Source organism: Mesoplodon bidens (assembly GCF_964165515.1).
Source record: "Mesoplodon bidens genome assembly, chromosome: 2".
In the NCBI taxonomy this organism is placed as follows: domain Eukaryota; kingdom Metazoa; phylum Chordata; class Mammalia; order Artiodactyla; family Ziphiidae; genus Mesoplodon; species Mesoplodon bidens.
In genome coordinates, this window is record NC_138177.1 from 166190425 (window position 1) to 166261106 (window position 70682).

Genomic DNA, 70682 nt, shown 5'->3' on the forward strand with positions numbered 1-70682 from the left:
TTTGCTTATAACCAAATGGCTCTGTAGACATACCCTCTCCTTTAATGCTCACAGCAGCCCCATTTGACAGTTGGGGAAACCTCAGGGCAGTGAAATGACTCTCCAAGGTCACACAGCAGGTCAACGCTGGGGCTGGGGTGTGACTGCAGGTATGTCTGACTGCAGGTCCGTCTGACTGCAGGTCCAGCGCTGTTCCCACCACCACTCCTGCCTTCACAGAGAGCTGGGCGGGAGCGAGCAGGTGGGGTCCACTGCACAGCCTGAGGGACGGGATGGCCCACAAAGCCCGCCTGCTCACCTCCACGTCTTTCTCTCTTGACAGCACAGCCTTAACAGCAACCCTTTGCCTGTGGCTGCAGCTGCCTTCCCTCGGGGTGGGGGTGGGAGTGTCATTTAGATTTCCCTCCTGCTACTGCTGAGTCATTTCTCCCTCGAGTCCTTGGAGTTAGTGGGAACCCCCCCAAGAAATGGAAGCTACTCAGAAGACCTCAGTTCAAAGTGGAGGAACTTTCCAGCCGTACGGGGGACTGCCTTGTGATGTGGTGGGGTCTCTGTAGTGGTTGGCGGTATTTGAGCAGAAACTGGATAACCATCTATGGGAGATTCTTGTCATGGGCAGAGACTGGGTCTAGGCCTTTAGAACCCTTCTAACTGTGAGATTTTTTTTTTTTTTTTTGCAGTACGCGGGCCTCTCACTGTTGTGGCCTCTCCCATTGCGGAGTACAGGCTCCGGATGCGCAGGCTCAGTGGCCATGGCTCACGGGCCCAGCCGCTCCGCAGCATGTGGGATCTTCCCGGACCGGGACACGAACCCGTGTCCCCTGCATCGTCAGGTGGACTCTCAACCACTGCGCCACCAGGGAAGCCCTAACTGTGAGATTTTATGAGTCACTGTAAGGTGAAATTTAGCCCATCCAGCAAGGTGGCTTAGTGTGAGCTTTGGGGCCAAATTAGACCTGGGCTCAAAACCTGGCTCAGCCACCTCCTTCACTGCTGGAGACCTGTGGGCAAGCTTCCTCTCTTAGCTTCAGTTTCCTTGTTATAAGATGGAAATGATCATACCTACCTCATGAGATTGCTTTGAGTATTACGGGTGATGTATATATTGTGCCCCGTAAAAAGCAGGAACTCAATCATGCTTACTATCATAGCCATTAAATGAATGGCCAAATCAAGGATCAAATCCATGTGTTAACCAAAGTACCAAATGTTTGGATGCATAACATTTGGGGGAAATCAGATTTTTCTCTGAGGGTGCCTGTCTCAGAAATAATCATGAAAAACACAAAACGTAAGCGGGTGAAAAGCAGGAAACAACTAGAGACTTCAATGCCTGTGCCAACAACTGAGAATTGGTGTCTCTGACTCAGACGGGGTGTGTAAAATCATCTAAACAGTCCCTGACTGGGAACAGGAATATTCTCTAAGACCTTGACAAGTCCCATTAGTTCTCTGCATGTGCAGCCCAGGCGATGGGGAACACACTACCTTCTGAGACTGTCCATAGGAAACTCCTCAAATTCCCTAAGGTGTTTTCTGCTGTTTGCCAGCTGGTAAATGTAACTTTCTAACAACTACATCTTCTAATTGAGACCAGACCCCAATATTATAGGAACCTTTATGACTACATGGCTGGCTGAGGGGGAAAGTGATAACCAGACAGGTCTATGGAACATGTGAGTAGATCTTGGGCATCTTGGAAGCAGAGAGGTGGGACATCACCCTGTTAAGAGTGAGTTTCAGGGACTTCCCTGGTAGTCCGTCCAGTGGGTAAGACTCCGTGCTCCCAATGCAGGGGGCCCAGATTTGATCCTTGGTCGGGGAACTATATCCTGCATGCATGCCACAACTGAGTCTGCATGCCACAACTAAAGATCCCGCATGCTGCAACTAAGACCTGGCACAGCCAAAATAAATAGATTAAATAAACTAAAAAAAAAAAAAGTGTGAGTTTCAGAACCACACAAACCTTGATTTGAGTTCTGCCCTGCCACTTAGCTGTGTCCTTGGGCAAATCACTTAACCTCTTAGCCTCAACTTTCTCATGTGTGGAATGGAATTAATCATATCTCTGCAATTCCTGGTGATCCAGTGGTTAGGACTCTGCTCTTCCACTGAAGGGGGCACGGGTTCGATCCCTGGTTGGGGAACTAAGATCCTGCAAGCCACACGGTGAGCCAAAAAAAAAGCATATCTCCTTCACATGAGGATCAAATGAAATAAAGCCTGCAAAACACCTGGCATCCAGCGTCTCCACATAGTATTTGTTTAATAGACTGGAACGGGGACTTCCTGGTGGCACAGTGGTTAAGAATCCACCTGCCAATGCAGGGGACACGGATTCGAGCCCTGGTCCGGGAAGATTCCACATGCCGCGGAGCAACTAAGCCCGTGTGCCACAATTACTGAGCCTGTGCTCTAGAGCCCGCGAGCCACAACTACTGAGCCCGTGTGCCACAACTACTGAAGCCTGCACACCTAGAGCCCATGCTCTGCAACAAGAGCCACCGCAATGAGAAGCCTGTGCACCTCAATGAAGAGCCACCCCCGCTCCCCACAACTAGAAAAAGCCCACACGCAGCAATGAAGACCCAACGCAGCCAAAAATTAATTAATTTAAAAATATATATATTAAAAAAATAAACTGGAGCAGATATTTCATGGGAAGGGGCATCCTACAGGGTGGGAGCTCAGGCATTCTTATTCGAGTGTTAAAGGGAAAAGTGACTCTGGAACTTGGGGACATCTGGACTGACAATTTGTTTCCCCAAGCCGGGTAATTTCTATTAGTGGGTTTTGCCCAAAGAGTCAGCACTCAGGAAAGTTGCTGGCTGAGATGTTGGTGGCTTGGAACTGTGTTTCTGGAGTCCACTGAGTTCCTGGGGGGCCGTCCTGACCTTATGAAAGTTAGAACAAGCTTAACTGTACAAGCCACACTTTTTACCTTCCAAAACATGTTCAGACTCACTTGCTCATTTGATCTTCAGGTTATGCTGTGACATAAGCACAGATTATGATCCTCATTTAGCAAGTGAGAAAACTGAGGCTCAGAGAAGGGAAGTAATATTTGAGTTTTGGGGTTTAGCTGCTGAGAAAGCAGTTGTGGACTCCCACTCTACCCATCACCATTTCCTAGTTCTTGAATCTTCCCGCTGGTGCCTGGGGCAAGACACTGCTTGGTGTCTCAGAGCATCAGCTTCCTTTCTTCCTCCCTAGATGCCTTTCCAGGCTCCTGCAACTCTGTGGGTGAAGTTTCTATACTTCCTCCAGCCCTACCAAGTCCACTGTTCCTGCATTCTTTCTTGCTCACCCATTCAACAAACACTAGCTGAGGACCAATATATTGTGTGCCAGGCCTGGTGCTAGGTGCTTGGGATACAGAAATGAACAAAACACAGCCCATACCTTCGAGTTCATAGACTGGGTAGGGAGAAAACACATCTGATCAGCTAATTCCAAAGCTGTGTGATATACAAAGAGATAGACAAAGAGAGCGTCTTTTTTTTTTTTTTTTTTTGCGATATGCGGGCCTCTCACCGTTGTGGCCTCTCCCGTTGCGGAGCACAGGCTCCAGAAGCACAGGCCCAGCGGCCATAGCTCACGGGCCCAGCCGCTCCGCGGCATGCGGGATCTTCCCGGACCGGGGCACGAACCCGTGTCCCCTGCATCGGCAGGCAGACTCCCAACCACTGTGCCACCAGGGAACCCCAAGAGAGTGTCTTTGATATACAAAGCTGTGTGATATACAAAGAGAGCGTCTGGGGATCCCAAAGGAGGACTGCCAAACCCTGTCTGGGATGTCCTTGTTGGCTTCCTGGAGGTGTCACTTGAATTTTCCTAAAGGATGAGTAGAAGTTAGCCAGGCAGAATCCAGAGGAGGCAGGAACGTGTTCAGGTCTGGTGAGCAGTATGCGGATAAGTTATGAGAGCTGATGCTGGGGCTCAGCAGGGACCAGATCACACAGGACACTGGCTGTCAGGCTAGGATGTCTGGGCTCTCTCTGTGGGCAGAGAGGAGCCACTCCAGGACAGATGCTGGGTCAGATTTGTGATTATATTGGAGTCTGCTGCAGACACAAAAGACTGAAGGGGGGGGCTTCCCTGGTGGCGCAGTGGTTGAGAGTCCGCCTGCCGATGCAGGGGACGCGGGTTTGTGCCCCGGTCCGGGAAGATCCCACATGCTGCGGAGCGGCTGGGCCCGTGAGCCATGGCCGCTGAGCCTGCGCGTCGGGAGCCTGTGCTCCGCAACGGGAGAGGCCACAACAGTGAGAGGCCCGCGTACCGCAAAAAAAAAAAAAAAAAAAAAAAAAAGACTGAAGGGGGGACTTCCCTGGTGGCGCAGTGGTTAAGAATCCGCCTGCCAATGCAGGGGACACGGGTTCAATCACTGGTCCAGGAAGATCCCACATGCCGCGGAGCAACTAAGCCCATGCGCCACAACTACTGAGCCTGTGCACCTAGAGCCCATGCTCTGCAACAAGAGAAGCCACCGCAATGAGAAGCCCGCGCACTGCAACGAAGAGTAGCCCCTGCTCACCGCAACTAGAGAAAGCCCACGCGCAGCAACGAAGACCCAACACAGCCAAAGGGAATTAGTAGCCTGTGGCAAAGGACAAAAAATGCGGTAAACAATGGAGAGGATGGGATGGATCCCAAAAATATTTAGGGAACGATACTGATGGGACCAGGAGGAAGACTGGATGTAGGAAGTGGGGGAAGGGGTCAGGGATGATGCTCAGGATTCCAGCTGCGATGATGGGGTCCAGGGTGGACAACCTAGGGTGGTGGGTGGGACAGGAAATGTTGGTTTCACTGCATAGAGAAGTGGAGCACACGCAGGTCAGGGACTCAGTACTATGTGTGTCAGTGGTGTTCACCAGAGCTCCAGTGCAGCCTTCCCTGCTCCCGAGGGGGGGCTGCTCGCTCAGAACCTGCAAGCCGCGGCCAGCTCAGAAACCAAGCTGCTAGTGCCACAATCTCCTTCCATCATAACAGGACTTACCTCTTGGGCACTTACATTCTTACCTATAAAGTGAGGAGGTTGAGAAGTAACAGAAGCAAAAGACCCTGGTTCATAACGCTTTGAATCTTGCCGGACTGGCAGGTCCCCACTCACTGACTGTTATCTCACAGTTCCTTTTGCCGGTTCTCCCTCCTCCAGGTCACCTCTAAATGCTGGTATGTGCTGGGGCTCAATCAGTCTCCTTCTCTGCTCTCAGCCCCTACAATAGCGCTTCTCAAACTTTAACGTACGCACAAATCACATGCAGATCTCATTAAAATGTAGATTCTGACTGAGCAGGTCTGGGGATGGGCCTGAGATTCCACTCCTCTAACAAGCTCCCAGGTGATGCGGATGCTGCTGGTCCGTGGACCACACTTTGAAAGTCCAGCTTCCTGGCTCTACCAACTTTCTCCAAACTAATGACTCCCAAATTTATACTTCCAATCCAGACCTCTCTCCAGAACTCCGACTTCTAATTACAACTCTTGGTTGACACCTCCATTTGGATATTTGAAATCATCTCCCAGAGTTCTCAAACCTGCTCCTCTCCAACTTCTCCTTCAGTACTCAGCTGCTCAAGTCAAAAACCTACAGGAGGGCTTCCCTGGTGGCGCAGTGGTTGAGAGTCCGCCTGCCGATGCAGGGGACACGGGTTCGTGCCCCGGTCCGGGAGGATCCCACATGCCGTGGAGCAGCTGGGCCCGTGAGCCATGGCCGCTGAGCCTGCGTGTCCGGAGCCTGTGCTCCGCAACGGGAGAGGCCACAACGCTGAAAGGCCCGCGTACCACCAAAAAAACAAACCTACAAGATATCTGTGCGTCTCCTTTTTCTCTTAGCCTCTACATCCAAACTGACAGCAAGCAAGTGCGGTCTACTTTACCTCCAAAGCATATCCGGACCCTGTCTACTCCCTCCCCATCTCCACTCCCACCACCCTAGTCCAGGCGACCTCCTCTCGTGTGAGCTACTGCAGAAGCCACTGACCTGGCCGCCCTGCTTCTTGCCTGCCCTCTCCCCGCATCATTTCTCTACACATTAGTTAGAGTGGTTTTTTAAAAATATAAATCTAATCATGTCACTCTCCTGCTTGATTAAATTCTTTTAGGAGCTAGCATCTCATCTAGAATTAAATCCTAACTCCTTACTCTGGCCTACAAAGCCCAGCATGCCTGGCCCTGGCCCTGACACCACAGCCTTGTCAGCTTCTCTCCAGTCCCTGAGCATGGCCAGCCTGTTTCCTCCTTGGAGCCTTTGTCCCGACTCTGCCCTCTGCTTCCTGGTCCTGGCTGGGCCCTTCTCATCATTCAGATCTCAGCTTGTGGGTCACCTCCCCTGAGAGGCCTTCCCTGATCACCCCATCTCTCACCCCAATTTAACTCTGCATGTCTCATCAGTAGCTGACCTTTGTTTACTTGTCTGTTTCCCCACTGGAAGTAAGACCCAGGAAGACAATGACCTTGTTTTCTACTTGGTTCACCAGCATCTGGAACAGGGAACTCAGAAAAAAAATTATTGTGTTAGGAAATGTCATTCCCCCTCTGAGCCTCAGTTTCCCCATCTATTAAACAGGGATAATAATATAATAGCATCTTCCTCACAGGGTTGTTAAGACTAAATGAGAAATACATGTAAGGCCCAGGCACGGTGCCTGGCAGGTCACTAGTGGCTAGTAATCCCATTACTATGATCAATACCATATTGGAATCCCTGACAGGAATGTGTGGGCAGAGCCAGCAGGACTCCCACACGCTCCCCAACTGAGCTCCAAGCAGCTGGGCTAATTGGCCCTGGCCCACTACTTGTCACTGCCAAAGTCCTCAACACCCAATAGCAGAGTGGGGGGCAAATCCAGGGATGACAAGTGGAGACAAGCGAGCTTCAACTCAACTGTAAGTTTATTAGAAAGGCCGTGGACAGATGAACCCTGAGTTACCAGCTGAGGAAGAAATGAAAAAAGCCCCTGCCCCTCTTGGCCTGCCCCACAGGCCTCCTGTGAACTCTGTCCTGTGGCAGACTCCAACAGAAGTCAGCCAAAAAGTGCTTTCCAGATGCTCCTTCAGGGGCTGCCCAACCTGACTGCAGAGGACCCAGTGGTACGGCCAATGTGGATGCTGGTGCCTGGAGCTGGGAGCCACGGGGCCTTGGTCCTCTCCTCTAGCAGAAAGTGGTTCCAGAACCCCCAACAGAACAGAACAGAAAAGGAGCCGATGGGGATAGAGCAAGTTCTGCTAAACAGCCAAGGGCTCTGGAAGGTGACACCGGACTGCCTTGGAGGTGGGTGCAGATGGCTACAGATGGCCAATTGTAGGGGTCCCCCCCAGGGGGACCCTAAAGCTGCTCTAAGGAGTCTCAGCTACAGACAGCCCTAGTGTGACTCAGTACCCCTCCTGGGGCTGCACTGGCTACTTCTGCTCCCAGAAAGGCAAATGGATCTTGTAAAAATCCATGGTGGTTGGTGCCATTTTTTCCTTAAAAAAAGACAAGAGTTTGTACAGTGAATCGATTTCAACCAGCAGAGCCTGAGCCGAGAAGAGTGCGTCCTGGGGGAGGAGAAGGCACTTCTCACGCCCTCCCCGGGGTGATCTGGGCCCCCTCGGGGCTCCGCTCCCTCTGGCCCTGTGACTCAGGCCCGCTCCCTCTGGGAAGTACGCTGCCTCCGTCGAGCTAGCACTGCCCTGCAGCCCGGATGCTCTGGCACCTCACAGGGTGGTGGATGGCAGCTTCCTCACCCGCCGCTGGGCCAGGATAGACGACTCGATGGGCTTCAGCTGAGGGGTGGGCTTGGAGCTGTTGAGCGCAGAGTATGTAGCTGCCATGGCTCCCTGGGAGAGGAGGTGGGAGTCAGTTCCCGAGGGTCGGAGGTGCATGTGCTCCAGGGCCAGGCCAGCCCCTCCCAGTGTTCCACAGCCCCCACAGGCCCCTGTTAATCCCGCCTTGGTGGTTCTTCATGGTCATCAGTCCTGCCTCATCCATCAGACTGGAGGCTTCAGAGCTTAGGGGCTGGGCCCCCTAGAGGACCAGGGGGGCCATGAGCGCACTATAGACACCCCTGCATGTCAGACTGGGGCTCCCTGGGAAGAGACACACATGGCATCTCCTGGCTCTGCCGCCCCAAGTCCCTGCCCATGGAACCTTGGCCTGGCAGCCTGGGTGGCTGTACCTTCACAATCTGCAGGTCCTGGTGGGAGAGCTGGCTCTGGGGGAGCTTGTCTTTCTGGGTGATCCACGGGTGCTGCAGGACCTGCTTAGCTGTGAGGCGCTGGTGCGGGTCCACATGCAGCATCTTGGATACCAGGTCCTGGGGGAACAGCAGGAAGGGGTTGGTGGGAAGGGCTAGGAGGGGCGCACACAGCTGCGCCTGTAAGGCAGCCATCTCCTGCCATCTCCTGCCTGGACCCTTGCAGTGGCCCCTTCGATCCACTCCCCACACCACTCCACGGCCTCCCCGAGCACATGCTCTTCTTCAGGACTTCTTCCTGGAAGGCCGTTTCCTTTCTCTTTCACTTTCTAGAAGCCATGCAGGAAGGTGGGAAGAACCTAAGGCTGGGGTTGGGCAGGTTCAAAACCTGACTCCCCTGCTCATCAACTGCATCTCCTGGGCAAGTTACTTTAACTCTCTGAGCCTCAGTTTCGCCTCTGAGAAACGGGATAACAAAAATACCTGACTCATAAGGTTAATGCAAGGTGGCACTGTTCATTAAGGGCTCAACCTCTGTCTGACACCGAGGTTCCCATGACTGGAACCCATTGCTAACAGTGAAAGCTCAAACGTCCCCTCCTCTGAGAAGGCCTCTTTGCCCGGTGGCCCGGGGCTCTGCTCATGTCTCCACTGCCTGTACCCCCGACCAGGAGGACCTGCCTCTCCGCACCTGGCATCTCTGTTCCTTGTGTGCAAGCCTGTCTCGCACCTCACACTAAGTTTCTCCACGGCAGGGGCTGTGATGATGCAGCCCTCTGTTCCCCTACAGGGCCCAGAACACGGGAAGGGCCAGTAAATGATCACCAAGTTGTTTCCAAACAAGGTGTTGCGGGGGCAGTCTGCCTGGGAATCTTCCACTTGGAGAAATGAGGCTACAGGTCACCTGTTCGTGAAATGCTGAAAAGCCCTGGGATGGGGCCTTGCCTCCCCACCCCTAAATGAGCAGGGTCCAGGCCTTACAGACTCACCTTGGCTGTGTCTGAAACCGTGTTCCAATTTCCCCCGCTGAGGGTGAACTTCCCACTGCCGATCCGGGTCAGGATTTCCTCTGGGGTGTCACTGGGTCCATTGGCAAATGGAGTGTATCTGGGGAAAAGTCCACCCAGTCTGGGTATAGCCTCTGGCCTCCATCCTGTGGCCAGGGGTGGGGAGGGGTGGGGGACTGTGTCTCCCCCTTCAGACGGGGTGCTCCCAAGGGTGGCACTTCCTCCTCAAGGTGGAGCTCCCACAGGCAGGGCCATGTCCCTGTCTTCAGGCCTTCCTGAGGCAGGGCTGAATCTCTCCCATCAGACAAGCACCACCCCAGCTACACCAGGGCTGGAGGAAGGGGCGGGGGGCCGAGGCGGGCAGGCCAGTGGGGAACTCACCCCGCCAGCATGGTGTACAGCAGGATGCCCAGGCTCCAGATGTCGCAGCCCTCATCATAGCCCTGGCGCTTCAGTACCTGGCAGGAAGGCAGGCAGGGGAGGGTGGTCAGTCTGAGGGGCAGTGGCGAGTGGCCCCATATGCTTGCCTGCTCCTCCCCGAAGGGTAGGACAAGGGTCCCAGGCCTGGGCTGATCCTCCCTTGGTACCTGGGCCAAGGCCACAGAGACGGGTTCTGGATGGCGTGGGGCCTCTGGAAGGGACACAAGGCTCCCCGTGCCAGGTCCCCTCGCTCTTGCAGCTGAGGAGGCCAGGCCACTCACCTCAGGCGCCACGAAGTTGGCGGTGTAGCAAGGTGTCATGAGGAGGCCGTTCTCAGCCCGCAGCTGCTTGGCAAAGCCAAAGTCGCAGATGCGCAGGCACTCAGGGTTCCCAGACTCGTCCACATACAGGATGTTGCTGGGCTTGAGGTCCCTGTGCACAACCTGGGGGCAGAGGGCCCGGGTCAGTTCTCCATGTGGGCAGGCTGCCGGTGGCCCAGGTCAACTGCCAGGGATGGGAGAGGTAGAAGATGGGCCCAGAGAGGGGGCAGAATCTGAGAGGGGAAGGGGCTACACAGGGGCCTTAGTGCTGCTGGTATTGCCGACTTGAAACTTCTAGGTCAATGTCTGTGAGGCAGCTCTAACTTCACTGTCCACACGGAACTCCTCAAATCTGCCATCACAATCTTACCGAATGGCAACTCCATCCTTCCCATTGCTTGGGTTGAAATCTTAAGAGCCATTCTCAATTCCCCTTTTTTTCTCGTATTCCTCAATCAATCCCTTAGCAAACTCTGCTGGCTCTACCATTAAAATACATCCAGAGCTCAAGCACTTCTCAGCCCCTCTCCTGGCAGCACGCTGATCCCAGCCACGATCATCCCTCCCCTGGGTTACGGCAACGACCTCCTAACTGGTCTTCCTGCTTCTGACCTCACCCCCTACAGCCTGTTCTAAACAGAGCAGCCAGAGCGATCCTATTAAATGTAAGCCAGATCATGTCCTCTCCAAGGGTTCCGCTCTCAAGAGGAAAAGTCTTTACGATGGCCTGATGGCCCCACCTCATCTCTCCCCTGCCCCCTACCCACATCCCTTGTGCTCTCTGGTCCTCTAGCACTCTCCTCCTTGCTCAGTTGGCTTTGGCCACATCAGCCTCTTTGCTCTTCCTTCAACATGCCAAGCACACTCCTGCCTCAAGGCCTTTGCACTTACTTTCCCTCTTTCTGGAATACTCTTCCCTTAAGCATCTGCCTGGCTCATTCTCAGTTACTTCAGGTTTCAGCTCAAATGTCACCTTATCAGTGAGGCCTTCCCTAGACCATTCCATATAAAATAGCAATCACGGACCAGTACTCCTTAGTCTCCTCATCCTGCTTTTTCTTTCTTTTTTTTTTTTTGCGGTACGCGGGCCTCTCACTGTTGTGGCCTCTCCCGATGCGGAGCACAGGCTCTGGACGTGCAGGCTCAGCGGCCATGGCTCATGGGCCCAGCCGCTCCGCGGCATGTGGGATCTTCCTGGACCGGGGCACGAACCTGTGTCCCCTGCATTGGCAGGCGGACTCTCAACCACTGCGCCACCAGGGAAGCCCACCCTGCTTTATCTTTATCCATAGCATTTACCACCATTGGATATTTACTTAATTGTCTTCTGAACCCACCCACTGGAATGTAAGCTCCACGGGTGTTTTGCTCACTGCTGCATCCCAGCATTTAGAATAGTTCCCAGCACAAAGTAGGTATTCAATAAATAACTGCTGAATGAATGGATGAATGACACTTAACTAGTGAGGCCTTAAGCAAATGACTTTCCTCTGGCCCCATTTACTCATCTGTAACCTGAGGGGGCTGAACCACTCCACTTACTTGTCATCCACCCCCTCTCCCTTGGCATGGTTCTATTCATAGTCATTCCTCTAACTATCACCTAATTATCGACAACTCTCAGATCTCTGACACTAACCCAGAGCTTTCCTGAGTCCAGGCTCATATAGCTGCTTACCAGATGGCAACCACTGAATGTCCCATAGACCCTCAAACCCAATACATCCCAGACTAAACTCATTCTCACCCTCCTTCTCCTCCTCCCATGAGCTCCTGGTACTTCCTTGAGCACGGTCAAAGACCTTCAATGGCTCTCTACTACCTGCAAGATAAAGCCTGAAGTCCCCATCCTGGTGTGGAAGGCTCAGCTGTCCGTTCCAGCCTTTGTCCACCACATCCCTCAAGCACCCTGAGCTCAGGCCAGTGGGGGTTCCTTCAGCCATAAATAGCCGTATCTCTCTGTGGAACGCTGGCTCACCCCCAGCACCCAGCACAGGGACTCGCACAGAGCAAGTGCTACGTGAACGCTGTGCAATGAATGAATGAATGACACCTCTGAAACACACAGAGACCTTGCAGGTTAGATCAGCTGAGTCTCGCAGGTTAGTTGGCTTTATGAGATGGTCCTTGCATATTCCCCGTAGAGCCAGGCCAACAGGCTCAAGGGGCAGCTGCTGCGCACTCCAGCTGACAGTCATCATACAGCAACTCGGGCCCAGGTTTCAAAAGCAGCCAAATTACCAAACAAGAAAACACCCGCACTGTGGAGGCCAAATGCAGCCACTGAGTCAACAGGCTGTGGCTCTGGCAGAGTTGTGATTTCAGTCAGGAGGCAGATGGGCCAGAGTGTGAATCCTGGCTTTACCAGCAGTAGCTGTGTGATCTTGATGTGTCACTTAACCTCTTTAGTCCTTGGTTTTCTCACCTGTAAAATGGGGCTGATAAGAGTGCTTGGCCCCCCAGGGTTACAGGAAGGAGCATATGAGTTATGTACCAGAAATATTTAGCACAGGGCTTGGAAAATGGCAGCTGCTGTCATAGTAACACCAGCACTCCCTGGGGTTGAACCCCACCATCATGCTGGACATTAAGATACAGTGAGTGCTTGTTAAGAAGCCCTTAAAAATTAGAAGACAAGAAGGGTAGGAAAATGAAGGGACAGATGCTGTCCAAAGCAGCATCCGATCACACACAAGTCAGGGGCACAGACTCTGGGGCCAGTTTAGCGATGAGGCTTTTACTTAAGCTCCCAGAACCTCAGCTCCCTCACTTATAAAATGGGCAGAATAATACTAATACCCTCTTCATAGGTTCGTTGGAACAGTTAAATGAGTTGATGTGCAAAGTGCTTAGGATCTGTCTGGCCTGTGGAAAGTGCTATGTGGAGCAGCGGCATCTCTGTCATCACCAGCACCATCGGAGGATGTGCATTAGGGCGCCTGTGACCAGCCACACACACACAAAAGGGTGAAGTTCTTCTACATAAATCATCTGGCTAAACAGAGAAGTCAAAGTGTGAAGCCCTGCTGAGTTCTCAGACAAGCTGTCCCCGGCATGCTGGGGCCCTTACAGAAACGATATGAGGGAAGCAAGAGACCTGAAAGGGCCCACGTATTAAACAAAGAACTCTTGCAAAATAGATGAAAAAGGCAGACAACCCAATTTCTTCAAACGGACAAAAGACCTGAACAGACATTCCATAAAAGAGGCTGTCCAAATGGCAATAAACCCACGAAGAGGTGCTCAACTTCATCAGTCATCAGGAAAATGTAAATTAAAACCACTATGAGATACCATTCCTCATCTCCTAGAATGGCTGTGATTAAAAAGATGGAAAATAACAAGTGCTGGAGAGTACCAGAACTCTCACACGCTTCTGGGAGGAGTGTAAGTAGGTAAAACAACTTTGAAAAACTGGCAACATCTACTAAAGATGAATATACACTGCACTATGACCCAGCAATTCCACCGTTAGGTTTACACCCAGCGTTAAAATAGGCAAGTGTTCACGAAAGACAAGTGTTAAGAATGTCACGGTGGCATTATTTGTCACAGTCAAAAAACTGGTAACAACTCCATGTCCATTAATGGTAGAAAGGACAGTTAAACTGTGGTCTATTCATACAGTAGAAACCACACGGCAACGAGAAGGAGTGAACTGCAGTCACACGACATCGCAGATGAATCTCAGAGAGTGCTGAGTGGCAGAAGTGAGATATGAAAGAGTACGTTTATATAAAATTAGAAGTTCACGGGCTTCCCTGGTGGCGCAGTGGTTGAGGGTCCGCCTGCCGATGCAGGGGACACGGGTTCGTGCCCCGGTCCGGGAGGATCCCACGTGCCGCGGAGCGGCTGGGCCTGTGCGTCCGGAGCCTGTGCTCCGCAATGGGAGAGGCCACGACAGTGAGAGGCCCACGTACCGCAAAAAAAAAAAAAAAAAAAATTAGAAGTTCACTGAGAATGGTTATCCTTGGGGAGGGTGCAGGGACTGGAAGGGGCTCAAGGGGGTTGGGGGGAACTGGAAATCCTTCAGTTCTTGATCTGGGTGCTCGGTTACATGGGTGTATTCACTTTTTTAAGATTTATTGAATTATACATGATGATTTGTTTATGTGATATTTCAATAGGAAGGTAACATTAAAACAAACGGGAGGTCCCAGTGGACCCTGCTCCTGGTCAGCCCCTTCCCATCCCTCGGCTGTCATGAGATTCCCAGCTTCTAGACCACAGATGCTGCCAAAGTATAATCAGCCCCGAGAATCTCCCTCCAAATACGTCCAAGAGAGCTTCCCATTTCCTCATCATCTACCCCTGGTATTTGGAAAGGGCCAGAAACTTTAGAAGCCCATAGATTCCAAAATCCCACAGATTTTCTTTGGGCAAGAAACAATATTCTCCCATGACACCCCACCGAGCAGCTGTCTGTACTGGAGCTCACCAGCCCTCACGGAGGGTCTCACTACTTTTGGAGGCAGCTCCCACTCTATAAAGCCCTTCCCTGCTCTGAGTTGAGGGGGCCCACTGGGAACGCACTGCTTCAGCTCTGTCTTCTAAACCTTCTTTGGGTAACATTGGCTAGTACTCACGTGAGAACAAAACAGGAAAAGGAAGCACATTTACTGTCTGACCCGACATGTTTCCATATCAGTTTGTTTGCACTGGCCATTTCAAAAACCTAAACCACTTCAAACACGACCATTAACGGTACATGTGGTAAACAAACTGAAGCTCTGGTTATGAGGTAAAGATCTTTTTCACAAAACTTTTACTTTATTTTTACAAACCCTAATGGACTGATTCAGGCCAAGGTCCTGAAAGGCTGAAACCATTGCATGAAGGGTTGGTGAGGACCTTTACGATACACCTCAGGCCCACCCACTGCCCGCCACCCATTCACGCATCCCCAGACTGTGACCACCGACACGACTGATGACTAACAGGGGCAACGAGATGTTGGCTCAGGGACGTGATGCTTTGTGAAGTACACTGTGCCTCCCATGGAGTGTTTATTGACTCCTTGATCCCAAAAAGAAGTTGAAGGTAAACCTAATTAAGACTTTGGAGCACCTTGCAGTTTACAGGAAGTATAGGCAATAGAGAAACAATTAAAATGATGCCATGAGGAAGCAAACAGACACATTCAGAATGTGGGACAGGGAATTCCCTGGTGGTCCAGTAGTTAGGACTCCATGCTCTCACTGTCAAGGGCCCAGTTTCGATCCCTCGTCGGGAAACTGAGATCCCGCATGCCATGCAGCACAGCCAAAAATAAAAACCAAAAAAGATTTGGTGAATCTTGGGACTTCCCTTGCAGTCCAGTGGTTAAGACTCCGTGCTTCCACTGCAGGGGGCGCAGGTTCAATCCCTGGTCAGGGAACTAAGATCCCCCATGCCCTGTGGCTCGGCCAAAAAAAAACCAAAAAAGATTTGGTGAATCTTAAAGGGAAATGTTTTTCCTTGTACTTCTTTTTTTAAAAACTTTTTATTTCATATTGGCGTAAAGTTGATTAACAATGTGTTAGCTTCAGGTGTTCAGCAAAGTGATTCAGTTATACATATACATGTATCTATTCTTTTTCAAATTCTTTTCCCATTTAGGTTTTTACATTATATTGAGCAGAGTTCCCTGTGCTATACAGTAGGTCCTTGTTGGGTATCCATTTTCAGTATAGTGGTGTGTCCATCCCTTGTACTATTCTTTTAACTTTTATATAGGTTTGAACTTTTTCCTCAATAAAAAGTGGGGAAAAATACTCCAGCAACAACAAAAAAGAAAGTAAGAAATTGAAAGAGGGAGAAGGAGAGGGAAGGAAGAAAAGAGGGAGGGAGTGGGGTAAAAATCTTGACAATTCTTGAATCTGGTTACGGGGGGTTCATTATTCTATTCTTGTACTTCTTGTATATGTTTGGAATTTTTCATACTAAAAAGTTAATGTTAAAAAAAAAAAAAGGCATAGCAATGATCTGGTCCTATTTCCCCGTAATGTTTATGTGGCCTTTTCCAGGGGCCTGCGCTGGACCATGGTGCTTCCCCGGCACAGCACCTCACTTCATGCCTCATCCAACCTGTGAAGGGGCAGCTCTTACTGTCATGAGTTTGCAGATGACGAAATGGCTCAGAGAGGTGGGAGGCTTTCCCAACCTAACACGCAGAACTGGACACAGCCAGTCTCATTCCAGAGCCTGCGTCCTTAACCCCCATACTGCCTGACCAGAAGCACCCTAAAACATCATCTCGTCCAGAGAGAAACTCACGCCGGCTCTGTTTTCAGCTTTGATACCCTATAAGGACTTTTTCTAGCTCCACCTTGTGCAATGATAAGGACAAGTCCTACGGTTCGGACACACACTCTTCTGTAGCACCTGCTGTGTTTCCAGCAGCGTTTCCTTTTGCATCCACTTCCTCTGTCCTAATAGCCGAACCCATGGCCGGCTTCACCACCCTGAAGGCTTGCAGCTTCCACAGTGATCCTGCTCGTTCCTAACTTAAAGCCTCACTCCCCATCTGTAGCCCTCCACCCAAATTCCTCAGTCAGACATTCTGGCTCCATTCTTCCTGGACTGTGTGACCTTGGGCAAGTGAGCTCACGTCTCTGAGCCTCAGCCTTCTTACCTGGAAAAGTGAGGCCAATAACAGCACCTACTTAACAGGGTTGTTGTGAAAATCAGCTGAGATAATGTAAGGAAAGAAGTCAACATGACGCCTGCCTAGGTCCTGAATAAATGTTCCTTTTCACAGTTTGGTCTCATCTCTCCCTCCCTCCCTTCCTTATGTCCATCCACTCGCTCCCTCACCCATCCCAAGTCTCCCCTCTGTCTGGCTGGTTGAAGACTGCCTGGGCCAGTCACAGTTCATACACTCTGTTTATGGTATGACCCTTGGCTGCCCCCCACGCCCACTTGGTGCCCCCTACCCAAGACTTACCCCCTGGGAGTGCAGATACTCTACGGTCTTGCCGATGGTGTGCAGGACGAAGCTGGCCTCACGTTCCGAGAAGAACTTCTGCCGTAGGATCTTATCCAGCAGCTCCCCTCCCCGCATCAGCTCTGTCACCAGGTACACGTGTTTGCCATCATCGTACACCTGCCAGAGACCTCACCATCAGGTCCCTCCCCTTGATGCCACCAGCTCACCAGGACAGGAAGGAAGGAATGACATGAGGCTTGGGCGTGTGTTCTGCTCTGTGCTTCAGTCACCCTGGCAGGGCCTTCACCTATCTGGGCCCCTGGACAGGATGCTGGCTCTGTCCTGATGGGCAGGAAAGCTCTCAGAGACTGCCTGGGTCTGAAGTGGAGGGCACTTGGGTGCAGCCAGACCAGAGGCACTAAGGGGCCTCCCCATCCAGAAGCAGAGGAGGAGGATCAGAAGTCAAAGGAATGGCAGCCCCAAGACCAGTCCTAGAGTCGAGGGTCCCCAGCCCCAGCCCACTCTCAAGGACCCCCACTTACATCTTTCAGAGTGATGATGTTGGGGTGCTGCCCGTACCGCAGAAGAATCTCAATCTCTTCCGAGGGATCTCGCTTGCTCTTGTCGATGACCTGAGGAGAGGAGTGCACGTGGTGGTGTCCGAGGGACCGACTCCAGACTCCCTTCCCGCCACAGAGCCCGTGCTGCAGGGCGTGGAGTCTCGGCCGCACACCTTTCACCCATCCACAGAGCCTCAGGCACCAACCCTCCCCCACCAACGGGCCAGGGCTACATAGCCCCCGACCTCCACCCCGCCGAGCGGCCCCGGCCGAGACAAGGTCGAGAGGCCTACCTTGACAGCATACTCCATGGTGGTGGCCTTGTGGACACAGCGCTTGCACTCGGAGTAGGAGCCCACACCGATCGTCTCTTTTACCACATAGCCGTCGGTAAAAACCAGGTTCTTTCCGTGTAGTTGCTGCAGGAGACCAACAGGTGGGACTGACCCCAAGCTCTAGGATGCAGAGGTCATCCCCCCAGAACCCAAGGCCTTGGCACTGTGGAGATGGCACCGGGCAAGAGGCTGGAGGCCTGGGGTAGAATGTTGGCTGTGTGACCTCGGGCAAGAATCTGCCCCACTCTGGGCCTGTTTTCTACACTATTATGATGGGCACACTCACTCTCTCCAGGGTGCCTGGCTGCAGTCTGTGGTTAGTGGGTGCTGGAGGGGGCAGGCAATAGGCCACAACACACATGGAGTGGTTTGAAGCTCCGAGAAGCCCAGGCAGGACTGAGCGGGATGCAGGAGTCCTGAGCCAGGTCCCAGCTCTGCCACTTACGTGGCCTTCAGTGAGTCGCCTCCCCTTTCCGGGTGACACAGCCCACCTCAAGGGGTGTCTCGAGGCTCTGAGACATTAACAGTATCAGATGCTGCTATGGTGCTGCAAGTGTGGCAGGCACTATTCCAAGCACTTTTCACCAGGTGACCCACAGCCCGTGGACGGCCCTGGTTCATGTCTGTTGTCCTCACATCCAGTCTGGTTTAACGTTTGTCCGCGACCAAGATATCCCAGGTGGATAATAAATCACATAGTCACCTTAACTTTACACACATAATCCTCGCAACAATCCTTGGAGAAAGGTTTTATCATCACCCCCATTTACAGATGAGGAAACTGAGGCACTGGGAAGGTGAATGTCCCCTCCACAGTCCCTGACCTTGGAAGCTCTGACCCAGGCAGGGAGCTCCAAAGTCTACATTCTTTTTTATTTTGTTTGTTTGTTGTTGTTGTTGCTGTCGTTTTGTGGCCGCACGGCGCAGCATGCAGGATTCTAGTTCCCAGAGCAGGGACTGAACCCACAAACCCCTGCAGTGCAAGCATGGAGTCTCAACCCCTGGACCACCAGGGAAGTTCCCGAAGTCCACCTTCTTGCCTCTCGACTCTAAATTTCCTACAGAGCCGGGAAAGTGTGTAAATGGGGGACAAGTGGAAGGAGACCCGAGTGCCACGCCACCCACCCCCGTCAGGACCAGCCACTCCCCAGCAGCACCACCCCGGGCACTCCCTGGCATTTACCCAGGCCCTACAATGTCCTGGCTCTGTGTCAGGAACCTCACAACCGTGTTGTTATCCCTGCTTTACAAATGGGGAAACTGAGGCTCAAGGAGGCTGGAGGCCCAATGGGCTCCACAGTGGCATCAGGGTTTGAACCCAAACCTATCCAAGTCCAGAGCCTGTGTTCTCAGCCGTTCTGCCTTGTGGCTTCTAGGTGGAAAAGGACAACTGAGCAGCAGCCCCCTGCCCCTCACCTGTACCACCGAGTGCAGGGGCGCCTGCGTGGCCCGAGGCTTGCCGTCATCCTCCATCAGGCCAGTGGCCACGAAGCTGAAGCCACGGAAGAGCTGATGGGCACCAGCGCTGGGGGGGATGCCTGGGGAGTCTGCAGGGGCAGGAGAGGGATGTAAGCCAGAGGAGGTACCCTTGACCCGAGGCAGCCCAGCAAAGTGGACCACAGGGGCTTCCAGGCCTGCCTCAGCAGCTGGCCGTTGTGGCAGCCTGGGCAGGGCCCCTCATCCCCGGCCTTAGTTGGCCCATCTGCCCATGTGGGTTTAGACCAGCCCAGCCCTGACACACAAGGAACAGAAAGACCCTCATCTCCAACACCCGCCCAGGCCAAGGCACTTTACCCCTTCCTGGAGGCCTCCCCGCCTCTGCTCTGCCCCTTCAGGTCCATCTTCTGCGCAGCAGCCAGAGGAGTAGTTCCAAGCACAAGTCTACCCGCTGCCTGTACCCTTCAAACGCTCCCCTTTGCCCTCAGGAGAGCCCAGCTCCTCAGCCTGGCAATGAGGCACTTGAGAGCTCAGCCTCCTCTCTCCCCACTCCACAGCTCAGCCACGCCAAGCTTCTCAGATCCTTAAGGAAGACTCCGAGGCCCTGCACATGCTGTTCCTGCTAACTACAATCCACTCCTTGTCCATCCTTTGAGGCTCAGCTTACACACTGTTCTCTGAGAAACCTGGCCTCATGCTGCTCCTCCAGCCTCTCGCCCCATTAAGCTGCACTTGTCGTGCTGCCCAGAGCTGTCCTCAGGTCTCTTCCCCCACTACAGCCTGAGCCATATGAAGGCAGGGCCTGGGTCTGTCCTGTTCACCATCAATGCTCCCATGGCTGGCACACAGTAGGGACTTGGTACGTATTTGTCAGATCAACAAATAAAGATGGGACGGACTGCTTGGAGAAGTGCTAAGCTCCCTGACATCAGAGATGTGCAAGCCACAGTGAGAAAAGCACCCCCTCTGCTAAACCTGCCCCTCCGGAAGACCTTCCAGGACGAACACTCTTCCCCAATGTCTAGCCAAAATGTTAGGACTTACCAAGTTCCCTCCCAGAAGCCCCCTACTTGGCTTCTAGCAGTAACCCCAGAGACTGAGTGGGTCTATGGCTGAGCCCACGTTTCAGATGAGTCACTGAAGCCCAGTGGTCAGAGTAGCCAAAGCCGATTCCCCCACTTGCCCCTGACCTGTGGGCACTGTCACCTCTGCTGCCAGACCGTCTCCACCTCACGTGTTTGCCGGGTCAGATACTTTAGCCCTGACGTGAGTGTGAGCCTGATGTGTCTGGTCTTCCCAGTGGGCTGAAGATGCCCGGGGCAGGGGTCCCGACTTCTCTGTTGTGGCCTTCACCCCCACCCCCTCACCCAGGCACAAAGAGGCCCGTAGAGTCCCAGAGTGGGACGACCAGGCAGAATGAGATGGAGACAAGGAGTCAGAGAGCCATCCACCTGTCTGCCCACACACCTGGGCCTGCCGCAGCCCTGACCACCCCTGTGCCCCAAGAGGCCCCTGACTCCCTGCTTCCCTCCTGTACCAGTCCAAGACAAACCGGACAAAGGGCGCACCCTTGGGCGTGCGGGATGTGAACTCAGTGTCAAAGTAGAAGGTGTCATCGGGTTGTGCCACAGCCGGCTTGAAGGGTGGCTTGATCTCGCGCCGGTACAGCTTCTGCAAGGCGGGGCGGGCACAGTGGTCACCTTGGCACCTCCACAGCCTGCCAGCAGCCCCGTGCAGGAGTCAATAGCCTGGACGGAGCACAGGCTAGGCAGACAGGGCATGACCGCTTGCCCTTGGGAGGCCAGCCCATGCCTCCAAGGCCATGGTGTCACCTCTGCTTCTTATGGGAGGCCCTAGGCAGTAGAAGCCCCCTCCGACCACAGCTGAATCCCTGACTGGGGCTCTGGGGTGGACAGACACACTCACATTCCAGTCAATGGTGGAGTAGAAGGCATGCCGCTTGATTTCCTCTGCCCCGTCAGGGCCGGAGCCTGAAAAAGCCCAGAGGAGAGGTCTGCCCTGGGACGCTCTAACCCGCAGACACCCGCCCTGTCCTCCGAGCAGCCTCGCCTCACTGTGGGGCAAGTGGCTGGGCTCACGCTGCCCCAAATGCATCCAGCCATCACCCTGAGGCCTACTGCCCACTCCGCATTTTCACTGTCTGGAGCCCCTCTAGGAACAAGCTCCAATGTACTGACAGGAGAAGGAAAGCCCAGAGAAGAGAGGCCAGGCAACTCGCCCAAGGCCAAAGTCAGGACAGGCCGAACCTGTTCCGAGATCTGCAGGGGGCCCCCACCTCCCTCCCAACTCAGGCCTCATCTCTGCTGCTCTTATCCCATTGCCCTTGTCAGCCACTAGACAGGCTCTCACTCCATTCAAGCCCAGGGACCTGGACGGGACCTTACAAAGCTGGTCATGATCCAGGTGAACCCAGGAGCCAAGGAGCCAACACATACTGAGCAGCTGCTACAGGCACATTCGCGTGACTTCATTTAATCAACAGAGCTTGAGATCATTGTCCTCCATGGAGACGAGGACCTAGGGCTCTGGGGGGAGAAGTCAACTGCCTTGGGTCACTTCGCTCACAGATGGTACTCACTCGATCAACAAAAATTTGTGGAGGGACCACTGGGTACCGAGCAGTGGGGTCCTGTCACGGGGCTGGGACTGGGGCCTGAGCCTCTGACGCCTGAGCTCGTGCTCCTGCCGTGCGGGGCCTCCGTCCTCATCCCCAGGGGGAGTACAGATGACTCAGTTCCTGCCTTCCCCCTACACACAGGTCACCCCACTGCCCCAAACGCCACACATGGAGCCAGAAAGCAGGGTGGCCAGAGGCATTGTCTCCCCACACAAAGGACAAGGGCCCCTTTCAGCCCCCGATGTGGCCCCGTGGCCTAGGCCGCAGCTGTACCCCGCTCCCCTCCCCTGAGCTGGGGCTGCTTACCGAGCCGGTTGGCAGGATTCCGCTTGAACAGGGACCGCAGGAGGCTCTGGGCTTCTGTGCTCAGAAACTGGGGCATGCCTAGCTTTGCCCTGAAACGGCCCCCAGGTCTCATCAGGGCTGAGCTCCACCCCAGAGGCCCCGTCTCACCTCCCACCTCTGTCCACGCCTAGTTTCCAGATCAGTCCAGACAAGCCATCCTCAAACTCCCCTCCCAAAGACTCAGGGATTCCCCTCCCACAGGCCCCTATGGATGAAAAGGGAGCCCTAGAAAGCACAATGCTCAACCCAGAGGAGTGTCTCATTAATGGGGAATCTGAGGCAGGTGCAGGGTGTTACTCTGGTCCCCAAACTGGGGCCAGGCATGGAGGAGACCCTGAGGTGTCAGAGAGGGGCTGGAGCTTACTTCAGAATCAGTGTCATGGTCTCCTTCCGGTCCTTCCCCTGGAAGGGCAGGGAGCCCGTGAGCATCTCAAACTGCAGAGGACGAGGGTCTGTTCAGGCTCTGGTCCCATCTCCCACGCCCCCCACCTCCTCCCACCCCAGCCACTCAGCTCCATGCCTAGGAGGTCCGCCTGGATCAAGAACTGCATCCGTCCCTCCCCACTCTGTCAATCAGACCACGAGGTACAGTACTAGGGGTCCAAAGCTGGGGAGAGGCCCAGCACAGGGCTGGGGGCTGAGCCTGGAATCCTTCCAAGGAAGGAAACTACAGCTGGGTGGAGGGTGAGGCCAGCTTAGCTGTGAGAGGACAAGAGGAGAGCCTTAGAGACCATCAACCACCCCCTTACACAGATGGGGAAACTGAGGCCCAGAGCCTGGGCTGGATGCTTTACCCCTGCCTGGGCACTCACCATCAGCACCCCATAGGACCACCAGTCTGCACTGTGGGTGTGGCCCTGGCGGTTGACGACCTCGGGGGCCATGTACTCCACCGTCCCACAGAAGGAATAGGCCTTCTTCTCATGGTCAATGGCCTCCTTGCTCAAGCCGAAGTCTGTGGCAAGGAGGGCAGAAGACACATCTTCAGGACCCCCTGCCTTCCTCGCTGCCATTCCCTGCACACCTATCCCTCCTGCCCAGAGGCCTGAGGGCATCACCCCCATCACACTCAGGAGGAAGCTGAGGCCCAGGGAGGTTAGGTGACCTGCCCAAGGTTACACAGTGGGGAGATGGGATTCAAACCCAGGCCCTTCCAGGTCTGGGGCCTGGGCTTTTGACCGCTTCCAAGTGCCTGGCACAGCCTCTCAGAAAAAGCGGATCGCCTGGCACTCAGCCCAGGCCCATCAAGAGCCCATCCTGCCGTCCCCTGAAACCGGAGGGGTCAGGTGCCCTCCACTCACCAGTGAGTTTGATGTGGCCTTCCTCATCCAGAAGGATGCTGCAATGGAGAGATGGGAGTCAGGGCCCCCCAAGCTGTGGGCCCTCGGTGGGTTCAGGGGACACCATGGGGCCTGTGGGGGCCGGGTCCAGCCCAGAGAAGGTGATCCACCCAGGGCCGCTCATCTGATGAATGGGCAGGTGGAGTGGGTGTTGGTGGTGCCCTGTAGGTGTGTTGCCTACCTTCTTGCTAATTCTTGAAACAACTGTGTGAGGTAGGTACTTTCATGGCCCCATTTTAACAATGGGGAAGCTAAGGCTCAGGGAGGTTAAATAACTCCCCCGGTCATAGAGCTAGTAGGTGGTAGAGACAAGATTTGAATTCGGGTCTGCCTGACTCTAAAGCCACATCTCATTCCACCTCAGCACCTGCCCCTGGCTCCCAAGTTACCACTTGAGGATATTCAGATGTTAAGGAAAATTCTAGAAAAGGCCATATCAAGGAATGACCTTCAATGGTGGCATCTCAGATGTCACACTGGATTAGCAAAAAAAGTAGGCAACACCCAGGCACAGAGGTACCTGGCCCTTGGTAATGGCATTACTAGAGATCAGGCAGCCCCTCGGGTGCGCCGGCTGCCTCCACCACTCTGCTCCACCCACCCGTTCATGGGGCAGCCCATCAGGCTGGCTTCGTCCCCCAGCAGGCTGGCCCTGTCCTAGAAGAGGCCCCAGGGCCTGCCTCTGTACACCCTAGGGAGGCTGGGCGCGGCTGGGCCTTCACTCACTTCTCAGGCTTCAGGTCTCTGTAAATGATGCCCAGGCTGTGCAGGTGGTCCAGGCCCAAAGCCAGCTCGGCCAGGTAAAATTTCACATCCTCCTCCGTAAACATAACCTGCAACAGGCGGGAGAGGGCTTCAGCTGGGATCACTTCTTCCTCAGGAACTGGGTCACTGGGCAGTCAGCAGCTTCCCAGTCCTCCTTAGAGATTCCAGTGCCATACACCCTTCTCTGTATGAAGGGGTCTGAAGGATAAAATGACTAGCAACCAAGTCACTCATGGTAGCACTGAAATGCAAACAGCGAAAGGCTGGAAACAACCCAAGGGTCAAGCAGTAGACTAGAATAAACTCTCTCCCCCACATAATGGAGTGCTATGCAGCCATAAACTAGAACAAGGATTCCTCCATGTTCTGATATGGATCCATCTCCAAGACACACTGTTGTGAAAAAAGCAAGATACAGAACAGTATATACAGAACAGTACTTTGTATGTAAGAAAGTAGGGTCAGGAATCAGAACACACAATGAATTGGTTTGTATTTCCAAAGAAACGTGGGAAGCTTAGATAAAAACCATTAAATGTTTATCTGTGGGGGGGGTGGTAGAGGGGGCTGGAGTGAGAGGAAGACTTCTCAATGAATATTTTTCTTTTCAATCACATATTATCTATTTAAATGTTAAAATAACATTTAAAAATTTAAAAGTTTGGTTCTCTTCTAAAGTTTAAGTTGTATTAATGGTCCCTTTTTTTTTTTTTTTTTTTTTTTTTTTGCGTTACGCGGGCCTCTCACTGTTGTGGCCTCTCCCGTTGTGCTCCGGATGCGCAGGCTCAGCGGCCATGGCTCACGGGCCCAGCCGCGCTGCGGCATGTGGGATCTTCCCGGACCCGGGCACGAACCCGTGTCCCCTGCATCGGCAGGCGGACTCTCAACCACTGTGCCACTAGGGGAGCCCTAATGGTCCCATTTTTATATTTGGCTCAAATTCTTTTTTTTCCTAATATATTTATTTATTTATTTTTGGCTGCGTTGGGTCTTTGTTGCTGCGCGCAGGCTTTCTCTAAATGTGGCAAGCGGGGGCTATTCTTCGTTGCATTGCATGGGCTTATTGCGGTGGCTTCTCTTGTTGCAGAGCACGGGCTCTAGGCACACGGGCTTCAATAGTTGTGGCATGTGGGCTCAGCAGTTGTGCCTCACGGGCTCTAGAACATAGGTTCAGTAGTTGTGGCGCCCGGGCTTAGTTGCTCCACGGCACGTGGGATCTTTCCAGACCAGCGCTCGAACCCATGTCCCCTGCATTGGCAGGCGGATTCTTAACCACTGTGCCACCAGGGAAGTCCTCAAATTCTTTTATGTGAGTTCAAAATCCTTTTGGTTAACTGGACATAATGTTAAAGCATCTAGTTTTCTAGGTGGATTTGGGCTTCTCTGCATCTTTCATAGCCCTGCCCAGAGAAGCCCTGAAAGAATGGAGGTGAAAGAGGTTAGAGCCACCCTTAGCTTCCTGGAATCAGGGCAGCATCAGATCCAGAGCCTGATTCTCCTCAGACCATCTTGGGGGAACCTCTCAGAGGTTTTGCCAGGGAATGGGCTCTGTCCCAGGGTGGGTCAGGGACTGCTGGGCAGGTCTGGGGAGTCTCAGGTTGAGGTCTCACTGTCGTGCCAGCTCCGTCCTGGTGCCCTGGCAGTGGGGTGTCAGCTCACCTCTTTGGAGAGCCGTGTGAAGAGGTCCCCGCCACGCAGGAAGTCCAGAATAAGGTAGAGCTTGCCCTCGGTCTGGAAGGCTGGGGAGAGGGAAAAAGGCCATGGTGGAACCAGCTGGGCCCTGGGCCCTGCCCCTCTGATCCCAGCTCCCTTAGCCTGCTGGGTGGCAGACAGTGCAACATACAGGGAAGGCAACAGCCCACCAGCAAGGGCAAAGGCTGGCAGGTAGGGTAGGAGCTCAACTAGGGTCTGCGGTCTCACCGTAGTGCAGCTTCACCACAAACGGGTGGTTTACATCAGCCAGGATGTCTCTCTCCATCTTGGTCCGAACGCGGTCACGCACTGGTCAGAGGAAGAAGGCGGTTACCAAGGGTCTAGCCACCCAACACAGCTACCCCCAGCCCTGGCTAAGAAGGACTCTCTTTTCTACTTGTTCCTCATGTCTCTCGGCAGTGCCCAGGGCTGGCCCTTGGTACCCTGCCCATCTCTCTAGCCCTGTCTCTTGCCATGCCCCAAGGAGGCCATTCAATCCAGCCAGTCTAAGCATCCTGTTCCTTGTGTGCCCTTAGCCTCTGCCCCCGTGGCTCCCCCTGGGATGCCTTCATCAGCCCCCTCTCCATCTGGCATAAAAATCCCCAATTCCAGTCTAGGGCAGATTCTCTGGGCCTGAAATTCAGACTCATGGGTCTCAGCAGGCATCCCACAAACACTTTTTTTTTTTTTTTTTTTTTTTTTTTGCAGTACACGGGCCTCTCACTGTGTTGCGGGGCACAGGCTCCGGATGCGCAGGCTCAGCGGCCATGGCTCACAGGCCCAGCCACTCCGCGGCATGTGGGATCTTCCCGGACCGGGGCACGAACCCGTGGCCCCTGCATCGGCAGGCGGACTCTCAACCACTGCACCACCAGGGAAGCCCCCCACCCCTTTTTTTTAAGGAGTAAAAGTCCCAGGACTTCCCTGGCATTCCAGTGGTTAAGAATCCGCCTGCCAGTGCAGGGGACATGGGTTCAAGCCCTGGTCCAGGAAGATCCCACATGCCGCGGAACAACTAAGCCCGTGCGCCACAACTACTGAGCCTGTCCTCTAGAGCCCTCAAGCCACAACTACTGAGTCCACACACCGCAACTACTGAAACCTGTGCGCCTAGAGCCTGTGCTCCACAACAAGAGAAGCCACTGCAATGAGAAGCCGGTGCACCATAACGAAGAGCAGCCCCCACTCGCCACAACTAGAGAAGGCCCACGTGAGCAACAAAGACCTAACACAGCAAAAAATAAATAAATTAAAAAAAAAAAAGGCTACTCCCATGTGAGCCCACACCCTTTGAGGCTACAACCCACACTCTCCAGGGCTCCCTGGTCATAGCACCAACTGCACCGCGCTGCAGAGTCTGCTCAGCCTCTCCTGCCCCAGCCTGGGAGCCCTTCGCAGCATTCTTCTCCTCCCACCATCCCTCCCGGGGAAGGACTCCCATCCCTACCAGGCTGGCCGTGGGGCACCACAGCTGCATCACCCCACAGACAGCCCTTTGTGGCTCCATGACCCCAAGGCCAATACCTCCTATTCTCCACTGCCCCCCAGCCCAGCCGGGGCCCGCTTCACTTGGTCAGTGGCCACACTGGTTCCCAGGCTGGTCAAAGAGACACTACCCGGCCCAAAGCCCACTTCCAACCACCCTCACGCCCTCTGCAAGTCCAGGGATTCTAGACCTGGGCTCAGCTCCCTTCTCTGAGCCCATGCATCTCTGCAGCCTTGCCTTGACCCACCCTCTCCTACCCACCCAGATGCCTCCTTTCCCGGGTTCCCTCCTCTCCTCTCACGCCCTCCTCCACCCCGAGACGTCTCCCTCTGACTCTCCTAGCATTGCGAAGCAACTCTGCTGACAGCACAAGGCCCCCCGCAAACACAGTGCACTCACCCCCTGCCTCCTTCCAGGCACCTTCAGCTACAGTCAGCACTTGGCTTAAGGGGAGCGGGAAGGGGTGGGGTTAATCCCCGGAAGTCTGTTCTTCTGAATGGACCCTGTCTTTGCCATCAGCTGAGGTGGGGGATAAGGAGCGGCTGAGAATAGGCCTGTTTCTCTACCTTCAGACCAGGTACTCCTGGTGACAGAGCCATCTCCTCCATCGGACCCAAGGCCCTTGAGAGCTGGGCTGTCTCCTTCAATCTGTGCCTAGCCGGGGCTCCGCATGGGGAGGTACCCCCCACTCACCTTTCAGTGTCGCCTTCTTTAGTACCTTCATGGCATACAGGTGCCCACTGTCAGGCCGGGTGACCTTCCGCACCAGGAAGACCTGAGAGGGCAGCGGCGGGGAAAGCAGGGGGGGAGCTGGGCAGGGGGCCGAACACATCAGCTCCCACGTGCTCCAGGTCCCAGGCTGACCTCCAACTTCCCTAAGCACCAAGTTGACCTTGTGTCCCCACTGGGTACCACAGTGACCTCTCTCCTCCTCCCCTTAGACCCATCAACCCTTGCCCTCTGATCTTTTAAGCTCCAAGGTGACCCTCCCACCTGTCCTCTGACATGACCAGCGCTGCCCTTCCAGCTGTGGGCTCAGGACTCACTTTGCCAAAGGATCCCTGGCCCAGAACCTTGAGGAGCTCAAAATGGGATGGGTCGGCCTTCTCAGAGCCAGCCTTGACATGGTGCGTGATGGAGATCTCCTTGAGGACGTCCTCATCCTGATGGGGGAACAGAGCTGGTGAGCACGGTGGGCCCCATTCAGGTCCACATAGGGCATGTCCCCCCATCCAAGTCTACTCCCACCGGGTCCCAGCAGACAGGGTCCTGCAGGCCCCACCAGCCAGCTACCCTGACAGGGCCTCCCAGTTCATCAATAGCAAAAGCCAGGGAGGGTCAAACTACCAAGGTGCCAGGTCAGGTGAGCTCCTGTACCTCCTCCTGCTCCAGCCTGTTCAGGTCCAGAGGGATGCCCAGGCGCGGCCAGGTGGAGGCAAGCCCAGGCTCTGGCTGAGGCCCACGAACCTGCCCCAGGTCCTCCCTGTGTGGCTCCCCTCCCCGCTGCTGCAAAGGTTTTGGGTTTGCCACAATAGGAAGTAGGGTTTGTTCTCATACTGGGAAGGCACAACTGGGCTTTTGTTCCTGGTCAAGATGGAAGATGGGCTCTCTCTGGCTAGAAGGACAGGGCTGAGATACACAAGAGCCCAAGAGTCACCTCAGACTCCTCCACCAACCGGGTAAGTGCCAGTCTGGGGTGGGTAGGAGCTCAGGCCAGAGACTCTATGGTCCACCCTCTGAAACTTCCTTCATACAAGTCTACTAGAAAGCCCTTGCCATGTCCCAGTTGTTCTAGGACCCCTCTGCTCTCCCTCCAATCTGTCCATATGGCCCTGGAGCCCTGAAGTGCCTCCTCACTTCCCCAGAAAGCAAGTCCGGGCAGGGTCCAATCGCCCAGTAGGGACAGGCGTGGGCAAGGAGAGCCCAGAGCCAGCTGAGGCTAAACTGGCTCCCAAGGCACCTGCTCCAAGGGCCACAGTCAGGCCAGGCCCAGACATCTGGGCACACTCACCGAGTCCTGCCTGGGGCCAGAGCCAGGGCCAGGGGCAGGCAGAGAAGTCTGGCTGATCCTGGGCCGCTGCTTCCTGGGCAGCCAGGGGAGCAGGGCCCAGAGCCGCAGACGGGGCAGCTTGGAATCCCGCTCCATCTGCCTGGGCTGGGTCGAGGCACCATGGCAGGAGCAGGCAGCGACCGGGGCTGCTGCGGAGGTGGCCAGGCCCAAGGCGGATGTGCAGGGTGAAGGCGGGGGCTGGGCCCAGCCCAGGACTGCCAATCACTCAGGGCCTGTGGTTTCCCAGCTCCCTTACCACGCTCCCTTCCTCTCTCTTCCCCCTCCCCATTGCCTGAGGGCTACCCTCTGGCCCTCCTCCCCATCCTCCCTGTGGGCCTTCAAAGGGAAAGCCCCATGCCAACCCAGCTACTGAGAAGTAGATAGGTACCCAACAGGGAGAAACAGGCAACTAACACGTAGAGGCAGATAAAGAGGGACACCCAACAGGCAGAGACAGGCATCCTACAGGTGAAGACAGAGGAAGGCGGGCATCCAACAGATGGGTAGGAGAGTCCACATGCCCAACAGGCAGAGGTAGGAAGAACACACATCCAACAGGCAGAGACAGATGGGGACATGTACCCAACAAGCGGAGGCAGGAAGGGACTCATACCTAATAGGCAGAAGTGGACAGAGACTCATACCTAACACGCAGAGGCAGATGGGGACACATATCCAACAGGCAAAGATAGATGGGGACATGTACCCAACAGGCAGAGACAGATGGGGATCCAACAGGCAGAGGCAGATGGGGGCCTGCACCCAACAGGTGGAGACAGATGGGGACATGTACTCAACAGGCAGAGACAGAAGGGGACACGACCCAACAGGCGCCCAGCACGTGACATGTACCGAACAGGTGAAGACAGACAGACATGAAGTGGAGACAGAGACAGGAGCTCACCAATAGAGGCAGGTGGGCAGCAGCCAGCATCAGTGAGGCCCAAAGAGACTGACAGATACCCAGGGCACACACACAGGCAGGAAAGACACACAGACACCCCGAGAATCAGACTCTGGACTAAAGGGAAGACCTCCAGGTTCTTGCTGGTCTGCCTGGAGGCAGGAAAGCAGTGAGGGGACATCACCTGCAAACTCCCAACACTTGGGAGAGCAGTCTGGTATTTGTGGCAGACTCATCTCTGAGGAATTCCATTTCTCTGGAGTTTCCTTCCCATGCTATGGCCTGAGGGGCCCAGGATCAAGACACTGGAGACCGAGATGGATGTTTCCTAAGCGCAAACTGATGGCTTTGATCCAAATATCCCAAAGCTGTCACCCCCCACTTCAGGAACAAGAAACTGAGGCCCACAGGACAGTGACTCACCCAGGCTCAAAGTGAATAGGTCATAGAGCCAGCTCAAACCCAAGTTCTTCCCCTGGTTACTGCCTGGCCTGGGGTCAGCAGACCTCAAGTACCAGGAAAGCGTGGGCAGGTAAGTCAGCCAGAGCCACGTCCTGCCTTTCCAATCCTGCCCCCTCCCTTAGTACCAGGACAGTCTGGGGACTTCCCATTCTAGATGTTGACCCTCAGAGACACAGCCCCATCTTCAGGGGACCCTGAACAGCCACAAAAACTGCAGTCACAAAAAGCTGCAGGCTAATCAGGCCCCTGAGTGTAACCCAGTGGGTGGGACAGGCAGAAAGCCCAGCTCAGAGAGGGGCTGGGGAGGGCCAAGACCACACAGCAACCTCTACCCACCCCATTCTGAGGTCTGAATCTCCACCTGTCTGCCTCTGACTGAGAATACTCCCTGGGGACACAGGCAGTCACCCGGAAACCCCAGGGGACACAGCCACCCCCAAACCCATTCCTTGCCCAGAGTCATGACAGACCCCGCTGGAGGCAGGTCAACCCTCTGCTCACCTTTCTGGGACAGGGGAGTGAGTCTCTCTCAACTCTGGGGAAATCTGCCGGGGTCTGCATGGTAGGGCCCAAGCTGGCGGCCAGAGGGCCCAGTTACTCCCCTCACTTCTGCTTTTTCAGCTTTCCTGGCCCAGAAGGCAGGGTCCCTGACCCCCTCCTTCTCACTTCCCCCTCTGCAGGGAGGAGGGACAGAAGATGGCTTAGGCTCCCCTGCTAAGGAGGGGACAGTGCAGACCCCAAACCCAGGGCTCCAGGGTGGGCCCAGAGAGACACCCCTCATCTCCTCTGATACTAAGGAAAGGAGACTAGAACACAGCTAGAAGTTACAAGGAGATGAGGCAGTGACACAGTGGGTACCCCACACCTGCAAACATCCCCTGGAGAGAATGGGGGGCAGAAGTCACCAAGGCTACCATCTCTGACTGTCCCGGTCCAGAGCATGGGAAATCTTTCCCCCGTAGTGACCTTCCCATGGCTGGGCCCACCCAAAATGGCAGCCCACAAAGCAGGCACCACCCTGCCCTAAGAAGCCTGCCAGCCCAGGGCCCTGGGACGGGCAAGGGGGCAGAAGGCCCTAGCATGGACCTCACAGAGGCCTGAGAGGAGGAGCAGGTAGCCATGGGGCAGGGGTTGACCAGGCCCAGCCCTTTGCCACATGGCCTCACCACATCACTGACACCAGTACACCCTCAGAAACTGACACACGCAAATGCACACAGTCCGATGATCGGAAACCATTTCCACAGACATCCCCTATGTGGAAACGCTCCCACGTACACAGAACTTCCCCTTCCAGTCCCCACAGGGCCTCCAATAACTGCCTGATGACGGCCTGCTGGGTGTTGTGAAAGATGCTTCCTTAGACTGAGGCCTCTCATTGTACTCCAGCTTCTTCGGGAGCGTCTGGGGTCTGGAGGCTGGGGCAGTCCTCAGAGCCCCAAAACTCTCTGGTCCAGTGCCGGCTGGGCCCCCCCAACCCTTGCATCCCTCAGAAGCAAAGGAAGACTCTCCATGGCTAGCAGGGTACCGGAAGGGGCAACAGGAAGGAAACTGTCTCGGAACTGCCTTCACTGAAGGGAATGTGCAGGGCCTGTGAGGCCACTGGTGACAGGAGTAGGGAGGACAGCACCAGACCCCACCCCCTGGTCCCTGCCCCATTCCCCCTAGAGATACTTCCTCTTATTTACTTCCTCCCGCAAGGCAGCTGGAGAGAAGCCCAGACCCCCCCCAACCTGATCCCTGGCCCGTAGGGTCCCCACACTGGGCCTCCCTCCAGCAGCTGCAGCCCAAGCCCACCTGCTAATCTCTGGCCCTAATGGACACCAACAGCCCCTCCTCCAGCTGGCATCATCTGCAGGGCCTCCCAGGACTGCCCCCTCTGGTGGGACAGATGTCCCCAGACGCCTCTCCCAGCATGCCTCTGGGCAGGTGAGGAGGGATCTACATTCCCCAGGCATCCTTGATAGGGGAGCTGGCTTTGGGCCCGAGGCCAGGACTGGCATGGAATGACAATGAGAATTGTGCCTATTAATTGAACATTTATTGCATGAAGTCATTCTTTCCCTCAACTTTTGTTGGTGTGGATTCTGCCAGGCCCTGTGTCCTAGCTCCAAGGGAAGTACTGATCCCATTTCAGAGAGGAGAAAACTAGACTCAGATAGAAAGTGACTTGCCCAAGGCCACATGGCCAGAAAGGGGGAGAGCTCGGGGCAAAAACAACCTGTTTGCTTCCAAAGCCTACACTCTAAGCATTTCATTATCACCTTCCTTGCAAGGCCTGCCAGCCTGCCTCCCCTCTGGAAATCACTCACAGCTACTGGCCCGCTGCTCTGTCCTCAGGCCAGGAACCAGACACTAGGAGGCGCACATGTGAAGGCAGACTTGCCCCCCAAATAAATACACAGTAACAAAACACAACTATCCTGGGACAGAATGCAGTCAAGGTGCTGTAGGTGCCCAGAGGCTCTAACTATCTGCCTGGGGTGAGGTCCAGGAAGACAGGGCAGTCCAGCTGGACCCTGAAGATGAACAGGAGTTGGCCAGGCAGAAAGGAGGAAAAATTTAGACACTCCGTGTAGGAAGAGACCAGTGTGGAAAAGAGGCTTGAGGCCAGGAGTACAGCGTGGGAAGTTAAGAACCGTCTACTCACTAGCTGAGTGTTCCCAGGCAAATCTCTTTCCCTGTCTGAGCCTCAGTTTCTTCTTCTATAAAACAGAGGTCAAAACTAGATTGTTCCACCCTCAAAAGGTTGTTTCTAGAAGCAAAATGGGCCACAGAAACAAAGGGACGTGGTAAACAGAACTCCCTGGATTACACGGGCACTCTTACTGCCGCAGGGTCTCCTCTGGGCAGGCGGATAGGACAGAGCCCAGCAGGTCTCAGGTGCTGGGAAGCTGGGCTATAGCCTGCCTGGCCAGTCCCAGGGAAGGTCCCCCCAACACCTGAAGCTCCCGAGGCTCCCCGAAGTCCACAGTCACATCCTGCCTGAGCTCCAGCCAGGGGGAGCATGAGGGATCCGGGAGGGATCAGGGTTTCATAAACAGGAAGAGAGGAGGGGAGGGGGGAGACGCTCAGCTCTCAAAATAGACCTGCAGGAGCTTCAAAGGGGTCCAGCTCCGGAGATAGCCGGGGGAGGGGGCCGGGGGCACCCAGTCCACCCCCAGGAAGGGAGGGAGGGTGAATGGAGCCCCAGCATGCCTGAGGGCACCAGGTGCACTCCAGGAGCTCTCACCCTAGACTGCAGTCCTCACTATGGCTGCTAAAACCCCAATCTCCCCTCTGCCTGAAATGGATAAAATAAACAAGCATTAAACACCAATATTATGCCTCAAACCGTGTTGGATTCTTCACTTTATACACATCACATTCCCTCCTCTGGGTGGCCCTGAGGGGTGGACTCTATTCTTTTACAGAAAAGACATCTGAGCCTCAGAGGGGCAAATCACTTGCCCAAGGTTACACAGCAAACAAGAAAGAGGGGCAGGATTCTGAACTCAGAGCGCCTGCCTCCCAAGTCCCCCTCCAAGTCAGGCCTCTCCTCCACCTGGAAGGCCCACTTCTCTTTCCAGCTGCCCAAATCCTGCCTTTTGAGGCCCAGCCAAATGCCAGCTCTGCAGGGAAGGTGACCTGGTGTCCCATGGCCCACCCCAACTCTTCCTCTTCTGCCACACACAGCAGTGACTGTCCTGCTGGTCCACGCTCAGCTCTGAGTTCAGATGCCACTGGCTGGGTTCCCCGGGATGCGCTCATCTCATCATGCCCCCAAGAGACATGTAGGAAGGTGGTATATTTCACTGCCCACTATGAGGCCTGGCGCAGAATGGAGGTCTTAGGTGCCCACAGCCTGTTCTTCCCCATCACAGCGCCCTCCACACAGCTTTCCTGTTACCACTGTTCCCCCAACACTGGGAACTCCCTGAGGGTGGGTGTTGAATTCATTTTGGGGTCCCCAGTGCTACAGCAGGGTGCACTGAAAGTCTGATGTTGCAAAAAATAAACCAGCTTGCTGCCAGCTTGTTCCACTAAACAAAGGGATGAGGTCCTGACCACAGGCTGAGCGCTCCCTGGTGTGCTGAGCCCAGAAGTGGGCACTGGGGATGCTAGGAGGTTCTGGAGCAATGGAGAAGGTGAATGAGCAGGTGCCGAGGAATGATGGAACTTGGGGTCACGGGGACCCAATGCTCCTCCTCTTCAGCACTCAGTATGTTTCCTGGGCTGGGAGGAGGGTGGGTTCTCTGGTCAAGCAAGACCTGACCCTATTGCCCACCAGGTATTTGACCTTGGGCCTCAATTTTCTCATCTGTAAAATGGGGAGAGTTAACCTCCAAGAGTGTCATGAGAACCAAATGCAAAGCTCCTGATATGGCACTTTCTCTCCCTCAACGTGGCATTCGAGGTTCTCCCTGACCCATCACGTCCAGCCACATCTCCCTTCCCACCCCAGGATCTGCTCTAGAGCAAGAAGGAGTCACAGGCTTGGGATCAAATGTAGGTTGCCCGCCTGGGTAAGTTCCTGCCCTTTCCCAACCAGCCTCTCTAGCACTGAGGTGAGAAGCTGCACTCACCACCAGCTCCCTCAAAGCTGCAAGCACTTCTGCAACTCCCAGAACCATAGCCCCAAGATCTGAACATTCTGGGTCTTCACTGGAGACCTACAGCCCCTTCATTCTGTTACTAGGCAACCAGGGGCAGCTCCTTTGTGGGAAGAGATTCTCCAGACATGGGGCTGAGATAAGCTAAGGGGCCCAGTCCACACCACTTGGACTGCTTTTTGTGGTCCAAGGTTGCCATAGTACCAAAAAAAGGAAGGGGTGGGAGCCGACTTCTGTCAGCCTGCCCTACCCCAGGTAGCTCAGCTCCCTTATCTTAGGAGGCTGAGTCAAGGCAAACATCAGGACCAGCTCTGGGTCTATCTCAAAGGTCAAGCTCATGGTCTGGTGCCCAGGCAGACCCAGGCCAGGAGGGTGTGGCCACAAACAGGCAGTGGAGCTGAGCAATACAGCAGGGCGTTCACGCTGCTGCTGCTGAAGTCACTGTGTGGCAGGCAGTTGCTACCTCATTTGTCCTTCATGTCACTCCTGAGAAGTAGGTTACTATTATTCCCAATTTACAGCTGAGGAAACTTTTGAGAAGCTTCTGGTCAAATGGTGACGGTGGAGCCAGGACTCGAACTCAGGTTGGCTCTACTGCCAGAACCCATACTTTGTCCTGCCTGGCGGCTTCCAAAGCCCCTCCACAGCCAGCAGCTCTGTGACCTCACAGCTCCTCGAGAATTGGAGGAGCTCAACATGGAGATGAGAAAGCCCAGGCCCAGAGGAAACAAACGACCCACCTAAGGTCACACAACTGTCACCCAGCCCTGGCACTTCTGTCAACACACAAAACCAGCAACAGGAGCTAAGGGGCTGAAGGGAGGAACCCAGGGGAAGCAGAGAGAGCAGAGGAGAGGGAGCCAGCCTGGGGCTGGGAGGTGGGATCCCTGAGAAATGGCCTGTGTGCCACATGCCAGGCACTGGGCCCTGGTTAGATTTGAGGCCACCAGGTTCCCTCCAGCGCCAGATGCCCAGATGATTCCAGGCCCACGTCAGGCCCAGCAGACCTGAGCCTCTCTCAGCACCCCTTCACCCTCTCAATAAGTTGGCCAAGCTGCCACGAGTAAATAAACGGAGGAAGTGTCCTGGTCTGGGTGATGGGTAACCAGAGTTCTAGCCTGGATTCTGACCCTGTCTGGGCCACAGTCCCCTCACCTGAGAAATAGGAAGGTTGGAGCAAGTAATCCTGACACACAGGGCTGCCTCGAGGATTAGGTGGGACCAGAGAAAGAAGGCTGAGCTGGGCCAAAGGGCCTCACGCCCAGGGGGTCGAGGGCAGGCCTCCCTCCTCTTCTACTCCATGCAAACGGTCCCCCCGCCCCTGACAGTCCCTAGCTCTGGTGCTAGCCCTGGTCCTTACCTTGGACGGCTGAAGTCCAGCTTCTTCCCCTGAGGCTTGTCCATTCTGGAAAAGAGAAGGGAGATGAGGGAACACTGTCAAAACTTACCAGAGTGGCACAAAGCAAAGATAGACCCCATGGGGCACCCCCGCCCTTGGATGCTCCCGGTAGCTAGGGGGCCGTGGAGGTGAGGGCGGCAGTTCCGGCCATGTCCTCTCTACCTCCACTCTCACAGGGAGGGCACAGGCATCAAGGCTCCTGCAACAGCCCCTCACAACTCAGCAGACCATTTCCCGGCATCTCTCCCTCAGGCTCTCTGCTTGGCAAATACCTCATCTTTGAAGGCTCAGCTCAAATGTCACCTTCTCCCAGTGAGAAGAAAAGGACTCCCAGCTCTGCCACAGACAAATTGTGCATGCCAACTAACCGACTCAAGAGGCCTCAGTTTCCTGATCTGTAGCAGGAGGGTATTTATATCACCTCCCAGGGTTGATGCAAGGGCTGAAGGAAACAAAGTCTGGAAGAGGGTCCAGCCCAGTGATGGTGGCTACCCTGGCCCTGCCTGCTCTGGGACCCCTCCCTATCCTTGCAGAATCACTGCTGCTCCGCTACGGTCCTGCAATCCTTCATCTTACCACTTATCACAATGCAGGGACTATTAACACACGGGCCTGCCCCTCCTAAGAAACGGGGAGCCCTGGGAGGGCAGAGATTAGGGCTTGGTGCTAACAGCTTTTCTCTTCCGAGCCCCTGCCACATGGCCGGCACTGGGCTCAGTGCCTCACACCTGTGGCACCATTAAACCCTCCTGACCTGGGAGGCAGGCCCTGGTCCCGCTTGGCAAAGGAAGAAACTGAGGCACAGAGGGGCCTAGTGATGGCGCATAAAGTTACACCGCTGGTAAGTGGGGATTCAAAATCCGGTCTCTGACACCAGGGGGTGCTCAAAAGAGGACTGAGGAAAAGCAGCCCACTGCCCAGCGAGGGGAACTACCTGCAGAGAGGCAGGCACTGGAGCCCGCCCCTGGGCAGTCCTCCAGCCCCCAGACCTCACCCTCAGGTGGGTGCTACTCACCCTGGGGTACACCATCCCTTTCCTGTGTGATATGAGGTGAGTAACCTACCCCATCTGGGCCTTGGGAAGCTGAAAGAAGCTGTCCCCACCCCTCCTGCACAGCAAGAGTGTGGAGAGGCCAGGAAGACCCAGGACTTTGGAGCCAGGGGCTGGGTCCACAGGGCAGCTGCGGCTTTGCTCAGCAGCAGCAGGCATAGCTGTGCTCTGCCCATTACATAATCTCCCTGCCCCTGGAGCAGCCCTCCCCTTGTCGCTCCCAGGACATCCTGCCCCAAGCCCCTTTAATGCCCCTAATCCTCCCCAGGGGCCAGTGTTCTACAGGCCCCACCACGCACGCATACACATACCTGTCATCTCTCAGAAGCCTGGGGAGAAGGACCAGGTCGACCAGGGCTGGGGGGAGGGGGAGGCACGGTGCATTTGTAGATGGAGTTCCACTTCACCCAGCATTCTAGACTCTTGACATAATTCCCCCAGACGGTAACAACGGCCTATACGCCAGCCTCCCCCATTCCAAATCCTCACCCTTCCTAAAACTCAACTGTAATCGTTACACTTGAGTGATCGGCTCCCTTGGTTACTCCCTCACTCCTTATTGAGAACCTTCTACGTACCAGGCCCCAACCCTTCCATGGCTTCCCACTGCCTGCAGGATAAAGTCCCAGCTCCTTGGCAAGGCATTCAAAGCCGTCATCACCAACTGCCCAACACAGGTGATTAATGTGGGTTCTGGAACCTGACCTTGTGGGTTCAAATTCTGGCTTCTACCACCTGCATGACCCTGAGGTTACTTCATTTCTCAAGGCTTCAGTTTCCTCATCTGTGAAATGGGGATAAAAGTAATGTACCTCATTGGGTGGCTGTAAGAAGCAAGCAAAATGGTGTCTGTAAAATACATATACCTGGCACGTAACTGGTCCACGAACAATCCCCATTATTGCTATCAGGCCCTATTATGGAGCTAAACTGAACAACCTGAGACCCTGAACAGACCAGCTTGTTTCACATCCCCTCGCATTTGCACGGTGGCTCCTCCTACCAAGAAAACCTTTCCTGCCTGGTCACTTTGGCAAACCCCTGGTCTTCTTTCAGGACTCAGTTCTAATGTCATCTCCTCTGCCCACACAGTCTCAAGTCCTTTCCTCCCTCCTCTGGGCCTCACAGCACCGAGCAAACTGCAGATTAACTCAGGGAGAAGCCATGACTTGCCCAGCATCAACTCCTTGGCACCCAGATCAGGGTCCAGCATGTAGCCTGTCAAATGAAAGCTCAACCCAGCAAAGAGAGCAAGGAGGCCAGAGCAAGTTTTTTTTTGTTTTTTGTTTTTGTCACGCCATGCGGCATGCGGTATATCAGTTCCCCAACCAGGGATCAAACCCATGCCCCCGGCAGTGGAAGTGCAGAGTCCTAACCACTGAACCACCAGGGAATTCCCCAGAGAAAGTTCTATTACTCCCATTTTTCAGACAAGGTTCAGAGAGTTGAGGGACTTACCTGTGGTCCCTAAGACATGGGGCCATGACCCAGAGTCATGTGGCTGCAAGCCTGAATCCCTGATGAGGGAGGGGAGGAGGTGGTGGGTGTACCCAGAGGTGTGCGCTTACAGAGCAGTATCTTGGAGGATTCAGGGGGCTCCACAGGCCTTATTTGGTTGCCTCCAATCCAGGGGTCTCTGGCTTGGATGCCATCCTCATGGAACCCCATGCCTGTAAGAACTGTTGCACAAGGTCTCTAGAGGGGAATGGGCAGCCCTGGAGAAAGGACTGCAAGTGCAAAGAGGACCACAGGTGAGCCTCCCCCCTTAGAGCCAGGGTCCTGGGAAGACAGGGCTCATTTGCCCCTCTGGCCTGACTGCTGCACAGATGGTGGAAAGAACACAGGTCTGCAGCCACAAAGACACAGCCACTAACGCTAGCTCTGCCGGCCTCTCACTCTGACCTTGTGTCTGTCACATGACTTCTCTGAGCCTCGGTTTCCTCATCTGTACTACGAGGGCAGGTCCATCTTGTTCACAGCTGTACCCTGCTGCTTGGATTAGTACTTGTCACATGATAAGTGCTCAATAAATACTTGCTGAATGAATGAATGAATGAACGAAAGAGGACAATGATACTGACCTTGCAGAATACTGAATGAAAGACCTTGTCTAAAAAGTCTGGTACAGGAAAGGCCTTTTGGTCTCTTGGAGGATGGAGACCCCCTCTACTCCCTCTTCCTCAGAGAGCACTACTCACGGGGACAGCTGCGGAGGGCCTCCAGACCACTGTGCCCCCTCCCCAGAGGTCAGAGATGGGTTTCACCAAGCATCCTTCCTTCCCACCCAACCAGCTCTGTCTCGGGAAGAGGGGCCAGGGCAGCGTCTGGAGAGGCCGGGCAGCAGATGGACAAAGACAGCACGTGCCCCACAGGCAGGAAGCAGCCCCAGGAGTTGGGTTCAGAGCCCAGCACTGGCAGCCCTGCGCACTGCTGGAAGCTGGGGGCCAGGTGCCAGGGCCGGCTGGTACCACCAGCCCTCAGCAAAGGCTGGACAGGAAAGCCTGCCAACATCCGGAGCCTCTCCTGGAGCACCTTCCACCTGGGCCAGTTTGATCCCAGCTCTTCCCTGTCCTTAAGCCTCCCCCAACTAGGCTGGAGACAACAAGAGATCTGGGTTCCAATTCGGACTCTGACATTAATTCACAGGCCAGTTCTCCTCTCTGAGTTCAGCTGTTCCATATGAAAATGGGGGTAATAATCCCTACCTTGAGAAGTTGTTTTGAGAGTTGTTTTATTTTAATAAGGTAACAGCGGTGAAGTGGGGTGGGTGGCACATAATGAAGCTCTGTACACAGCGAGGCTGGGCCTGGGGTCAAGGTTACTGCTTTCAGCAAGGCCAGGGAAGGCCCAGGCAGAATCGTCAACCACACTTCCAATGGGTTTACTCCACCTGGGCCACACCCCAGACAAGGCCCTGCCTCCCAGCAGCCCATTTTCAGCAGCGTCATGGGGAGGGCAGGGCAGTCCAGATCCCAGGCCTCTGCCAAACGCCCCCACCAGCCCCTCTGCCTGCCTCCTTCCTGGCCAGGAACCAGCGGCAGCGCCTGTACCTGCAGGTCAGGCTGCCGTATCACTTACATGTCACCTGGGCTAAGAACAGCGAGGCCCTGTTCTCCAGTGAAAACAGCCCAACCCGCGCCCTGGCTGCCCCATGGCTCCTGTTACCCAAACAATAACACCCAGTCGCCTGGCACCTCCATGGAGTGGGGAGGAAGAAAATGGGCAGTGGTGCTCGGGACTCTGTACCCTCTCAGGCCCAGAAAGCAGAGGCCAGAACCCAGCCCTGGCCACTGGAGAAACAGAGGCCCAGAGAGGCTAAAGACTGATTGGGGGTCACACAGTGTTTCCAAGGTGAAGCTCCTAGAGAAATCACAGCCCTCCTAATCCTAGGAAATAAGCCAGTCTCTTCCTCTCAGAGTTCAGCTGCAGCAGTACTAAAACTGAGTTGAGTTTCCTGTTTAAACCTGGCCCCTGCCCCAGGATTCCCCAAAGAGTAACAGGAAGTAGTGCCCTGGACTGGGAATTGAGCTCCTGGGTGTCTTTCTTCCCTACTAGTATAACCCATGGTAAGTCCTCAGATTAAGTCTCTCTCTGGCCCCTCCCAGTCCGCCTTCCTCTAGGGAGGCCTAGGTCTCAACAGATGCCCAGGCAAAGGAATCCACCTTTGAGCACCTCCCCAACCCCCTGTGCCCCAGTCCTTGGGGGGTGGGCTGCGGTGGACAGGGGCTGCAGAGGGCACCTCAGAGGGTGAGTCAGCGAGAGAACTTCTGAACTGAGCAGGGCCCGTAAAAACCCCATGGTAGGGATCCCAAAGCAATTTACTCCAAATTGCGCCTTCAGGTTGGCTACCTAATCCTGCCATGCGCCCACCCTCCAATAGCCAGTGTCAGCCATGACCATCCCTTTAAAGGGGCAGCACACCCTGGGTTCTGGGGACCAGGGATCCTCACTCTGATCTCAACCTGTGGCCCTGAGAGGCAGGGCACTTGGTGGTTGCCCAGTTACGAGAGGGCAGAGGAGGGGATCTAAGCAGGGGCTCCGAGCCCAAGCCAGAAGAAAATCACCTTGGCTCCCAGCCTCACTGAGGTTTCCATACCCTCCCTGCATATCCCCACATCCCCTCTGGAAAGGCAGTATCACCTACCTCCTTCCCAGAATGAGGCTGAGGGAAAAGGTTTTTTTCTCCATCTGCTGGCAGATGGACTTGACCTTGACCCTGGGGGTCAAAGGGCACAGGAAGAGCTGGCCTTCTGCAAGCTTAGGGCCTAGCACCATAGAATCCTCAGAGGGCAGGAGGTGCTTCTGGGAGAGGCTAGGCAGGCAGAGGCCAAACTCCCCAGGGGCCCAGTCCTTCCTACGGGAGGGGGCAGGAACCAACGTCCTCCTCATCTCCAGGAATAATTTTCACAACGTCTAAGGGCTTTTCCCTATTCTCTTCTCCCCAGCCTGAAGCAGGTGACACAGGTGTCCTCTGACCCTAGGCTGGGGCAAAGGAAACCAAGAGTTTCAGCCCCAGACGGGCGGTGTCACCCCAAATTCCACAACTGCTAGGGTCAAGAGGGACAATCCTTCTAGGGTCAGCAGCCGAGAAGCGGGAGCTCTTGGGGTAGGGCGCTGGGAGACATCAAGGAGAAGTGGGGGTTCCCATGATCCTTGTCTCTTGTAGAATCCGAGACATCTGACACCCCGGCCCTGGGCGTCTGCCCTAACGAAGGAAACTCCGACAGCTCCCGGTACAGGTCCTAGGCGTGTGGGCTGAGGCGGGGGTCAGATCTCAGCGCACCACGGGAACCCCTCTCCGGGCTAAGGGGTTTCTCGGCGCTGTGGCGGAACTGTCCCTCGCGCACACACACCCGGGGCAGAAGGGGGTGGAGCCGGAGAGGGGGCAAGAGATCGGAGGGCACTCGCGTCCGCGCGGGCGCCCGCCAGGCTACAGAGGCGCCGCGGGCCGCCCCGCCCCTGTGGGGACTCGGGCTCGCCGGCCGCCAGCGCCCGTCCCCCGCCCAGCTCACTCACCTCCGGGTCCAGCGGCACCAGCTCCATGAGCGGCCAGGGCTCCTTGAGCTGGGCGAGCGGCATCGCGCCGCCGCTGGGCGGCCCGCGCTCCACCGGCGGCCCGGGCCGCCTCGCCTCCCAGGTCCCGAGGTCCCCGGCTCCGCGCCCCCGCGCCCCCTCGTCCCCGCGCCCCCTAACCCCCTAGCCCCCGCCGAGACCCTCTCGCTCTGGCTGGGCCGTCCGCGCCGCCGCCGCCGCGGCACTCGCACTTCGGCTCTCTCCGTCACCCGGCGCCGCCGCGCCCATTGGCTACCTGCGCGAGGGGCGGGGCCAACGAAGCCCCGCCCCGGCCCCCGCGGCGCGGCATTCCCAGCATGGACCCCCAGCCCCCGCCGCGAAGAGAGTGCGGGCCCCGCCTTCACCGCGAGCCCTGGGCCCGCGCTCTGCTCAGCCCAGAAGAGGCCCTCCTGGCTCCTCCCTCCCAAACCTGGTCCCCTGAGGGGACCACGCCAGGGCTACCCATCTCCCCCACTCACCTCGTTTGGAATAGCTCCCCAGATGTTCCTTCTCCCCCCCAGCGGGGGCTGTTTCCCCCTGCCACACACACACACACACACACACACACACACACACACACACACACACACACACACACACACACACACACACACACACACACACACACACACACACACACACACACACACACACACACACACACACACACACACACACACACACACACACTCCTGGGTCAGGCCCAGGCAAAGGCTAGAAAGGAGCCTGGGCCCTACTCCCCCCATTACAAGGCACTAGGACCCCCCAACCCCGCCCCGGAAGGCGACACTGGGACCTCTCCTGCGCCCCGGCTCCAGGTAGGATACAAGTCTTTCGCCACCATCAGGACCCACAGTGCCTCCAAAGTGATGTCTTAATACGCATGTTTTTCTCTTTTCAAGCCGTCTCCCCGGAATCTCTCCCAACTGCTGGCCCAGCTCTGGGCTCATTTGGGCTTGTGCCCCCTCTGAGGAGAGCAGGGACCAGGTTCCCAGGATTGACCGACACTTGGGCTGCACTTGGAGTGCAGGGAGGCCAGGGAGAGAGATTTCCCCTGGAGAGATTCAGCCTCCGTCTAAAGAGGTGTTAGGGGTTCAGGTGTGATGAGATTTATTCACACGTTGGGGAGTGGAGAGATGGGCTTGCAGGTTTCATGGGTGGGGAAGAATGTCCATTTGCAAAGCTGTTCTAAAGCAGGGTTGTTTATCAGAAGCCTTCTTCCAGTCAGGCTTCACCAATGTATGATCTCCTTGGATCCTCACCACCACCTAGTTTACACATCATAAAACAGCCTCAAAAAGATGAGGTGACTTACCCAAGGTTACACAGCAGATGGGGAACAGATTAGGACTTTAAAAAATCAAAGTCAGTGAGGATTTCTCCTAAATCCAGATGCTCCTTATTCCATCACTTTCCAAGGGTAGCACCTCAGCTGTTAAAGTGAATTGAGTTTTGAGTGGAAAAGACTTTGGAACCGAACAAATCTGGATTTGAACCCTAGCTCTGCCACCTCCTTAACATTGGAAAACTCATTTCATGTCTCTAAACCTGTTTCCTTATCTGTGAAAGGGGAATTATTAATATAATTCCAATCTTTCAGGTATATCCTGAGGACTAGATTTAATTCAATAAATATTTATGGCTAAATATTACAAGCCAGGCCCTCTTCTTGAGCATGCATTATAAACCAGCCCTGCTCCTCGTTCCTGTGGATATAGCAATAAACAAAAGAAAGTCCCTGTTCTCATGCAGTTTACATTCGGTCTGGTGTGATTAGATAAATTATTAGAGCTAACATTGACATAGCACTTACTATGGACCAGCCACTGTTCTAAGCACTTTACCTGTAAACTCATTTAATCCTCACAACAGCCTTATGAGGTAGGTGCTGTTATCATCTCCAGTGTATAGATGAGGAAACCAAGGACAGAGAAGTTAAGCGTTTCATTTTCTGGGTCCCTCCAAGGTCACACAGCTGGAAAATGGCAGAGCTGAAAGACAACCCTGGTAGTCTAGGCCCAGTGTTCATTCCTTTTTTTTTGGCCTCATTGGGTCTTCACTGCTGCGCACAGGCTTTCTCTAGTTGTGGCGAGTGGGAGCTGCTCTTCATTGCGGTGCGCCGGCTTCTCATTGCGGTGGCTTCTCTTGTGGAGCACAGGCTCTAGGTGTGCAGGCTTCAGTACTTGCAGCACACGGGCTCAGTAGTTGTGGTGCACGGGCTCTAGAGCGCAGGTTCAGTAGTTTTACGCGTGGGCTTAGTTGCTCCGCGGCATGTGGTTGCTCCATGGCATGTGAGATCTTCCCAGGCCAGGGATCGAACCTGTGTCCCCTGCACTGGCAGGTGGATTCTTAACCAGTGCACCACCAGGGAAGTCCCTAGAGTTCATTCTTTTGTTCACTCACTCTATTACCTCCTTAATGAGGGCTAAACTGGAGGCAACCTGGGCCAAAGTTGGCAGCTGTTATTGACATCAGTGTTAGTATCAGTTGCCTGGAGCCAGTTTCCGATGCCCCAACCCCTGCTGCTCAGGGCTAGTGTTGTAATGTTTAGACTAAAAATTAGACGAAAAAATGGTTGTTGTTTATCTGAATTCAAATTTAACTGGGTGTCCTGTTGATTTGCTAAGTCTAGTCATCCTACTCAGGGCTCAGAACAGATTGCACACAGGTGCCAAATATCTGGCTGCAAGCCGGTTTAAGTTAAACTTGGGAAGAGACATTGAGATCTAGAGAATGAGGGCAAAGGACTGCTGGGCGAGGAAAATGAGGTGGATGGATGGGAGGGGCATGGGTGAGGGGAAAACTGGAGTGATTCTACCTTCAATCTGCCCCCTTCCTGGGGCTCCTGGTCTCTTTCTTCCCCTTCTTACAGGAAAGGATTCCATATCAAGTGCATCATCTCAATTTAAGGACCCAGTAGTGACTGTGCTTTCCTATGAATGTTTCACTTCCTGTGTCCTCTCTCCCAAGAGTACTGGGTTATGAGTGGGTTATGCTGGGAAAGGGGGGTGCCCAGAGGACACCTGGGCCCTGCCTGGGAGCTTGGGCAGGTCAGCTTGCCCATCGCTGTTGAAGGGATGTTGCAGTCACTCAGCAGAGAGCTGTAGAGACCAATCCATGGCCTACAGTGTGCTGATCCTGCTGCAGCCTCAGCTCACAGTTTCCTCTGTTTCTCTCTAGGCTGCAGCCACACTGACTTTCCTTTAGTTCTACTGCCCCAGGGCCTTGCTCCTTGTTCTTGAAACTGTCTGTCTTCCTCAAGCCAGTTTATCTCCACAATCACTTCCTCCAGGACATCTTCCCTTACCTGCCTGTTATATACACTCATGGCAATGGATACTTCTCCTTAGTGCTCCTCAAGGTGTACTTTTACATTTGTTTTTGTGATTACCTGATTAACATCTAGCTCTCCAATTAGACAGGAAGCTGTGAGAGGGCAGTAATCGGGTCTTCTTGGTTCTTCATTGTCTTCCTGGCACCTGACACACTGCCTGGCACATAGATGCTCAAAGAGGCTAAGTGATATGTACAACATCATCTAGCTACAGTAAATCTAGTACAGTAAATCTAGGACTCGGACCCAGGCAACCTATCCTCATGCTCTGAAATGCTACACTCTGAGTCATGGATAAATGATAGCTATTATTATTATTCATAATGGGGTGAAAACAGGCTGTTCTGGGCAGTCACTTGTGGTGTTTGTTAAGTGAATGACTCATAAGTGTGAAAGGGCTCTGCTGGACACAGTGAGGTTCTTATTCTGTACCTTGTGGAAGAGGTTATTCTGGCATGAAGCAGGGGGCTGAGCTGACAGGCTGAGCGCTGGGTTTTGGGTCCTTCTACCGCAGCCTGGGCATGTGCTTGCTATAATGTTCAAGAGCACGGGCTCTGGATGGGCCCTGCCCCACAGGAAGAGAGTCTGTCATCTTGGCCATTCAGTAGAGGAGGGTCTTGGCACATGTGTCTCCTGGCAGCAGGTGGAACAGCATAAGGGGAACAATCATAATGGTAGCTCCCTTTAACAAGTGATTACAAAATGCTAGAACTTGGCTCAGCATTTAAATAGTAATCATCATCAACTATGACAGCTGATTGAGAGAGAACTATGTGACCTGCCTGGCACTGTGAGTGTTTTAGAGGCAAGAGCTCATCCAGTCACCCCAACAACACCATGAGACAGAAATTATTGTCCCCATTTTCCAGATGAGAAAACTGAGGCTTAGGAGTGATGAGATTGCCCATGGCCCAACAGCTAGTAAGCATTACAGCTAAGTTGGGAACCCAATTCTCTCAGACTCAAAATCCAGTGCTCTTATTCACTTCACTACACTGTCAGCCCAGAAGGGGCTTCACGGGTACTCAGTATGCAGAGGTGGGTAGTGGTGAACAAGTAAGGGGGTGGATTCTCTTATCTGCCCCATCCAGGTCTGAGGGATGGAGGTGCTTGAAACCCTCCTGTAGCTCCCCCATCACACTTCAAACAAAATCCAAGGACTTTGCTGGGCCTGCAAAGTCCCACAGGACCTGGCCCCCTCCTCCCCCTGCCCCCTCCTCTCCTACCACTCACTCACTCACTGCCCCCCTGCCACCAGTCTTGCTGCCTGCTCACTGACATACCACACACACTCCCACCTCAGGCTTTGCTCCTGCTGTGCCCTCCACCTGGAACGTTTCTTCCTTCAGCTCTCAGAGTTCACTCCCTCACTTCATTCGCACCTCTGCTCAAATGTCACCTCTTCAGAGAGGACTGACCCTATCTAAGATAGCTCCCCATCGATGGTATCATCTTATGTTATCTTTTTTTCATGGCATGCCTCTCTACCAGGGATCATATTGTATATTTACCTGTTTGTTTATTGTTTGTTTCTCCCACTAGAACAAAGCTCCATGAGGTAGGACTTGTCTATTTTGTTTACTGCTATCACGCTGGCTACAGCTGACATATGGCAAGCCTTCAAAATATGCTTGTGTGGGGACTTCCCTGGTGGTCCAGTGGTAAAAAATCTGCCTTCCAATGCAGGGAACGCGGGTTCGATCCCTGATCGGGGAATTAAGATCCCACATGCCACGGGGCAACTAGGCCCACGTGCTGCAACTACTGAGCCCATGGCGCAACAACTGGAGAGCCCACGTACCACAACTGCGAAGCCTGTGTGCTCTGGAGCCTGCACGCCACAACTAGAGAGCCTGCCCACTGCAACTACTGAGCCTGCATGCTCTGGAGCCTGCTCGCTCACCAAAACTAGAGTCCAGTGGTTAGGACTCTGTGCTTCCACTCCAGGGGGTATGGGTTCGATCCCTGGTCAGGGACTAAGATCCTGCAAGCTGCGTGACATGGCCCAAAAAATAAAAAATAAAAAAAGAATGAGGCCAAGAGCTAGGACAGCTACCTAAGGCTGTTGGTCAAGCTGTACAGGTTTCTGGCCAGACCAACCAACTCCTTCAGTCAAGTTGTGCTGAAGAGGTTGTTCGTGAGCTGCACCAACTGGTGGCCTCTGTCCCTTTCCCAGATGATCCGGAAGGTGAAGCTTCCTGGAGGGGAAGGCAAAACAGGTGTGGTTATAGCAACTAAAACTGATGATGTGCATGCCCAGTAGGTGCCCGAACTGAAGGTGTGTGCACTGCCCCCGGAGCCACATCCCCAAGGCCTGGGGCAAGATCCTCACCATTGACCGACTGGCCCTGGACTCTCCCAAGGGCTGTGGCGCTGGCCTACTCTCTGGTAAAGACCAAGAGGTGTACAGGCATCTCGGCAAGACCTCAGGAACACCAAACCCTATTTTCCAAGGGCTGGAAGTTCAAGTGCACCAGAGGCTGACAGGCCAGTTGCCACTACAAAAACCAACCCCAGATCCTGCCTTGTTATTAAAAAGATTTTGGATGCTGAAAAAAAAAAAAAAGAAGAAGAAGAAGAATGAGGCCAAAGATAGGGTAGTCAGAGAAGAAGAGGAACAATGGGAGCATCCGGATGGGACAGTCCCAGGGCTACTGGAGAACTAGCCAGTGGGCTCCTCCACTGATCTGGAGACCGGGACGGGGTGGGGGGAACAGAAGCTTGTTGCTGCTGGTTACAGAGAATGGGAGCTGGAAGTAGAGGTCGATATAGTAGCAGCAAGAGATGGGAATGGAATTGGAGGTAGAGGGGCAGAAGAGGAAGCAGTTGGTCAACAACAGATACTTATGGGCAGCTAGGTGCCAGGCACTGTTCTGGGCACTGTGGACACAGCAAAGGAATACACAGAGAGGGTCTCTGCCCTCTAGAATAAGGGTGGGTAAACTATGAACGGCCTGTGGGCCAAATCTGGCCTCTTTTTATGTGCCTATGAGCTAAGAATGGCTTTTACATCTTTAAATGATTGAAGAAATCAAAAGAATATTTCATAATGTGCAAAAATTATATGAAATTCAGATTTCAGTATCCATAAATAAAGTTTTATTGGAGCACAGCCACGCTCCGTTTACGTATGGTCTAGGGCTGCTTTCACACTACAACAGCAGAGTCGAGTAGTTGCAACAGAGACCATATGGCTGAGAAAGCCTAAAATGTTTACTAGCTGGCTCTTCAGAAAAAAAGTTGTTAACCCCTGCTCTAGGAACTTACATTCTCTTTGGTTAAACAAGCAGGTAAACTAATTTCAGAGTGCTTCTGAGGACAAGAGCCAGCTGGCGTCTGTAGTTTCTCACACCCTGCTTCTGCCTCAGCCACCTTCCCCTGGAAGGGAAGTGCTCCATCCAGCTGGGTTGTAATACAGCAGCAGAGGAACTGGGGTCATTGTGATCAGCCCCCTGCTTCTGGGCCAAGAGGATCAAGACTTTTCCTGGAAGAAAAAAGTCACTGTCAGTGATTTGCAAAGTCCAGCACCCGCTGGTTCCCCTTCCCCTAACCCAGATCCTCAATCTAGGAACAACTTGTTTATGACTTCAGAGGAACATCATCACCTTTGTCATCAAGGCCTGCCACCTGTGTTCCTGCCAGTTGTATGCAGTGCCTCCTTCTTTACAAAAAGTCTTCTCCCACACTACCTCATGGAGCCCTTATGGGGTAAGGCATGGCTTGGGGTTATTGTTCCCATTTCACAGATGAGGAAACAGAGACTTGGAGAAATAACCTGACTTACCCAGGGTCACATCGCTTGAAATAGCTTGCAAAGCCAGAATTAGAAAGTAGTGCAATGTCAGCTTTGGAAGGGCCTTTTGGACTGTCTCATCCAGAGATAGGAAACTGATGGCCTGAGGCAGAGGTGAATCAGTTAAGGGTGGTGGCCAGTCCTCCATGTGCAAGAAATAAGGAATGCATTTTCTGTAGAGAAGTTTAAAACATTAATGAAACTGGGTGGGTCTGCTTTTTTTATCACTGTGCCCTGGCAATTCTAAACAATGTCGTTGGTGATAAAATCCTCCCTCCTGAAGAGATCTTTCTTGGTCTAAGTTCTAAATAATTGCCGCGATTATTTTATATATATATATATATATATATATATATATATATATATATATTTCAAATTAGTACATTTTATCACCTAACCTTTAATAAATAACATATTCTACATGGAAGTTAATTTGAAGAACTCCCAGTTACACAACTGGCGCCAACATATACCTTCAGTTTGAGAGCTCATAGCAGGTCAGCATCATTGGAGCTCACATCAGGAGCGTTCATGTCCCCATGTCCCTGCGTTTAAACAGCAGATTTGAAATCAATGGCGATAGCACAGTGATTGTAAGACTGTTACTGTAGTTCTCTCATTCTCTGGGCAAGTCATTCTTCTCTGAACCTGCCAAGTTGCCTCTTTTAGAGGCATTTCTTCATGTGTGTGTGTATGTACATTTTTGTTAAAAAAATACATTAATATAACCATAAACTATTAGTCCTTTACTTTTTTCCCATTTGTACTATAATTTTTATTTTATTTAAAAAATTTTATTGGTCTGAGTATATATATGAAGTTCAATAAAAGCAAGTTTTTACTGTCTCTGTTGCTTTTCTGCCATTATTATTATTTGTTTTATTTCATGATTATTATTGAAGATAATTCTTGTCATGTTGGGATTAAAAAGATGATCTTTTCTACACACACTACTATATATAAGATAGGTAACTAACAAGAACCTACTGTATAGCAGTAGGGAACTCTACTCAATATTCTGTGATAAACTATATGAGAAAAGAATCTAAAAAAGAATTAATATATGTATATGTATAACTGAATCACTTTGCTGTATACCTGAAACTAACACATTGTAAATCAACTATACTCCAATAAAAGTAAAAATTTAAAAACATGTTTTTTACATTACCAGAAAATCTAAGAAGAAATTCAAGAAAAATAAAATTTGATAACTTGAAAAAAAAAACCACATTCTGGGTGTCAAACACACTAGGTTCACCATTGGCTTAAAGACAGAATAGGACATCATTATCTTCTCAATCATAACCATCATTATTTTTTTATTGAGCACCTACTTGGTGCCAGGCACTGTTCTAAGGTTGGACATGTATCATCCCAATTTTTTCCCCATTCAACAAATATTTATTAAGATCCTACCATGTGTGAGGCACCATTGTAGGTGCTGGTGATATGGCAGTGAACAAAGTCAAATGCTTTCTCTCTCTTACCCGTGAACCACTGGGCCTGGAGGTAGGATGGGTGTTCTCCTTGTGTACCATCCTATTTTAAGAATAAAGCCAGGGGCTTCCCTGGTGGCACAGTGGTTGAGAGTCCGCCTGCCGATGCAGGGGACACGGGTTCGTGCCCCGGTCCGGGAAGATCCCACATGCCGCGGAGCGGCTGGGCCCGTGAGCCATGGCCACTGAGCCTGCGCGTCCGGAGCCTGTGCTCCGCAACGGGAGAGGCCACAGCAGTGAGAGGCCCATGTACCACAAAAAAAAAAAAAAAAAGAATAAAGCCAGGATCCCACAGACCCAGGATTAGGGTGAGGTGACTTAAGGCCAAGTCACACAAGTGCAAGGTCATATCCTGTCTTCACTTAAAATGTTGCTATTTTGGTCATCATGGATTTTTTTTTGTGTGTGTGTGGTATGCGGGCCTCTCACTGTTGTGGCCTCTCCTGTTGCGGAGCACAGGCTCCGGACACGCAGGCTCAGCGGCCATGGCTCACGGGCCCAGCCGCTCTGCGGCATGTGGGATCCTCCCAGACCGGGGCACGAACCGGTGTCCCCTGCATTGGCAGGCGGACTCTCAACCACTGCACCACCAGGGAAGCCCGATTTTTTTTTTTTTTTTGCATTACTTTTAACTTTTGAAAATATATCTTGACTGTTGAGTTTTTTTGGCACCCCCTTAAATTTTGCACCCAAGATGATTCCTCATTAACCTCATTCTGTTAACCTCACCCTAGTCCTGTCCTTGCTTATGTGATCCTCACAACAATCACGTGAAGTAGATGCAATAATTACCCCCATTTTACAGATAAGAAAAGTGAGGCACAGAGAAGCTAAATGACTTGCTCAAGGACATACAGTTAATTAAGTGGTAAAGCTGGTGCATGAACTTCTCTTACTTTAGAATCCATGCTCTTAACCCTACTTTACATTTTGTTTAGTCCATACGGGCTGCTAAGTATCTCAAATAACTTGCCATCACTTTAATTTAAAATTAAAAATACAGCACAGTGCATTCCGCAGCCCCTCTGGACTGGGGTCGGGTTGGGAGACCCCTTGGTCCTGGGACACGGGGCGCGGCCAGAAAGGCAGCAGCCCCCTCACCTGTCACACAGCACACGTTGGTGGGGTACCTGGTGCTAAACCATTCATAGATGACCTGCTTCTGGGTCAGGGTTTCCTAGATAACAGAGCAGCTCCCTCGCTGGGATCTATTGAAAGTCAGCCCTGGACAGACGTTTTGTAAAAAGAAGGTATTAAAAAAAAAAAAAAGGAAGAAGAAAATTTAAGATACAGCTTTCCAGCCTCTTTAAAAGTCAGGTCAGGGACTTCCCTGGTGGCGCAGTGGTTAAGAATCCACCTGCCAATGCAGGGGACACAGGTTTGATCTCTGGTCCGGGAAGATCCCACATGTCACACCCAAGCCCGAGCACCACAACTGCTGAGCTCGCATGCCACAACTACTGAAGCCCGCACGCCTAGAGCCCATGTTCCGCAACAAGAGAAGCCACCACAATGAGAAGCCCACGCACCGCAATGAAGAGTAGCCCCCGCTCACTGCAACTAGAGAAAGCCCGCGTGCAGCAAGGAAGACCCAACGCAGCCAAAAATAAATAAATAAATTTATTTAAAAAAATAAAAAAGGCCACCTGGGTTCACATTCCAGTTTTGTGGCCATCAGCAGAATGGAGTGGCAGCCTCTCTCAGATAAAGCAAGCTCATCAGGTCACCACAGTCTCCACCACCCACTATTATCTCACTGCCTCCCCCATTTCATTCACTTGCTACCTGTCTGCTCCTGGGGGCATTTAGATTTGGACCCCTAATCTGGTCATCTCACAGATGGAAGAATCCAAGCCCCGGAGAGGAAGAGGTTTACCCAATTCACACAGCATTTGGAGCCTGGGCTCCAAGCCAGGCCTCACACAGCCTTTCAGTGATAAGAGACTTGTAACTTTACACTCGATGGGAGCTCAGAAAGGGAGTTCCCAGACAGATCAAGCTAACTCCTATTTGCTGAGCACCGCCCAATTTTTGCCTCCAAAGTGGGCATTTCCACATCAACATCTCAGGTGGCCCTCCCAACGACTCTGGCAGGTCAGCCTTGACAACCTCTATATTACATGTGAGAAACTGTTGCTTGGGAGGTTAAGTGACTCTCCCAGGATCTCACTGCAAGCTTGTGGTAGGTCTAACTTCAGTTCACTAGCTCTTGACGTAAGACCAGAGGAATCCACCTCCTGCTCTCTCCCCAAAACACCCTCTCTGACTCTTACTAGGATTCTCTTGGACTGAGGCTGGAGTCTCTGGGACTAAATTTACTCTCTTCCAGAAGGATTCTAACACAGGGCAGCCCGAGAGTCAAGCCGGAGCTGTCAGAAGTACTGACTATAGGCCAAGCATATGCTAGATGCTTTTCACAAAGCTTCTATATTCTTTGTGTTTATCTGCATCCTCTAAATTTTCCACAGTGACTGTATTTTACTTCCTATACAAGGAATTGCTTGATCTAGGCCTGGAAATGATTCTACTGAAAGTCTGGGGAAGTTGAGGATATTGGTCCCCAACTTGCAGTTAAGGAAACTGAGGCTCAGATGGATGGCCCAAGGTTACACAGGTAAGAAGTGATGGAATCAGGATTCTGTCCGAGTCCAAGACCTGTGCTCTTTCCGTTCCACTACTCTGCTTGCCCTTTTTTTTTTTTAACACCTTGTTCCACAAAGGAATTCAGGCAATTTGTAAAAATACATTAAAGGAATCAAGCATTTATCCTATCTTTCTTGTACAAACTATTTCAGGAAAATCAAATAATGAATGAGGAAAAGTTATTCTTTTATTTTTTCATTTAAGTTTTATTTTTTAATTATTTTTGTAATTTAATTTTATTTTTTAAAATATTTTTTATTGAAAAGTTGTTCTTTATGGAAGAATTCCAGCTAATGAATGCAAAAAGAATGACAGAGGGACTTCCCTGGTGGTCCAATGGTTATGACTCCGTGCTTCCACTGCAGGGAGCTCGGGTTCTATCCCTGGTCAGGGAACTAAGACCCCACATGCTGCTGGGCGTGGCCAAAAAAAAAAAAAAAGAATGACAGAATTAGAAAGTCGTGGGGAATTCCCTGGCAGTCCAGGACTTGGCGCTTTCACTGCCAGGGCCCGGTCCCCATTTTGCAACACCTAATGAAATAATGGATCATCAGCAGATGCTAAAACCAACAGATAGAAGGTTGATGGGGAGGGCTTCCCTGGTGGCGCAGTGGTTGGGAGTCCGCCTGCCGATGCGGGGGACACAGGCTCGTGCCCCGGTCCGGGAGGATCCCACGTGCCGCGGAGCTGCTGGGCCCGTGAGCCATGGCCGCTGGGCCTGCGCGTCCGGAGCCTGTGCTCCACAACGGGAGAGGCCGCGGCGGTGAGAGGCCCGCGTACCGCAAAAAAAGAAGTTGATGGGGAATTCTATAATGAAAAGAGCAGGCCAAGAGCCCTGAAACCATGGATCAATCAATAAAAATATTTCAACTAAATATGTGCCACTAGATGAGACATGATAATAAGTAGACCACACCATCGCCGATAAATTCTTGCTAAAGACGTTAAACCTGAATCTAATCAAGATCTAACTTTCAGTTTACTGGAAATACAAGAGACAGAAGAACAAGTTAAACTACACCATCAGGAAGCAATCAGCCAAATCTTCTGGGATGTGGGAACCTTTACAGGGCAAATGCTCTGGTTTCCTTTACAAATAAATAGCATGAAAAAAGAAAGAAAAAAGTGAAACTGTTATAGATGAAAAGTTACTTATGACATATATCAACCAAATGAAATGTGTGAGCCTTATTTGAGTTCTTATTGGAACAAACCAACTATTAAAGAAATGTGAACATGAACTAGGTATTAAATGATTTTAGGGAATTTGTATTTTGTTAGGTATGATAGTGGCATTGTAGTTATATTTGAAAAAGCCCTATCTTTTAGAGATATATGCTGAAGAAATTCCAGTGAAATGATATGATATCTGGGATTTGCTTTATAATACTTCAGAGGGAGGGAAAAGTGGGGAGGTAAATGAAACAAGATTGGCAAAATGTTGATAATTATTGAGGATGGGTTACAGGTACATAACAGTTTATTACATTCTCTCTACTTTCATGTGTTTGAAATATTCCATAACAAGATGTTTTTTTAAGGCTTAAAATTAAGAAAATTAGGACAAAGAGAAAATACAGATCCAGAAATAGAATAGTTCTGAGCTTCTTAGCAGCCAAAACAAAGAGGGAAACAAGAGTCATGATGGCCAACTGTTGAGAAAGACAGTCTCATGCCTGCAGTTTTTTGACCCTTACTCAATCATGTAAGAATGGGCCCTGAGCCTGGAACACTTCCTAACCAAGAGATAAAGAGCCCACACAGCCTGGGCTGGATTTATCACCTTGTGTGGGAGTATCTTTCCTTGTTTCAGGTGTCATGAGTACTCTTTTTGTCTCTGCTTAAAGCATGTCGGTCATATGGCATCTAGCCAACCCCATGGTTATTATCTGTCCTCCTCTTGGAGGGGATAGGGTCCTTCCACTATGGCACAAGAAGGGTGAGCATAGGTGAAGTGCCCTGTGTTGATCACCGGGAGAGATCCCCCGGCAGTGAGGGACCAACACCCACTACTGAAGCTGATCCTACTGTCTCTTCTCTACGTGAGTAAAGCGTTGTTCCATCCGGTGCTTGACTGCATTGTGTCTTCCTTGACTACTCAGATACCAAGAGGAAATGGGTAGAAGTGTTTAGAGTCTTCCCCTGGGAATTATAACTGGTGCAAGGGTACTCCACTTGACACAAAGAGATTTCTAAAACCAACAAACCACAGTTTCTTTTAATCAGAGAGATTCCGGTGCTGGCAAAATTCCTACTCAATATGGCCTATCAATAGGGGGCCAGTCATCTGTCCTGATTTGGGGTATAATGAAGGACTTGCAAAGAGCTAGGGCCAACAGAAGGAGGGGAAAGAGGTGGAGAGAGGTGGACCTTGGAGGATGAGGGAAATGGAGAAGGACATGGGAAAGGCAGGGCATTCTAGGGGGAGGGTACTGAGTGAGCAAAGGCAGAGAGGCTATTTCATTTTCATAAAAGAAAAAATACAAAAAATGCACACGAACCTGAAGAAAGCTGGTCTTTTATTTGCTCCCTCTTCGCCAAAAGAAATCGATCCAACTCCAAAAAGCACTGACAGGAAACAAAAGTCTTTACCGAAGGTCTCTGGAGGACACTGCAAAGGGATCACACGGCACAGCTCACGGCAAGACAGCCTTTCAGAATCCTAAATCTCTCTTCCTCCAAGTTCCACACCATTACAACAGCTCCCCAAACCTCTTCCTTCTTTCTCTTTTTCCAAATTCTTGACCACCCAAACTCTGCCAGCTCCCTCACTCCCTTCCCTTCTCTCAGAAGCAGCTTTTCCTGATTGGGACTGGGAGGAAATTCCTCCAGGTCTCTCCACTCTTTTGCTTAGGTCTATTCCTCTCCCTCTGCCCTCCTGACAAAGGCTCCTAAGCCTGGGAAGGAGGAAAAGCAGTGCATATTTACATGTGAGTATTTTTGTCCTGATGCCTGGAAAAAAAAAAAAAAAAGATTGGAAGGAAAGACACCCGAATGTTAACAGGAAGATGCCAGCAAAGCTTTGGAATCAGATAAAGTTGGGTCCAGGTCCTGGCTCTGCCACTTTCTAGCTGTGTGACCTTGGGCAAGCCTCACTGGAGACATTTCTCCAAACCTCAGATTGCTGTTCCGTGAATGACTTAGCATGGTATCTGGCATATAGCAAGCGTTCCATAAAGTGTAGCTTACAAAATAAAGGAGTTAGTTACCTGTAGATAGTAGGAATATGGTGAACTTTATTTTGTCTTTATCCATATTTTTTGCCTTTATCAGTATTTTAAAAATTTTACAATAAGTACATACTTGTAAAAATAAAACAACATAAAGATCATTATAAACACAGGCCTAAGATTAAATGTTTATCAGTAGAAGGTCAAATGAATTATGGGGTACCCATATTCTGGAATATTATGAACTCCTTAAAAATGGGGTATCTCTATAAATAATGACACGAAAAAATGTCCACAGTATACAGCAAGTTGCAAAACAATATGTGGTGTGACCCCCTTTATATATACATATATATAGTATGCTACAAATAAGAAAAACCGCAGCTATCTCACCAGTGAAGATGAGTGTTTTCCATTTTTCAAATCCATATTTTTGTAAGGTTTTAATTAAAAAAAAATAAGACGCATGAATTACTTTTACATAAAAGAAAAAGACTGAAAGGGGGGAAAAACAGGCAGGTAGGGTTTCCCGTGTGTTTCCCAGGCCCACGGCAGAACACAGCACCAGACAAACGAAGGACCCCAAGATTCTGCGCACCTAAGTCCTAACGCTGAGCCGGGTGAGCTCCTGCCAGCCACTAGGCTGGGCAGGAAGGGTAAACAGGGCACCCCATCTTCAGCCTTCGTAAGCTCCCCCCTGCCCCCACGTCCTGTTTTGCAGACTGCAATAGAAGGGAGCCAGTTGAAATTGCTCCCTTTCTCCCCATGGGGACCCTTCTAATACCTCTGCTAAGGAGAGAAGGTTTGCTGGAGCAGAGAAGAGGGCAGGGGCAAGAGAAGGCCCTGGGGCCTGAAGATCTTTCTAGATGTATGTGGCCTGTGGCCCCCAAGACTTCCCCGCTCCCCCAATCTTGTTGAAACTGAAGATGGGGGGGCTCTGGAGGGACCGCAGGGCCTTGCCGGGTTCTCAGGGTGGGACCCGCCCCGCAGCGTGTGGAGGCAGGAAGCTGCTGAGCCCCCAAACTCTTGGGGAACAAGCCTGAGCAGTTCCCGGAATGTGGGGGAAATGGGTGCCCTATCAGCCCTCTCTATAAAAACCATCGCCTACAGAAGATCAAGCCCCAAGATTGAGTCCCAGGATTTCCTGACTAGTTCCAAGAACCCAACCTAGAAAGTGGGCGTGGTTCCTGCCTCCTCTTCCCCTCCCCACTCAGACCCTTCTCGCTTTTGGGCCCCCAGTCCAGGCCAAACCCCACGGCCAGCCCATTCAGCTCCCAAGTCTAGTCTGCCCTGCACTCCCTCAAACCCACCCCCAGTGCCCGCCCCGCCCCCAGTTCTGCGCCTCCCCCCGCCCCATTTCCGCTTAGTTTGCACTCCCGGCACCCCGCGCGCGCCTCGGGTACCTCCTCGGCCCGCGGCAACTCATGCGCTGAGGCCCCGCCCCTCTGATGCCCCGCCCCAAAGCCCCGCCCTGGCACGTGCCCGCGCTTTGCTTGTTTACCTCTCAGGGTCTGTAAGGGGACCCTTCTACAGGTCAATCCCTGACTATGTTATCAGTCCTTGGGACCTGCATTCGAAGTGTTGGGAAGGGGGTTCGCGGCGTTCAGAGAAGTTCGGAGGAGATGCAGGCCCGGAAGCGGAAGCAGAGAATGGAGAGGGCCGGAGGTCGGGGCAGTGAGGACCACAAAGCTCGAGCGCACGCCCACCTCCTTCCCTCCGGGCCGGCGCACTTGGGAGTGGGACGATATGCTTGGTCTGGGTCCGGCGGGCTCGAGCCTGAATCTGAACAAGGGCTGGCCCGGTACCCGCCAGGTGTGCTGCGCGGGACTGGCGGCAGGGCGGGGTGGCCCCGGGAGCGATTGTCGGGGTTGGAGGGCGAGTCAAGTGAGCTGGGAGTGCCCGGCCTAGTATCGGGAATCGAGGGTCCAGCTGGAGGTATTGAGGTGAGGTGACATTAGGCCCAACGGCTGTCTCACCTGGATGCCGTGACCTGTCCTGGCAAGGGTGGGGAGCAGGAGGCCCAACCATTGGGGCTGTGCCTCATTAGCGCTTCCCAGGTGGGGCATGGAGCTCGACTCTACGCCGCCACCGTGTGGCCGCAGGGAGCAGCGCCTGCCTGGACCCGGAGACGACTCAGGGCTGGGGCGGGGGACCAGGTCCTGGAGACCTTGGGAGAGCAGCCCTAGGGGAGACTGTCTTTCGATACCCTGCTCCTCCCGAGCTGGGTTCCAGGAATGGGGTTGAAGTTGCCATGGCGGCGGCGGAGCAGTCGCCGAGCCTTCCTCCAGCCGCTGTGAATCCTCCTCAGGACAACGTGGGATTGTAGTGTGGACACCCATTATCCGCCAGCATCTTGTTGCTCACTGAATAAGGAGGTGTGGAGATGTGGATGAGAATGATCCCTCCCAAAGGCAGCAAGGCCTCCAACAACCAACCAGCTTTTCCTAAGCATCTACTATGTGAAGGGCGTACAAAGATGAATAATTAAAATAAGTAGGGAAAGCCCTCTCATATTTGTGGCTCCCCACTCTCATGAAAATAACAGGTAACTTCTAGGAAGGCTTACTGTATGCCAGACATTTACTGAGTACTTTTATATGCGTGATAACATTAAATTCTCACCACAGTCCTCTAAGGGAAGGCACTATTTTTCTTATCCAACAGATGAGGAAGTTTAGGTTCAGAGAAGTTAAGTAACTTGCCTAAAGTCACACAGCTAGATCGAATTTCTAAGCCTTGGCCTGACTTTTTTTTTTTTGGCCGAGCCGTGGGGCTTGCAGTATCTCAGTTCCCCAACCAGGGATTGAACCAGGCCCCTGCAGTGAAAGCCCAGAATCCTAACCACTAGGCCACCGGGGAACCCCCTTGGCTTTTTTTTTTTTTAATAGACTTTATTTTTTAGAGCATTTTTAAGTTCACAGCAAAATAGAGCAAAGATGCAGTGTTTCCGTATGCCTCCTGTGCCAACACACAACTTCCTCTATCAACATCTAACACCAGAGTGGTGCATTTGTTACAATTAGTGAACCTACATTGATATATCATTATCACGCAAAGTTCAAAATTTATGTTTGTTAACCCTTAGTTTTTAACCACCATGTCAATCTCCTACCCTAATTATAAGGCCACTTTGCTGAGCGGGGATTCAACTGGGACTTTGAAGGGTATGTAGAAGTTTCCAAAGCAGGGGGTAAGAAGGACATTTCAGGCAGGAGAGTTGTATAGAGAAAGATGTAGAGGGATTTTCAGGGTACTTGGTGAGTTTTACTTGAGCAATAGTCCCCAAGCTTTAGTTAGTCAATTGAGTATCAACCTCATGAAGTTTGTCCTAAGCAATAATAGCCATGAAATCCTGGGTTTAGAATGCAAGTTTTATTTCTGAATCCCCATTGAAATAAATATGTTAATCTTTGAAAAATATTTGGTTATATGCCACTGAAATTATCCCTAGAGCCACCAGTGATAGTCATGCCCCATTCTGGAAAACACTACCATAGGGAATTACTGGAGGTACCCTGGGGAGTTAGGATGAGGCCACTGTTTGTTGAGCAAGGGTCATCTGTGTCCCAAGTAAGCTGCTTGCTGCTGTTCATAATTCTCTGAGCCCCAGACCTACCAGCATATTTGATCTTATCTTTCCTGGCTAGCAACACTTTGGTGGCTCCTTATTCTCTTCTAGATAGAAGAGTAAATGCCTTAACATAACCTACAAGGTCCTTGGGAATCCTGGGGTAGGCCCACCATGGCCCCATCAGGCTGGTGAAGAGAGGGAGATAGGAGACAGGATCTCCTGGAGGAAGTGACATCTGAGCTGAAGTCTAACGGATTTATGGGAGAGAACTAGGTGATGGTGGTGAAGAGCTTTTTTAGGTAAAAGGAACAGCAAGTGCAAATTTCCCGAGGCAGGAAGGAACAATGTGCATGTGATCACCTGAACGAGGCACTAGAGGAAGAGTCGGGGAGAGGAGTTTGCAGGAGCCAGACCCCACCTGCAGTCCCTGGAGGCATCACAAGCATTGTGATCTTAATTCTGTGCCTTACAAGGAGCCATTTAGGGCCTCAAGAACGGTGACTTCAGTTACTTGAATAACAAATACTTTTTGAACACCTACTTCAGGTGGAGCCCTGGGGTTTTTTTTTTTTTTTTTTTTTTTTGCGGTACGCGGGCCTCTCACTGCTGTGGCCTCTCCCGTTGCAGAGCACAGGCTCCGGACGCACAGGCTCAGCGGCCATGGCTCACGGGCCTAGCTGCTCCGCAGCATGTGGGATCTTCCCAGACCGGGGCACGAACCCGTGTCCCCTGCATGGGCAGGCGGACTCTCAACCACTGCGCCACCAGGGAAGCCCTGCCCTGGGGTTTTTAATAGAAGACTCTCATGGTCCCTGCCATCAGGAAACTTACATTCATTCTTTTACAAGCAAAAGTTATACATATGCATGGTTTAAAGAAATAACAAGTATTATAAGGTTTTCTATGAAAATAGAAGGCAGTCCACTACCTTTTCCCTCATTTCCACATTTGCAGAGACATCTATTTTCAACTTTTTTAGCTGACTGTATTTTAGATTTATCTCCATTATCTCTAAGTAATCGTGGTTTGTTTTTTGTTTTTTGAATTTTTGAATTTTATTTAATTTATTTTTTTATACAGTGGGTATGTATGTCAATCCCAATCTCCCAGTTCATCCCACCACCACTACCCCACCCCCTGCCACTTCCCCCCCTTGGTGTCCATACGTTTGTTCTCTACATCTGTGTCTCTATTTCTGCACTGCAAACCGGTTCATCTGTACCATTTTTCTAGGTTCTACATATATGCGTTAATATACGATATTTGTTTTTCTCTTTCTGACTTACTTCACTCTGTGTGACAGTCTCTAGATCCATCCACGTCTCTACAAATGACCCAATTTCGTTCCATTTTATGGCTGAGTTAATATTCCATTGTATATATGTACCACATCTTCTTTATCCATTCGTCTGTCTATGGGCATTTAGGTTGCTTCCATGACCTGGCTATATTGTAAATAGTGCTGCAGTGAACATTGGGGTGCATGTGTCGTTTTGAATTATGGTTTTCTCTGGGTATGTGCCCAGTAGTGAGATTGCTGGGTCATATGGTAATTCTATTTTTAGTTTTTTAAGGAACCTCCATACTGTTCTCCATAGTGGCTGTATCAGTTTACATTGCCACCAACAGTGCAAGAGGGTTCCCTTTTCTCCACACCCTCTCCAGCATTTGTTGTTTGTAGATTTTCTGATGATGCCCATTCTAACTGGTGTGAGGTGATACCTCATTGTAGTTTTGATTTGCATTTCTCTAATAATTAGTGATGTTGAGCAGCTTTTCATGTGCCTCTTGGCCATCTGTATGTCTTCTTTGGAGAAATGTCTGTTTAGGTCTTCTGCCCATTTTTTGATTGGGTTTTTTTTTTTTAATATTGAGCTGCATGAGCTGCTTATATATTTTGGATATCAATCCTTTGTCCATTGATTTGTTTGCAAATATTTTCTCCCATTCTGAGGGTTGTCTTTTCGTCTTGTTTGTAGTTTCCTTTGCTTTGCAAAAGCTTTTAAGTTTCATTAGGTCCCATTTGTTTATTTTTGTTTTTATTTCCATTACTCTAGGAGGTGGATCAAAAACGATCTTGCTGTGATTTATGTCAAAGTGTGTTCTTCCTGTTTTCCTCTAAGAGTTTTCTAGTATCCAGTCTTACATTTAGGTCTCTAATCCATTTTGAGTTTATTTTTGTATATGGTGTTAGGGAGTGTTCTAATTTCATTCTTTTACATGTAGCTGTCCAATTTTCCCAGCACCACTTATTGAAGAGACTGTCTTTTCTCCATTGTATATCCTTGCCTCCTTTGTCATAGATTAGTTGACCATAGGTGCATGGGTTTATCTCTGGGCTTTCTATCCTGTTCCATTGATCTATATTTCTGGTTTTGTGCCAGTACCATATTGTCTTGATTACTGTAGCTTTGTAGTATAGTCTGAAGTCGGGGAGTCTGATTCCTCCAGCTCCGTTTTTTTTTCCCTCAAGACTGCTTGGGCTATTCGGGGTCTTTGTGTCTCCATACAAATTTTAAGATTTTTTGTTCTAGTTCTGTAAAAAATGGCACTGGTAATTTGATAGGGATTGCATTGAATCTGTAGATTGCTTTGGGTAGTGTGGTCATTTTCACAGTATTGATTCTTCCAATCCAAGAACATGGTGTATCTCTCCATCTGTTTGTGTCATCTTTGATTTCTTTCATCAGTGTCTTATAGTTTTCTGAGTACAGGTCTTTTACCTCCTTAGGTAGGTTTATTCCTAGGTATTTTATTCTTTTTGTTGCAATGGTGAATGGGATTGTTTCCTTAATTTCTCTTTCTGATCTTTCGTTGTTAGTGTATAGGAATGCAAGAGATTTCTGTGCATTAATTTTGTATCCTGCAACTCTACCAAATTCACTGATGAGCTCTAGTAGTTTTCTGGTGATATCTTTAGGATTCTCTATGTATAGTATCATGTCATCTGCAAACAGTGACAGTTTTACTTCTTCTTTTCCAATTTGTATTCCTTTCATTTTTTTTTTCTTCTGTGATTGCCATGGATAGGACTTCCAAAATTATGTTGAATAATAGTGTTGAGAGTGGACATCCTTGTCTTGTTCCTGATCTTAGAGGAAATGCTTGCCACTTCTTTCAGTTTTTCACCATTGAGAATGATGTTTGCTGTGGGTTTGTCATATATGGCCTTTATTATGTTGAGGTAGTTTCCCTCTATGCCCACTTTCTGGAGAGTTTTTATCATAAATAGGTGTTGAATTTTGTCAAAAGCTTTTTCTACATCCCTTGAGATGATTATATGGTTTTTATTCTTCAGTGTGTAAATATGATGTATCACATTGATTGATTTGTATATATTGAAGAATGCTTGCACTCCTGGGATAAATCCCACTTGATCATGGTGTATGATCCTTTTAATGTGTTGTTGGATTCTGTTTGCTAGTATTTTGTTGAGGACTTTTGCATCTATATTCATCAGTGATATTGGTCTGTAATTTTCTTTTTTTGTAGTATCTTTGTCTGGGTTTGGTATCAGGGTGATGGTGGCCTCATAGAATGAGTTTCGGAGTGTTCATTCCTCTACAGATTTTTGGAAGAGTTTGAGAAGGATGGGTTTTAGTTCTTCTCTAAACGTTTGATAGAATTCACCTGTGAAGCCATCTGGTCCTGGACTTTTGTTTGTTGGAAGATTTTTAATCACAATTTCAATTTCTTTACTTGTGATTGGTCTGTTCATATTTTCTATTTCTTCCTGGTTCAGTCTTGGAAGGTTATACCTTCCTAAGAATTTGTCCATTTCTTCCAGGTTGTCCATTTTATTGGCATAGAGTTGCTTGTAGTAGTCTTTTTTTAAAATTAATTAATTAATTTATTATTTATTTTTGGTTGCATTGGGTCAGTTGCTGTGCATGGGCTTTCTCCAGCTGCGGCGAGCATGGGCTACTCTTCTTTGCGGTGTGTGGGCTTCTCATTGTGGTGGCCTCTCCCGTTGCGGAGCACGGGTTCCAGGCACACAGGCTTCAGTAGTTGTGGCTCATGGGCTTAGTTGCTCCATGGCATGTGGGATCCTCCCGGACCAGGGCTCGAACCCGTGTCCCCTGCATTGGCAGGCGGGTTCCTAACCACTGCGCCACCAGGGAAGCCCATGTAGTAGTCTCTTATGATGCTTTGTATTTCTGCAGTGTCTGTGGTAACTTCTCCTTTTTCATTTCTAATTTTATTGATTTGAGTCCTCTCCCTCTTTTTCTTGATGAGTCTGGCTAAAGGTTTATCAATTTTGTTTACCTTCTCAAAGAACCAGCTTTTAGTTTTATTGATCTTTGCTATTGTTTTCTTTGTTTCTATTTCATTTATTTCTTCTCTGATCTTTATGATTTCTTCCTTCTACTAACTTTGGGTTTTGTTTGTTCTTCTTTCTCTAGTTCCTTTAGGTGTAAGGTTAGATTGTTTATTTGAGATTCTTCTTGTTTCTTTCTTTTTTTTAAAAAAAATATTTATTTATTTATTTTTGGCTGTGTTGAGTCTTCATTGCTGTGTGCAGGCTTTCTCTAGTTGAGGTGAGCGGGGGCTACTCTTCATTGTGGTGCATGGCCTTCTCATTGTCGTGGCTTCTCTTGTTGCAGAGCACAGGCTCTAGGCGTGCAGGCTTCAGTCGTTTTGGCACATGGACTCAGCAGTTGTGGCTCGTGGGCTCCAGAGCTCAGGCTCAGTAGTTGTGGCACATGGGCTTACTTGCTCCGCGGCATGTGGGATCTTCCCAGGCCAGGGCTTGAACCCCTGCCCCTGCATTGGCAGGTGGATTCTTAACCACTGTGCTACCAGGGAAGCCCAAGATTTTTCTTCTTTCTTGAGGCAGGCTTGTATTGCTATAAACTTCCCTCTTAGAACTGCTTTTGCTACATCCCATAGGTTTTGGATCGTCGTGTTTTCATTGTAATTTGTCTCTAGGTATTTTTGGATTTCCTCTTTGATTTCTTCAGTGATCTCTTGGTTATTTAGTAACGTATTGTTTAGCCTCCATGTGTTTGTGTGTTTTGTTCTGTTTTGTTTTTTTGCGGTACGCGGGCCTCTCACTGTTGTGGCCTCTCCCATTACGGAGCACAGGCTCCCGACGCGCTGGCCTAGTGGCCATGGCTCACGGGCCTAGCTGCTCCACGGCATGTGGGATCTTCCCAGACCGGGGCACGAACCCATGTCCCCTGCATTGGCAGGTGGACTCTCAACCACTGCGCCACCAGGGAAGCCCGTGTTTGTGTTTTTTACATTTTTTTCCCTGTAATTGATTTCTAATCTCAGTGTTGTGGTCGGAAAAGATGCTTGATATGATTTCAGTTTTCTTAAATTTACCGAGGCTTGATTTGTGACTCAAGATGTGATCTATCCTGGAGAATGTTCCATGTGCACTTGAGAAGAAAGTGTAATCTGCTGTTTTTGGATGGAATGTCCTATAAATATCAATTAAATCTATCTGGTTTGTTGTATCATTTAAAGCTTGTGTTTCCTTATTACTTTTCTGTTTGGATGATCTGTCCATTGGTGTAAGTGAGGTGTTAAAGTCCCCCACTATTATTGTGTTACTGTCGATTTCCTCTTTTGTAGCTGTTAGCAGTTGCTTTATGTATTGAGGTGCTCCTATGTTGGGTGCATATATATTTATAATTGTTATATCTTCTTCTGGGATTGATCCCTTGATCATTATGTAGTGTCCTTCCTTGTCTCTTGTAACATTCTTTATTTTAAAGTCTATTTTATCTGATATGAGTATTGCTACTCTAGCTTTCTTTTGATTTCCATTTGCGTGGAATATCTTTTTCCATGCCCTAACTTTCAGTCTGTATGTGCCTCTAGGTCTGAAGTGGGTCTCTTGTAGACAGCATATATATGGGTCTTGTTTTTGTATCCATTCAGCGAGCCTGTGTCTTTTGTTTGGAGCATTTAATCCATTTACATTTAAGGTAATTATCGATATGTATATACCTATTACCATTTTCTTAATTGTTATGGGTTTATTTTGTAGGTCCTTTTCTTCCCTTGTGTTTCCCACTTAGAGAAGTTCCTTTGGCATTTGTTGTAGAGCTGGGTTGGTGGTGCTGAATTCTCTTAGCTTTTGCTTGTCTGTAAAGCTTTTGATTTCTCCATCGAATCTGAATGAGATCCTTGCCGGGTAGAGTAATCTTGGTTGTAGGTTCTTCCCTTTCATCACTTTAAGTATATCATGCCACTCCCTTCTGGCTTGTAGAATTTCTGCTGAGAAATCAGCTGTTAACCTTATGGGAGTTCCCTTGTATGTTATTTGTCATTTTTCCCTCATTGCTTTCAATAATTTTTCTTTGTCTTTAATTTTTGTCAGTTTGATTACTATGTGTCTTGGTGTGTTTCTCCTTGGGTTTATCCTGTGTGGGACTGTCTGCACTTTCTGGACTTGGGTGACTATTTCCTTTCCCCTGTTAGGGAAGTTTTCAACTATAATCTCTTCAAATATTTTCTCGGGTCCTTTCTCTCTCTTTGCCTTCTGGGACCCCTATACTGCAAATGTTGTTGCGTTTAATGTTGTCCCACAGGTCTCTTAGGCTGTCTTCATTTCTTTTCATTCTTTTTTCTTTATTCTGCTCCATGGCAGTGAATTCCACCATTCTGTCTTCCAGGTCACTTATCCGTTCTTCTGCCTCAGTTACTCTGCTATTGATTCCTTCAAGGGTATTTTTCATTTCAGTTATTGTATTGTTCATCTCTGTTTGTTTGTTCTTTAATTCTTCTAGGTGTTTGTTCTTTTTTAATTTATTTATTTTATTTATTTACTTTTGGCTGCATTGGGTCTTCGTTCTGTGCATGGGCTTTCTCTAGTTGTGGCAAGTGGGGGTTACTCTTCATTGTGGCACACGGGCTTCAGTAGTTGTAGCATGTGGGCTCAATAGTTGTGGCTCACGTGCTCTAGAGCGCAGGCTCAGTAGTTGTGGCACATGGGCTTAGTTGCTCTGTGGAATGTGGGATCTTGCCAGATGAGGGCTCGAACCCGTGTCCCCTGCACTGGCAGGCGGATTCTTAACCACTGCGCCACCAGGGAAGCCCCTAGGTGTTTGTCCTTTAATTCTTCTAGGTCTTTGTTAAACATTTCTTGCATCTTCTTGATCTTTGCCTCCATTCTTTTTCTGAGGTCCTGGATCATCTTCACTATCCTTATTCTGAATTCTTTTTCTGGAAGGTTGCCTATCTCCACGTCATTTAGTTGTTTTTCTGAGGTTCTATCTTGTTCCTTCATCTGGTACAAAGTCCTCTGGCTTTTCATTTTGTCTATCTTTCTGTGAATGTGGTTTTCCTTCCACAGGTTGCAGGATTGTAGTTCTTCTTGCTTCTGCTGTCTGCCCTCTGGTGGATGAGCCTATCTAAGAGGCTTGTGCAGGCTTCCTGATGGGAAGGACTGGTGGTGGGTAGAGCTGGGTGTTGCTCTGTTGTCAGAGCTCAGTAAAACTTTAATCCGCTTGTTTGCTGATGGGTGGGCCTGGGTTCCCTCCCTGTTGTTTGGCCTGAGGCGACCCAGCACTGGAGCCTACCTGGCTCTTTGGTGGGGCTAATGGCAGACTCTGGGAGGGCTCACACCAAGGAGTACTTCCCAGATCTTCTGCTGCCAGTGTCCTTGTCCCCACGGTGAGCCACAGCCACCCCCCGCCTCTGCAGGAGACCCTCCAACACTAGCAGGTAGGTCTGGGTCAGTCTCCTATGGGGTCGCTGCTTCTTCCCCCTGGTTCCTTATGCACACACTACTTTGTGTGTGCTCTCTCCAAGAGTGGAATCTCTATTTCCGCTAGTCCTGTCTAAGTCCTGCAATCAAATCCCACTAGCCTTCAAAGTCTGATTCTCTAGGAATTCCTCCTCCCATTGCCGGACCCCCAGGTTGGGAAGCCTGACATGGGGCTCAGAACCTTCACTCCAGTGGGTGGACTTCTGTGGTATAATTGTTCTCCAGTTTGTGAGTCACCCACCCAGCAGTTATGGGATTTGATTTTATTGTGATTGTGCCCCTCTTACCGTCTCATTGCGGCTTCTCCTTTGTCTTTGGATATGGAGTATCTTTTTTGGTGAGTTCCAGTGTCTTCCTGTCGATGATTGTTCAGCAGTTAGTTGTGATTCTGGTGCTGTCGCAAGAGGGAGTGAGAGCACATCCTTCTACTCCACCATCTTGAACCAATCTCCTAGTAATCTTGTTTTGCCACTTCTAGACATTTCAGTTTTAAACACTATCTCTTGACTTTTCTACTATGGAAGATAAAGTTGTTTTTTCTTTTTCTTTTTTTTTTTTTTGCGGTAAGCGGGCCTCTCACTGTTGTGGCCTCTCCCATTGCGGAGCACAGGCTCCAGATGCGCAGGCCCAGTGGCCATGGCTCACGGGCCCAGCCGCTCCGTGGCATGTGGGATCTTCCCGGACCGGGCCACGAACCCGAGTCCGCTGCATCAGCAGGCGGACTCTCAACCACTGCGCCACCAGGGAAGCCCTGGAAGATAAAGTTTTAATTGTCTTTCCCCATCACCTGCCCCACCATACACAATAATCCCCACATCCTCAAGTTGCCAACATACCTTTGGTGCGTTCAGTAGTCTTTGTTTACATTATTATATGTAAGCTATGATTACTTTTCCTGTACAACTTTTTGTTTTCCCCAGAGTCAACAATTGTCCTGTTGTGTCACTTGCTTAGTTTCTGTGTATTCCACCCTCTACCAGTTATCTAAATCTCTTCTCAAGAGGTTCCTACATATCAGGTGTCTCAGATTGGTGTCTCTGGAAGCAGAGGTGGAGATAGACAGGTTTACTAGGGATCAACACCTGTGAAAGGAAGTGGGCGGAAGCAGGATTGGGCAGAGGCAGGGGAACTGCACTGAGGCCTGGAAAGCCTCCGCCCAGCTGGCAGGGAGCCTTAGAGCAAGTATGGCCCATCATATGAGTGTCCTGAGCCCTGCTGAAACGGCCAGGCCTTTATATCCTGCCTGGCTCAATGGCTCAGTCCTGCCTATGGGCTGCTCCAGGAAGGATCTGGTCTTCGGCGAGGTAGCTCTCTGCATTGGAGAGCGAACCTGAAGGAGCCGACAGCTGGAGGTGGTCTGCGGCTCGAACTCCCCGCAGCTGGGCCACAAGCCCTTCCTTGAAGGGGACTCTGGGGGGCAGACTCCATGACTACCACATCATGTGTTCTGTCAATTCCATCTTTTTTTTTTTTAGTGTGGACCATTTTTAAAGTTTTTATTGAATTTACAATATTGCTTCTGTTTTATGTTTTGGTTTTTTGGCCGCGAGGCATGTGGGATCTTAGCTCCCTCTGCACTGGAAGGTGAAGTCCCAACCCCTGGACCACCAGGGAAGTCCCTGTCAATTCCATCTTCTTGAAGAAACTTTTCTTCTGCTCCAGTCTGGAGCGTTTGCCCTTTATATCTGGTGAACAGCTATTATTCTGGGCAGGGAAAGATCCAGACTTTGTAGGGTTTAAAGTTTATACAATCTGGGGGCCCTTTAAAAAAAGGAATCCAGGGCTTCCCTGGTGGCACAGTGGTTGAGAGTCCGCCTGCCGATGCAGGGGACACGGGTTCGTGCCCCGGTCCAGGAAGATCCCACGTGCTGCGGAGCTGCTAGGCCTGTGAGCCATGGCCGCTGAGCCTGCGTGTCCAGAGCCTGTGCTCCGCAGCGGGAGAGGCCAGAACAGTGAGAGGCCCATGTACCACAAAAAAAAAAAAAAAAAAAAAAGAAAGAAAAAAAA

At 51.5% G+C, this 70682-nt stretch overlaps 1 protein-coding gene and 1 long non-coding RNA gene across 7 annotated transcripts; both read right to left on the reverse strand.

The window, feature by feature from the left end:
• Positions 1 to 6882: 6882 nt before the first annotated feature.
• Positions 6883 to 43039, reverse strand: RPS6KA1 (ribosomal protein S6 kinase A1; the record flags this gene model as incomplete). 6 transcript variants are annotated; one of them, XM_081255730.1, is made up of 23 exons in its annotated part: positions 6883 to 7827; positions 8166 to 8303; positions 9173 to 9290; positions 9572 to 9648; positions 9892 to 10053; positions 16856 to 17014; positions 17380 to 17469; positions 17691 to 17816; positions 19149 to 19279; positions 20738 to 20840; positions 21096 to 21160; positions 22114 to 22202; positions 22517 to 22587; positions 22965 to 23107; positions 23454 to 23491; positions 24219 to 24325; positions 25917 to 25996; positions 26178 to 26258; positions 28129 to 28210; positions 28482 to 28598; positions 36804 to 36848; positions 38205 to 38250; positions 42910 to 42974. In XM_081255730.1, 19 exons carry the CDS (start codon positions 28157 to 28159, stop codon positions 7705 to 7707), a joined length of 1932 nt encoding a protein of 643 aa, XP_081111856.1. In that variant the 3' UTR covers positions 6883 to 7704. The 6 variants fall into 6 exon arrangements, with proteins under 6 accessions (XP_081111856.1, XP_081111858.1, XP_081111857.1 ...); XM_081255732.1 differs by lacking the exon at positions 42910 to 42974 and adding an exon at positions 38599 to 40786; XM_081255731.1 differs by lacking the exon at positions 42910 to 42974 and adding an exon at positions 38472 to 40786.
• Positions 43040 to 49371: 6332 nt separating this feature from the next.
• On the reverse strand, positions 49372 to 58991 carry LOC308611989. Its single transcript, XR_014015055.1, has 4 exons — positions 58886 to 58991; positions 50546 to 50617; positions 50064 to 50245; positions 49372 to 49763 (listed from the first exon to the last, which is right to left on the reverse strand). It is a non-coding gene; the product is annotated as an uncharacterized lncRNA (long non-coding RNA).
• Between the last annotated feature and the right edge of the window lie 11691 nt (positions 58992 to 70682).